The sequence below is a fragment of the Primulina tabacum genome, chromosome 5 (assembly GCF_025594145.1).
Source record: "Primulina tabacum isolate GXHZ01 chromosome 5, ASM2559414v2, whole genome shotgun sequence".
Taxonomy (NCBI): Eukaryota; Viridiplantae; Streptophyta; class Magnoliopsida; order Lamiales; family Gesneriaceae; genus Primulina; species Primulina tabacum.
This window is the reverse complement of record NC_134554.1, coordinates 21,374,808-21,446,896: the sequence shown is the minus strand read 5'-3', so window position 1 is coordinate 21,446,896 and position 72,089 is coordinate 21,374,808. Positions and strand designations below refer to the sequence as shown.

Here is a 72,089-nt window from a genome sequence, read left to right as displayed (position 1 = left end):
AGTGTCTTTCTTTCAACCTAGATGTGTTATTTATAGGCCAACTCAAGGCTCTTCACATAGCCCTTGGCCGAAATCTTGGCCTCCAAGAATGGCAATAATTGTAGTCCAAACTTCCAAGATTAGTCATGAAAGTGGTTCAAAATCTCATGCACTCCTTAAATGTGACCTTGATTTTCTAAAGAGTCATTTCCTGCATCATCAATATGTCCTAACCCTTAGCTTCTCCCGCAGCTCCTTCATGGGTTAACGCAAAGGTTATTTCTTGCATACTTAATTTGTCCAAGCCTTTAGCTCATCTTTTAGCTCCTTTTTGGTCTTGTTAGGACAAGCTTGGTTGAGCTGCTTTGAGCTGAAAGATCGAGCTCATGAGCTAGGGGTTTACTCCTCAAGAATGAATGAACTTCCTTGAACTGAGGGTTTTAGCTTTTGAGCTGAGGGTTTCTTTTCCAAGAATCTTGGAGATTTCTTGAGCTGAGGGTTTTAGCTTATGAGCTAAGGGTTTCCTCTTCCGAGTGACGTACACTCAATTCTCAAGGTTTAGCATTGCCTCGGCTTCTTTTTGAGCTTCTTCCCGAGCTTTTTGAGGTGCTTTGCTTCGAAAGATCCGGGTTCTCACAAATACTCTGACTTATAAGTAGGGTATAATAATGATTAAAAAATAAATATAACATAAACAATAAATAATGATTAAATAATATAAAACATAAATTATTATCTTTTAATAACCTTATTATCATACTAAGAGTTTTACATTTTCATCTCAACTTTGGGAAGTTGGCTACTCATTATTCAAAGTGTAAAATATTGAATATGAAATTAACATGCTAATTATCTTTAAATGAAGAAATAAAGGAAAAACAAAGAGAAAATATTATGAACTCAAAGGTTTGTTCATAGAATAAGGAATATCTCAATACATTACAATGCACTCTTATTTATAGTCAAATTTGGGGAGACGACATCAAATAATATATTATTTTGTACTCATAAGTTTTCATTGTTGTTCTAAGAAATTATATCATCGTATACATCATTTTTCTTTATTTTTACTTCAATTTAATCCTCATTATTGTGGAATAATTCTACGTTTGGTTGGAAAGATAAAATAAACTAATGATTAGTATGTAAATGATAAAAAAAAATGATTGTGATAGAAAAGTAATATATGATGTAAAATAGTATTATGTTTGGTATGATTTTTAAGTATGGAATAATTTTGAATTTTTTGATGAAATGACGAAATTGCTATTTTCTTTTTTTTTTTCTTTACTCCGGCGACGACAGGCGGATGTCCGGCGACGGTCCGGCGACGGAGGTGGTCTGACGGCCGGCGGCGGCAGGTCGATGGTCGGCCAAAAGCGGCGGCTGGCGGTGGTCGGCCGGAATCGGCGGCGGCTGTCGGCCGGAATCGGCGGCGGCGGTCGGTGGAAGGAAGTGGTTGTGAGTTTGGATTTAGGAGAAGGATAAAATTGGAAAAATAGGATGGATTAAGAGTGGGATAAATAATCCTAGGGGATGATGAGGTATTATTTTAACCTACCTAATATAACCTAATCATTCATAGAAGGGATTGACCTGATTAAATAAAAAACATACCAAACGGATGATTAGGTAGGATAAAAAAAAATAAACCCACCTAATCCTTCCAACCAAACGCAGCAGCCTATTGTTGGGTATTGAATTGTGCAGTAAGCTGCGATGGAGTGGGACAGCAACTCGGAATCCGATCTGAGCAGCGTGGATGACGATTCCTCGAGGACGAGATTGGAGAAGGATTAGGGTTTCTGTTGCGGAATAGGCGGCTAATTTTCGTTCCCTGTCGACGCTCTTTTGCAACCTGAGAATTGTGGATTTGTCGTCACGGATGCTTTGGAGCCAGATAATCCTATAATTTACGTTAATTCTGCGTTCGAAATGGTTACTGGGTATCGGGCGGAGGAAGTTCTTGGTCGTAACTGGTAAGCGCTCTCTTCGTTTTCCCATCTTTGCTTGTTTGACAATACAAGGAATTGTGGTCAGTAGTTTTTAGACTGCAGCTTTGATTATATAATAGATTGATGTTTTGGACTTTCGGATTCCAATGAAGGTGGATTGAATTTTTCCAAGACGGGACGAATAAAAAAAATTGGATTTTGTCAAAGAAGTACAAGGTCGATGCCTTAGATAAGTAAATATATTATCTGTATAGAGCATTGGATAGTTGGTTTCTGTGAAGCTGAAAGAAGATATGGTTGAAGTACGGGGTTGGAAGGGAAGGATCACAGAGTTTCATAGCATTTGTTCCTAGTATTTTAAAGTTCCCGTTGATGAAAATTTTAATTATTGGTCATACCTAATTACCCGTCCTGCATTGGCTCTGCATAGGGGAAAGCCACACAAGCTTCCTAGTCTTTACCTCCTGACAACTTGTTTGAGCTCTCTATTTGGACTTAATCTAAGCCCCAACATTTACCAAACAGAAGCACATTCAGGTAAGTGTTGATGACATGGCCACCTTTTTTTTTATCGCATTGCCACTTTTTAGGTTGGACTAAGGTGTATGGTGTATTATTACTAGATGAATGAAGGCCATCCGTACTAGGTCCTGTGGGTGTTGGGCTCTCAAGGGTTGAATTAGCCAACCGAAGAACAGGATGAGAGTAGCCTAACAGCACTTATAGTGGCTCTTATTCCATAATGTTAATGTTTATTCATTTCTTGAGTCGAATGTTGTCTTGAGATGTTTCTTCTTTTTTTTTGTTTCAATCTATTGTTATGTCTGCCACCAATTTTTGATCATCTAATTTATGTGCCATCGATATAGCTGTGTGTTGGATTTTTTGTAATCTATGCTGGTCTCGTGGTATGATTGTTCGCATATTTATGGCTATCTGATTTTATGCAGTCGTTTTTTGCAATGTCGAGGCCCATATGCTAAGAGAAGGCATCCTCTTGTGGATCCCATTGTAGTTGCTGAGATACGAAGATGCCTTGAAGTAGGGATTGAATTTCGAGGAGAGTTGTTAAATTTTAGAAAAGATGGATCGCCAATGATGAATAAATTGCATATGACCCCTATATATGGCGAATATGAAACTTTAACTCATATAATTGCCATACAGCTCTTTTTAGAAGCAAATCTTGATTTGGGTCCACTTCCAAGATCATAAGCCAAGGAATCTGCTGGAGCATCTGAACGGTTAAGATTTAAATTTTCTCCTCATGGAGCAGTTTCAGATGGGATTAGAAATATTAACCGTGGTGTTTGTGGGATTATGGAGTTAAGTGATGAAGTTCTTGCTATAAAGATTCTTTCACGGCTGACACCAAGGGACATTGCATCTGCAGGACAAAGAATGAAGATATATGGCGATTGGTGTGTCAAAATGCATGGGGCAGTGAAACAAGTCAAGTATTAGAAACTGTTTCTGGTACTAAACAACTAGGGTGGGGCTGATTGGCAAGGGAACTTACCACTCTTGAAGCGCTAGCTTGGAGAAAGCTGACTGTTGGAGGCATTGTTGAACCCTCACGTTGCAACTTCAGTGCATGTGCGGTCGGGAGTCGTGTGGTTCTTTTTGGTGGAGAGGGTGCGAACATGCAACCCCTGAATGATACTTTCGTGCTGGACCTGAACTCTTGCAGGCCAGAGTGGCAACATTTCAAAGTTAGCTCTCCACCTCCTGTGGCAAAAGGAGTGGTTCGTACCATAGATCCAAATACCGAAGTAGAAGACAGATGTTGGGATCAAATTGGTGTGAAATACAAGTTCTAGTTGTCCTAGAACGGGAATAGAGTTTGATTAGGCCATATGATCTTTTACAAAAGGTTGGGGATACACTTGGAGGAATGATAGCTTGGCCTTGTCATTTGGTATGATATTCAACTTTTCAATTAACTAGTATTTATTGTTATGTCCGTCATGTTATATCTTTTTAAACCAATATCAATTATATTTGCAGTTGACAGTTAATGAGGAAGATTTCTACTATGTGCATTTGGATAAATAATAATTTTCCAGTTTATCATTTGGGATGATATTCATTAGTTTGAATTTAATTTTAATCTTTTTATTTTGTGTTTTTTTAATTTTATTTCATTCATACAAATATATGAATTTTTATTGTAGATGACAAAAATATTGGATTTTGATTAAGATGAGATGGTTGAAGAATGAAGATGCGTCGCAAGCTTGCTTATGTTTTGCGTTACAAGATTTAATTGTTTGCTAGTTCTTAAACTAAATACATTAGGTACATTTGGTACATTTGTTGGGATATAGATGTTTTTTCGAGGTAACAAATTTGTTAGTCTTATACATTAATGATTGCAAAATTAATGACAATTATTGATTATCAATTTAATTTCTATTTTAAAATTTTGAATTTGTATTTATGTTAATTTGTTATATCCTTGAATATTATATCATGAAAATATTGAAAATCGATGACATTTCATAAAATATGACATTTTTATGTCACAATAGAATATTAAATCATGTACATAAAAAATGTCATTGTAAAACTCATATGTAGATATTTCAAAAAGTCATTATAAATAAGTATTAATGACAATTTTAAATGTCCTTATATACTAGTATAGAAAACATTTGTAAGTGTCATTATAGATTATATAATGAGACATTTTAAATTAATCTTATAACCTATCATTAGTGATATTTTGTATTGTCAATATAAATAACATATACGAAACTTTTAGTTGTCATTATAAATGATTTTAAATGACATATAAATTTGTCATTATTACTATAACAACAAGGCATGTATAAATGTATTTAAAAAGAGTTTTCCTGACATTTTAAATTGTCATTATATGAATAACTAGTAACACGTATGAAGTTGTCATTAACATCATATAATGACATTAAAAATGTCAGGAAGTTTAAGACGACATTGGAATATAAAACATTTGTTGGAGGTGTCACTAAAACTTAAATGTCACTAAATATTGAATATGATGACATTTATGAATGTCACCGTAAGTATTTATTCTTGTATTAAGCAGAATAAACAGTAAAAACAATAATGATGCACATGCATATAGACAGTAGAGTGATTGTGGCTCACAATTTTCCTCTGATTTTACGTCCAGAAACGGCTTCAACGCCTTCTATAAGTCGAGGATATGCTTCCCATCCAATTTCCTTATAAATTGACAGGCAGGGTCTTTTATGGTCGGATTCCTAAGACTATTACAATGATGCTCATCTTGGAATTGTTTCCATAAACGGAGAAGCTCAATATGCACGTGTCCACTAGAATGCATCTCAAGAGTTAATAAGATGTTATCTAAAGACTCTGTACTTAGCCCATTCGTAATGAAACCAATTTTATCTTCTCTGTTATTGGAAACACATCCCAAAGATCTGAATCCTTTGTCGCAAGTCCATCTTGCACACTTATGACAAATCTCTAACCTTTTGGCCCTTCGTTTTTTCGCACAGTGCTTTTTCCTAATCGAGGATATACCAAATGAGCAATGACTGTGGAACTTCTCCTCCTAATCGGACCTTAGCTTTTATTACAAGACGAATATCTTCTGGAATTTCTTTTTGAATTAGCAAATCTCAATCTTTCACACCTATCTGAATAAATTTTTCTTAGAACATTTTTAGAAAAAGATGGAAAATATTTAAAAAATTTTGAGAGAATTTCATCCATTTTGAAAAGAAAAGAAATGATTTTTATTTTTTTAATTTTTGTATCAGCAATTGTGAGAAACTGGTTTAACCGACTATGAAAGCCACGGAGTACAGTTGTGATACCCTTGTCCCACATCTTAAAAATGAAAGATTTAAAATGAGTTTATAATGGCTTACAATGGACTTCTATAGCAACTTGGGTTAATCATTTTCGTAAAGCAAGGGCTCGGGGCGTGACAGAATGGTATCAGAGTCGGTCACCGGCATGGAACACCGGGAAATAAGTGCTATGCGGGGCAAAGTGCTACGTGCATGGGAGCCACTTCTTGAACCTGCGGGGCAAAGTGCTACATGACGGGAGCCACCTCTTGAACATGTAGGAGCCACCTCTAGATTCTCGGCGCTGGTGGATCGAGGGTCAAGCTGCGACGAGGACGTCGCGTTCTGAAGGAGGGGTGATTGTGATACCCTTGTCCCACATCTTAAAAATAAAAGATTTAAAATGAGTTTATAATGGCTTACAATGGACTTCTATAGCAACTTGGGTTAATCATTTTCGTAAAGCGAGGACGAATACGAAATAGTTGCTATAGGGGCCTATTGTGCAGTCACGCAGCCACGGGCCCGGGCTCGGGGCGTGACAACCATTATCCGTCATTTAGCCGGGAAAACAAAAAGATTAAGGAAACCTCAAATAAAAACAAACAAAATTAAATGCGACACAAAAAATCAAGGATCAGAAAGGGAAATAAATTCTTCTTGAAAGATTTAATTTTCTAAAATTGGTTTAACTTTCTGAGTAATACCATATAATCATTATCGAACGAATTAATTAATTCACGAGGGGTAGGTGAACCGAAATTCACGAGGGGTAGCTGAACCAAAATTCCCAACAGATAAAGTCATCTAGATTGACTAAACGACGATTCAACAAATATTAGTCATTTAATGCATTCAATATTATAGTTGGAATAGAAGACTATATATAGCTTATCGACTCAATTGAAAATGGTTGGTGAAACATGCTAAACGAACTATCTACGATCATAAATCAGTTGCGATACACTCTCAAGCATTTATCAGTATCAGTTAAGCGAAACTTCAAATCCAGATATTCCAAAAACTTATGAGCACGAAAGACTTGCTTTTTTTTTAAGTATCGAAAGACATGACTTTTGAGCTGAAACTAACGACTAGTTTTTCCTTTCCTACCGAGAAGCTGTAGTGTAACGTCCCGAAAATTTGAAGGTCCACGTGAACTAAATGCTTGCAAGTTACCAAATTCCTTATGTATTTTATGAAATTTTTTTAATGCATTAAATGCATGTTTATTGCATAAATATGTGTTTTAATTCATGGGTTATTAAAGTTTCATGTATTAGGGTTTTAAGTTGCATTTCGCGCTTGAACTTGTAACGGAGACCGAAGATAATCAGGAAAAATATTTTTATTAAATAATTAATTTTAATTATTTAAAATGAGGTGTAATTTAGGGAGGATTTCAAAATTTGGGCCTTGGTGGATATTTTTACTAGCCGGGTCATTTTTTTAATCGGTACGCAAAATTTAGCGAGACAGAGGACTTTTTGAGGGTTCGAACAATATTTTCTAAAATGTATCTAAACAAAATATTTTTCGAGACTTTTATTTGGCTTGATGGGTTTGTTTTAATGCTTAATGAATTCAAAACCCTTTTAATCCTTTAATTTTAAATAAGGGCCCATTAGTTCATTATATTTTGTTTTAATTACATCATTAAGAAAACCATAAACCTAAACTAAACCTAGCAGCAGCCGCTCCCCTCCATCAGCAGCCATTTCAAAGCAAAAACCAGCAGCAACTAATGAAATCATCCATAGCTCTCAAGAAAATTTTTCTCCGCCTCTCCGGTGCAAGTCCTACACGCATACCTTAGAGTTTTTTAGCACAAAAATGTTAAGTCACACCTTTATCATTCGTTTTCTCATCATTCATGCTATGTATGTTCATATATATGTATTTGCATGAGGAACTCTTTGATTTACCTTGTGGCATCGTTTTTTGCAAATGTTTGACATGAAATATGTATTCTCTTGTTTCATACTCACATTTTTTGTGATTCTCTTGCAAGGGGGGTGCCTTCTTGGGTTGCTATGGAGCTGATAATGTCGAGAAGGAAGATGGATAAGGACTGGAGTCGAAGCTCGGTTGGTTTAGGTGAGGGCTGATCGGTACCTTGGGGTAGGCGGGCTCAGATTTGGTTAGGCCGAGAGTTTTGGGGTGTGCAGCTGTGCATGGCTCGATCCCAGCCAAGAAGCCGACCCTCTTTGGTCCGTGACAAGGCTAGGAGAGGGCTGTGAGTGGCTGGTCGTGGTCCATAAGCTGTTCGAAGGGTTATGTTGCGGGGTGACTCGATTGGTTCGATGTTAGGGCATTCGAGTTGTTGCGCATGTACCCACGAGCTTGGGGGCTAAGGGAGTGGTTAGGGCGGTCTAGGAAGGATACCTCGGGCTGGTCATGGTTCTAGGGTGGTCTAGTTCAGGGCTGGTCCAGCCTAGAGTTGAGCTAGGGTCGAAAATTAAAACTATGGTGCTCTAGGGTTTCGGTCGTTCTTAGTGCAAAAAAATTCAGTAAGTTGCAGCAAGGTATTGAGGACCTTAGGTGTCTCGAATTAGAGGATTTTAGGTATGATTTTATGATATTAAGCTATGTTTTAAGTTTGGAAAGATTTAGTTGAGTTTCGGGTTAATTCAGATTAAAACCGGGACCCTGGTCCAAGTTTTAAAACGAATTATAGAAGTTCTTGCATGGGATTGAGTTTATGTCTAAGAAACTCTTATCATTATGTTTTGAGGTGTTTTTAGGTGTTTGGTTGACTTCGAGTCGAAAATTTAGATGTCTAGGGGTAAAATGATCAAATAGGGTTTCCAGGGGCAAAATGGTTGTTTTGCACCTGTGTCGAGTTTTTAGTCCTGGTAGTGCCCTAAACACGATTTTGACATGTTTTAAATGTTTATGTTATCATGTATATGACTTTTTATGAAATTATGAAAAATATGTTGCATGCTTAGTTTAAAAGAAAATTTACGTATATGCATGATTTTTATAAGTGATGAAAATGATGACACGTTTTGAAGGAAATGAGTTATTTGTGACTAATATGTATATGTATACGATGAGCCGTAAGGCCAAGGCTCAGTGGATGGGTAATACTGTTGCTGATGTGCTCGTCGCTGGATACCATAGTTATATATAGATGGATCCTTCGAATAGAGCTGATACAAAAGTCACAAAAAATGAACAGAATTCAATTAAAAGAAATGAACACGTATTTGATGTTATGTTGAGACATGCTTTGATACGTATGCTGTATTATGTTTACGTTTACGCCTTAAAGATCATGAAATGTATTTTTTTTATGATAATTTTCACTGTTTCCTGCTATGTATACGTACTTGCTATAACGTTACAAACGTGTTGATTCTTTTAACTCACTAGGTGTGAATAATGATGTGAGCCTATTGATCAGGAGATTGGAGGTGCCGAAGTCTGAGTAGACAGAGTTTGATTTTTGGCAAAAACTTGTGTGAGACGGTCTCACGGGTCGTATTTTGTGAGACGAATATCTTATTTGGGTCATCCGTGAAAAAGTATTACTTTTTGTTGTGAATATCGGTAGGGTTGACCCGTCTCACAGATAAAGATTCGTGAGACCATTTCACAAGAGACATACTAATTGTGCGCACGCGAACCCGAGGATCGTATTTTCCCCACACCATGTTTTTGAGACCGAGTTATTATTGGATATCTTTATACATTTTCGTTTGCTATGTTGATGGCTGGTAAGGTTTTCGCATGCTTCGCTTTTGAATTATTTTACTCGACAGTCTAGGGTTTGACATTCGTCATATTTTTACTGCAGCGTTTTTACTGGTAGATGAATACTTTATTTTTTTAAATATGAAATTTTCAAATTTTATCGCATGCATGCTTAAAGATGTAAAATTTTGAAAATGAGTTTACAAAAAAAAAATTTCTAGTAGTATATGTTTCATGTAGGCATACTGCTATATTCACTAGATGTTTTTATTTTGAAATATATTCTAATCATACCTATTTTAACCCAAAATTATATCTTATAAAATTTATTATGTCACCCAAAATAAATCAGGATTTTTGTTACTCAAAGATATATCACGTCGTTATCGAATTCATTTGCAACTCTCGATATACCAATAGTTGTAGATTCAATCGGGTATGTGAGTTGAAGGGACCCTACTGTACGCTAACTTTTAGATTAGATGCCATGTAAGCCAACGGTTTGCTAAGAAATTTATTGACTTAGTTTTAATAATTAGTCTTTATTTTAATATAATTTACATTTCATAGTTTCGTTTTACTTTATTTTTCTACACATGCAATCAACATAGATAAAGACCTTGATTATACTTGAATACAAATGAATCGTACTTCGATCTCAAAAATCATTTGTAAACATTGTATATTCTAAATTCGTTCCCAGTCGATTCAGCCGTCGAAAACAATGATAAAGGCCGGTTGAGCTTGAGACTAGCATATGTGATATTGTATACCATGTTTCATGGTAAGGTCATAGAGATGTCCAACATGTAGATGAGTAATCATATGATGATTGTACCGAATAACCCTTTATTGGACTTTTCAAGTGGTTATCATTCATCGAGAGGAAAAATCTATGGTTGTGATTGTACGTCATTAGTCCTTACAACCCGAGACAACACTGAGGCTCTACATACTCGGATTGTGCTTTGAATCGTTTACTGACTCCGCAAGAGTCACAAGGTGGCGAAGTTGGGTGCAATTGCGACATGTGTAGAATCCAGTGCATTATAGTCGGTAATTCACCACTCACTTACGAGTGTGGATATTCTATGTGATCTAACGAAATAATAGTGTATGAAATCTCTGGCTAGAGTGTAAGATGTACATTAGGGACAAGGGTTCTCTAGTTGTGCATGCGATGACACTATGAATATTTCATGAATGTATCACATAGCAATCGAATCTAATATGCAACTCTCAATGAACCAATGGTAGCAGATTCGATCGAGATATATGAGATGAAGAGACCGTACTATACGTTAATCATTACCAATTGGTTTTTCAAGGCACTATCAATGATACCTAGGGAATCATTTGTTGATACTACTAGACGCTCTTACCATGATTCGATGAGTAAAATCAGAAAATTTTGACATTCTCATAATTAAATTCTCGTAATCAAATATTTGGTGCATAGAATGGGGAAAATTAGGGTAAGCCCAAATAAAAGGAAATGTCCTGAATCACAAAGAGTTGTGAACACACGGCTAGCCGTATCCCTGAACCATTGAGTATCATACAAGTATTGGATCATTTGTTCTCATTGAGACAATAAATTAAAGGAGTTGAATTCATATAAAATTATGAGATATTAAATTCAAGGAATTGATATGATAATTAAAATTTGGAGAAAATAAATTAAAGGAGTTGAATTTATGAAAATTGAGAGTTTAAAATATTAAACTCAAAGGTTGAGTTTATAAAAGATTAAATTAAATGTAATGGGAATTATGCATAGTACAAGTACAACACGTTAAATAATTAAAGTTCTTAATCAATTTTGATATTTAATTTATTAAACTAGTTGGACTAGTCAATTAATTAACTAAGCCCATTAATGTTAATTAAGAAATCCTAAATCTATAATTAAAAAAACTAGGTTAAGGATTCAATATTTAGTAATGAGGCCACAAACCCTAGCCTCAATGACATGAAAATTTCAAAAAACCATTTCCAAAATTCCTCCATAATTTTCGGCCACCTTCTACAATAGTTAGGGTTTGAGACGTCAACCTTCTTTTGATCTCAATGTTAAATCTCTCCTAAATTTTCTAGTGCAATTTAGAAGAGGAGCAAACGTTCTAGTCATGGACTTAATTGGAGAATTGGAAAAAAGCTTCAAGAAGAACGTTCGTCGGAAATACTTCAAGAGCTATCTCCACTAATCCCGAAATAATTGGTGCCAAGTGATTTATCTACTAAAGGTATATTCATAAACGCCTTGTGAATATTAATTTTGTTTATATCATACGAGTGTCCAATGGCGATATTTGATTGTTAAATAAATTTTTTAAAACTTTCGCTGCGTTTTAGACACGAGAAAATCGATGTCCAACAGTTGTATTAGAGTCGGGTTATCTATATCATATGGTTTCAGTTTCATGTTGAGTATTTTATTTCTAATAACATAAGAAAATTTTTCAGAAAATTGATGCACAATTAAAATTTTGATTTAATAAGAAACAAAAAAAATATTTCGAACTGCCCAGAACAATTTTGGGTAGTCACCATGCACACAATGTGCCTGGCAACGCCCGATCTAACCGGGCAACGGGCGATAGCGACCGCAAGTGCTCGAGAATGTCTCGGGCACCGTGATGGGTTATGGACTTGAATTGTTCGGGCCTAGAGTACGATTTTATGATTTTATAAAATTTTGGATAAAATTGATATTTTATGAAAATTTGTTCAATTTTTCCTAAATATAAATTTTGCTAAATTAATAATTTTCTTGTAAAATAAATAATCATAATATGATTTTAATTATTTATGGTGAAAATTAGTTTTACAAAAAATCAATTATTATTGAATAAATTGAAAATTAAATAAAAGGTGTTTATTTAATTTATTAACTTCTTTAATAATTGTGGTAGTTAGTAATAAAATTACTAGATCCATGATCTAATCAATTATTTAAATTTGTTTAATTAGTTGATCTTAATATGTGATATTAAATGCATGAATGATGATCGAAATCCTTGACAAATGTGATAGGTGTATGTTATGATATTTTACTATTTTATTCATTTTGTTAATATTTGATATTATTAAAGTGGGCTTGGTTTATGGCCCATTATCACCCAATGAGATGTACCCCTTATGTGTCATGACTATTCAAATGTAATTATTATAAATTGTGGGAGATCAAGATTGGAGGATGGTGGGCCCCGATGCATAAGATGAAGACATGTAAAATATTGAAAGCTCTTGTAATAAGTTACATTAGAATATCTGCATTCACCTAGGTTATGGGCCTGGATCAATTTCTGGCTCACATGAATCTAATAGTGTTGGTGATGGATTATCATAATTAATTTTTTTTGTTGAATGTCATTATGATATATATGCGATATATAGTAGTATGCATGTATGTGTATTATTAAATAATATAGTTCCACGAATCCGGAAAACATGCAAACTCGTGGCACACGATTTTAAATTAAAACGATGAGACAATTTTAAAAATTAAAATCCCTCATTTTGAATAATATTCAAAATTATATCGAACCGCAAAAGTAAAAAATTAAAAGAGTTTAATTTATTCTTGCTTTCCATCAACCATCGTTGCATTATGAATGCTACGGGCGATCAATGTTTGGATCATGTTATTGGAAAGGCCTAGACGTCCGAAAGCTGTGACTTCCACCGGACATATGATGTGAATTGAATGGAAATCTCATGACTTCTGCTCATATTATTGAGGTAATTCATGTCGACCGTCTACTAAAATTCAATATTAATGGGTCGGTTTGAGAAGTTCGTAAAGGTCGCACCGATGAATGTGTGATGAGATTTGGGAAGAAGGGCAAGCTTAGCCCTAGATTTATAAGACCGTTTGAGATCTTAGCGAGAGTTGGGACACTCACATACAGAGTTGCATTACCGCCGAACCTGGCAGGTGTTTATAATGTGTTCCACGTCTCGTTGCTGCGAAAGTACATATCGAGTCCTTCGCATGTACTGAACTACGAGCCATGCAGTTAACGCCGCACATGTGCTTTGAGGAAAGACCCACTTAGATTTTGGATAGACAGGATAGTAGGCTCCGGAACAAGGTGATTCACATGGTCAAAGTTAAGTGGCTTAATCATTCTGAGGAGGAGGCTTCTTGGGAGATGGGGACCGAGATGAGAGTCGCTACCCAGAGTTGTTTGGTACGTTTCAAATTTCGAGGACGAAATTCAATTTAAGGGGGGGGGGGGGGGGTGGGGGAATTGTAAGGTCTAGGAAATTCGAACTATGTAATCCGACTGCATGCAATCTAGGGTTTTAAAAAACGTGTTTAATTATTTTATGCATGCATATGTATGTCATTTCATGTTTTATTTAGAGTTTCATGCATTGGAGTTCTAAGTTGCATTTCGCGCACGAACGAGTAACGGAGACCGGGGATAATGAAGAAAAATATTTTTACTAATAATTATTTTAAATATTTAATATATTGTGTATTTAAGTATGATTTTTGAAAATGAGCCTTGGTTGGGTATTTTTACTCGCTGGGTCATATTTTTTAACTGATACGCAATTTTTAACGTTTCGGAGGACTTTTTGAGGGTTTGGGTAATATTTTCAAAAACGTACCAAAACGAAATATCTTTCGGGAGTGTGTTTGGGCTTGATGGGTTTATTTTAGTACTTAATGGGCTCAAAACCCTTTCAATCCATTTAATTCTAATTAGAGGCCCATTAGTGTACTATATTTTGGCTTAAACCCTAAACATAATATCCTCTAGTGGCCACCCCCTCCCCTCATTCAGCAGCCTCCATCCTCACGTAAAAGCAGCAGTATGTCGGTTTTTCCTCTCAAGTTTTCAAGAAAGCTTCTTCTCCTCCTCTTCTGTGCAAGTCCTACGTGCGTATCTTCGAGTTTTTGATCGTATAAACATTAAGGCATGCTTTGTATCTTCATTTCTCATCATTCAGCTATAAATATACTGTTATGCATGCCATGTATGAAGGTTTCATAGTTCTTGCATGTTAAATCATTTATGCGTTCGGTTTGTCATGAAATCCGCATATTTACGCATACAACTCACGTTTTTATGATTCTTGTGCAAGGGGACTGCCGAGTTACGTTGCTAAGGGGATGTACACGTCAATTAAGATGGTGTCTAAGTGCTGGAGTCGAATCTTGGTTGGTCTAGGTGAGGGCTGAGCGGATTGGTTGGAATACCATAACAGTTAGGTGACTAGATCGAGAGGCTGTGGTGCGCTGACTGTGCAAGGGTCGTCCCTAGTCCTGGACCAGACCCTGGTGAGTCTGATCAGTGGCCTAGGATGGCTCGAACATGGCTGGAGTTAGTGAAGAGGTCGTTTGAGTGAAGGGTGCTAAGGTTGTTCTCAGTTGGGGCATTGTGGGTGGCTAACGGTCGTGTGCGTCGTGCAATGTGCATGGGGCTATGAGCTTGGGTTAGGCGGTCTAGGAGGGTCCTAAGGTGGTCCAGGAAGGGTTTGTCCAACTCTGGAACGAGTTGGTAGGGCCTAGAGTCGAAGCGTTGCACGTTTGGTGGACTAGGGTTGAAGTTCGTGAGACATTGGAAATTTCCAGCAACCTTTGGGCATGGGTCGTAGGTCATACATGATCTGGAACGTGTGGTTTAGGGGCTGGACATGTAGATTTAAGTCATATTCCAAGTTAGGAAAAGTTTGGTTGAAATTCGGGTTAAAATTGGAACCCCGGTGCAAGTTTTAAAACGAATTGTATAAGTTTTAGAATGAGCTCGATTTTACGTCTAAGAAATGCTTACTATTATGTTTTGAGGTGTTTTAAGGAGTTTGGTTGGCTTCGGGTCGAAATTTTGAGGTCCAAGGGTAAAATGTTCATTTAGGATTTCCAGGGGCAAAACAGTCATTTTGCACCCAGGTCGAGTTTTTAGTCCTGGCAGCACCCTGATCACAAATTTATCATGTTTTTAAACGTTAAGTATCACGAATATGATTTTTATGTAATTATGAAAATACGTTATATGTTTGATTTTAAGGAAAAACTACGTATGTGCATGATTTTGATAAGTGATGAAAATGATAATGTTTTTGAAAGATGAGAGTTGGTTGTGATTGACAATATATGTATACAATGAGCTGTAAGGACAAAGCTCAGTGGATGGGTAATACTGTCGCTGATGTCCCTGTCGTCGGGTACCACAGTTATATATAGAAGAATCCATCGAATAAAGCTGATACGATAAAGCTGATACGAATGTCACAACTAACGAACTGAATTAAATTAAGAAAATGTATATGTATATGATGATTATGATGAGACATATTTTGACACGTTATGTATTTATACGATATGTTTACGTTTACGCTTTTAAGATCATGAAATGTATGTTCAGTACAATAATTTTCACTGTTACATGTTATGTATATGTATTCGTTATAACGTTACAGATGTGTTGAATCTTTAGACTTACTAGGTGTGAATGATGCAGGTGAACATATTGATAAGGAGATTGGAGGTGCCGAAGACTGAGTAGCCAGGGTTGTATGTGTGCACGCTAACCCGATGGCCTTATTTCTTCTGCACATCATGTTTATGAGATATGAGTGATTATTTGATATTTTCAAACTGTCTCCTTTATTATTGATGATTTTCGACAGGAGTTTTGATAATATTTTTAACTGCAGTATTTTAAAAATAGATGATTTACAACAATTGTTGCATGCATGCTTGTAAATATTTATTTTCGAATGGTAGCTTTTAATGAATAATTAAGTGCACAAAAGGTCATTGGAAGGGAAAAAAAAAATCAACTATAAAAAATTAATTACTTGTTCAAATAATTATAAGCGAGAATTAAATAAGAACTCCACAACTCAACCATTACAAGACCCCCTCGAATCTCTCTCATTCTTCCCCCATTTGAATCTCCGGTCGCTTAGAGAGAGAGAGACGGGAGTGTCTGAGAGTGATTTTCTGGGTCTTCCTTCGATCCTTACAGCGGCAATGGCTTTCTTGTCTTTCCTCGGGAGACTCCTCTTTGTCTCGGTCTTCATTCTCTCCGCTTACCAGGAGTAAGACCTCAGCTTCTACTCCTCTCTTTTACTCAGATCTGCGCTTCCTTCGCGCTCACTCTGTGCATACATCTCTTGATTCTTAGTGGGTTTAAATATATTTTGTATGCATGTATTTGATGGTTGTGTTTCCAGTTTTTGTGGGTTTTAGTGAGGTATTTGCTGAAAGAAGACGTGAGTTTTGCTCTACTTGGCTTCGAGTGGGAGATTCAGATTGATTGGATCTAATTGATTTTTGCCTGATTTTCGCCTTCTGACTCTGAATCGCTGAGGGTTAAAAGTTGTGCTACAGTACACAGATTTGGTTCTGATATAAATATATTTTCTTTTCAGTTTAATACGTGTTGAATGAATAATTTGCCTCGGTTGAAATATTTTGGGCTTCTATTTAGGTGTATTTCTATGTTGGTGCTGTCTTTCTTCAAGCTCCTTATTTGTTATTTTGTCCTTTTTTGGTTGAGTGAATAGATGTGATCTTTAAACATGTAAATAAGAGTTGGGTTGCATGAATTGAATTTGATGGTTACTAAATCACTGGCTGTCCCAGGTTGAGGGTGCACTACATGTAATTTCTAACATTTTTCAAGAGCAAGTCATGCGTAATTTTTTTTTGGGTATGGGAACTGCTCTTCTTGCTCCCTTGCTAGATCTGCTTCTGTTATATTCCTGTTGAGACATCGTATTCTCGCACTCAATACGCAGCAGAAGTTCAAAATTTTCGTTTCGACGATCAAAACGTTGCTTGGGCGTTGTGTGTTTGAAATTTCATTCATAGGGTGCAAGGGTTTATACCTGCACGTATACAACGTTGGACTCCAAACGTTTTCGATTTTTCATCAGAAATAGCCTTTCTTGTAAATCTCTACAAACGGTGCTTCAACCTTGATCGCCTAATTAAGTCCACGATCGAAGAGTGTCCTCCTCGCTTGGATTGCACTAGAAATCGCAAGCGATTTGTGCGTTGCGATTAGAGTCTCCGAATTTCGAAAATACGGAGACAGTGCGGCGCGGCGGCGGAAGAACAAGTGGCTGAAAATTTTCCCTTGAAGATCAAGGTGGTCAAAAGTTGATGCGAGGAAATGAGAGAGCTTTGTTGTGTTTTTGTGTGCAAAACTTGTGATTTGATTTATGGCCTCTCATGGTGTATATATAGAGGTTGGATTAGAAGCCCCTCTTACACAAAGACTTCCTAATCCTTGTGGTACTAGGACTCTACAATTTTTTGTTATTTTAAATTTCTTATATTGTTATTCATTATATTATGTGTTTGTCAACTATTGATGACACATGATATATATATATATATATATAATAATAATAATACTAATAATAATAATAATATATGTACATGTTGGTAGTCACCACTACTAATACCAACATTTAATTAGTAAATTCTAAATTCACTAAATAAATGATTCCGAACTCATCATAGCCCTAATCGACGATCCGAGATGCCGATGTATCAAGGATACAAATCTTGTTCATATAATGAAAATTGAAAATTTCGAATATCAAAATTTTCACTCACCATATTGTCGACTGCCAGTTTGTGAACTCATTCACATAACAGGCGGTTCCACTCTCCTTCCTTAATTAGCTATTAAACTAAATTCTATTTCTTTCATCTTATGGAATCAGCTCATAAATTCCTTTATAAGCTTCCTGTTTGATCCCAATCAAACAGTGTTCTAAATGGCGGTGGAGGCGGCGAGCAGGTGAGCGAGACAGGCAGTCAATATTTTTAAGTTGTAGTTAACAATTTTAAAAATCTAGTCAACAATTTTAAGAACCTAGACAACAATTTTAAAAACTTAGTAAACAATTTTAAAACCTAGTCAAAGTCAACTAATTTTAAATATCAAAACCCTAACACATCTCACTTTCTTTATTTTATATTTGGTTTTAACTCTCAAGTCTCAACGACCACACAGTCCGCCGCCCGCTGCACGTCGCCGCCGCCGACTGGCGCGAGCAGTCAGAATATTCAGGTTAGGCATTGCCATAGTTGTAAAAAGCGCTCGCCTCGCTCGCTTAAGCGCGAAGCGAGGCGAGGCGCTGTAGATGCGCTTCAAGAGAATAGAAGCGCATCAGGTTGTGAAAGCCCACGCCTCACTGCGCTTCAATTTTGTTTGTTGGGCGAGCGCTTGTGCGCTTCAAAGATGCTGCAGGCTTTTTTATTTTTTAAGACAGCCCAGGTCCAAAATCCAATTTTAAGCCCAGCCCAATTGTAAAATTAAATTCTCTAAGAAATAAGAACAGCCATGCGTATAGTCTCATGCGTATATTCTCTGCCCAAGTCCAGTCTCCACGGTCTGCATCTACTTTACGCTGCGTCTCTTCTCTGCCGCCACCGCCGCCTTGGTGTTCCCTTTTCCTTTGCTATTCAAAAATTGGTTAACCCTAATTGATAGTATTTTGTTTATTTTGGCGTGACATAGATTTGGAAGATGAAGATGATAATTATAATGACATTTGATATTTCATCTATCACATTTTCAAAGACTTTTTATTTTATTTTGATTTTTTTGATAATATTTTGTTTATCGCGCTTTTTTCCGTAAAGCGTGCGCTTCGCTTTGCGCTTTGCGCTTGAAGCCCCAAGACACTTGAGCGCTTTTTTGCGCCTCGCGCTTTTGACAACTATGAGCATTGCATATCTATTGTTTATCATACTTTTTTTTGTAATATTTCAGATTTTGTGATTTCAAAAATAAATTTTTTTTCCTATTATTAATTTATTATTTTATTATTGATTTATTGTTGAAGATTAATAGCGGAAAAAGATAAACAAACGGAGTTGGAATTTAAGCCAAAGTCTAATGATATTGTTTGGGAATATGGGGTGTTGTATAGTAAAGAGAGAATGGATTGGATCATATGCAACTTGTGTAAGAGGCTTATTAAAGGAAGAGTTTATAGTATGAAGCATCATATTGCGGGTATTTTAGGACAAGTTGAACTATGTTTTAAAGTATCCGATGAGGACAAAAAAAGAGTGAGAGACTATCTTGAAAATAACAAGAATATAAAGCGTCAAAGGGTGGAAGAACTAAAAGAAGAAAGGGCGGAGGTAAACATATGTGTTGATGAAGAGGATGGCGATTGTCAAGTGGTGGAAGATAATTCAAAAAAAAGCCAAAGAACCTCGGGCCTATTGTTAAGTGGACATCCGCAGTCGATCCAACTAAGATAGGACAACAAAACATAAATGATGCCTTGAAGTTAGTTTACAAATGATATGCATGAGTATGTTGCTAGATGGGTATACGAAACGGGGATTCGTTTTCATTCAATTGACAATCAAAGTTCTAGACAACTTGTAGAGGCGATTGGCCAATTCGGTCCGGGATACAAACCTCCAAGTCAATATCTTTTAAGAGAGCCACTTTTGAACCAAAAAGTTGATCGGACCAAATTTTCTCTAAAAAATCATGAAGAAGAGTGGATGAAAAATGGAGGTTCAATATCGCAAGAGGAGAAGCATTATGAATATATGTGTTAATTGCAAGCTAGGCATTTCATTCCTTGGTTCTATTGAAGAATCCATGGAGGCACACACCGGGGTTTATATATTTGAGTTTGTTGAAAAATATATCATTGAGATTGGCCCGCAACATGTTGTTCAAGTAGTGACTGATAATGCCACAAACAATATGGCGACGGTGGATTTATTGAAGGTTACACAACCTCAAGTTTTTTGGACCTCTTGTGCGACTCATACAATCAACCTCATGCTTGAAGCAATTGGAAAACTACTCAAGTTTAGTGGAATACTTGAGAAAGCAAAGGCCTTGACTATATTCATCTATGCACATCATAGAACTTTGGCTATTATGAGGAAATATACTAAGAAGAGTGATATTGTGAGGCCCGGGGTGACTAGATTTGCTACTTCATTTTTGACTTTGGAAAGTCTCAAAGACAAGAAATATCAATTGAGACTCATGTTTACATCCGATGAATGGAGCAAAACAAAGTTAAGGAGTAGTGTGAAGGAGAAAGCGGCGGAAGCGACGGTAACAAGTATATCTTTTTGGAATGGTGTTTCTTTGGCTTTGAATGTTTTCACCCCTTTAGTGAAAGTTTTATGTCTTGTTGATGGTGATAAGAAGAAGCCCTCAATGGCCTTTTTATTGGGTGCTCTTAAACAAGCCAAAGAAGACATTAAAAAGTCTTTCAAAAAAGAGGAAAATGCCATCCGTATTTTGAAGATTATTGATGAGAAAAATCTAAGGATAGACTTGATAGTCCTTTGCATTATGCCGCTTACTTTTTGAATCCATTTTTTTCCTTCAAAGATTCAAGCATATCAAATGACACCAATGTAATGAATGAGTTTTTAATTGTGTTGAGATAATTTTTGCCACTGACGAGGACATGCAATCTACCATTGCTAATGATGAATTGCTGAAGTATAAGAGTAAATCTGGAAACTTTGGAAGAAAAATAGCGGTCGCGGCATATGAGAAGGTGGATGTGTACCATGACTTTGACTCGGGTAAATCTTTTTTTTTATTCACGTCAGTACATGTATTTTTTTTACCTATCTTTGGTTTAATTAATTTTTTTCCTCTTTGCTTTTTTAAGTTGGATGGTGGTCCAGTTATGGTGGTGACACTCCAAACTTACAAAAAATGGCAACGAGATTTCTCTCTTTGACAAGTAGTTCATCGAAGTTTGAAAGAAATTGAAGTCAATTTGAAGGGGTAAATATTGAGAACTAATTCATAAATAATGTTATCTATCATTTTTTTTATTAATAACAATGGTTTTAAATTTTTAGATACATATTAAGAAGAGGAATAGGCTTGAGACATCAAGATTGAATGATCTTGTATATGTCAAATTCAATGCCAATCTTATGAAAAAGAAGAGTAAAATAGAAATGGGTGGAGATTTGCTTCTATCCTCTCAAGCTAGTGAAGCTCAAGGTTGGCTTGTTGATGATGGTGATGAAGATGAGGTCGAGCTGGGTTCAAGACTTACTTGGAGAATGGTAACGGAGGCCTCGAGAGCGGATGAAGTGCTACATCCAAGGAGGAGTGCAAGGAACATCCCCATTAGAGAACTTGACGAAGATTTAGATAAATCGGAGGAGGAGAATGAAGAAGATGTTGATTTTGAGTCCGATGATGAGAGGATCATGGATGTAGTAGATGATGCATATGTAGATGATTTGGAAGATTAGTTATGTTTAGTCTACTACTTGTTCTAACGATGGATAATTGATTGAAACTTTGAAATTTAAACTTAGTTTTTTGGTAAAATTAATTATATTACTTCGTTAGCATAATAACATTAATATGATGATGAATCTTTATTAATTGCACATTATATAGATGATATTATATTGTATGAAGCTTCTTTGTACTTAAACATTATTTAATTGCACATTTTACATAAAAAAATGATGACTATTTGTGATTATACTGCATGATATCTATAAAAATTTACTTAAAAAAATTCGCCACCGCCTCCCGCCATTTACAACCTTGCCGTCAAACTATGGTCGTCAAATTTCAACTCCTTGAATTTTGACTTTCTCAACGGGAACACAAAATCCGATACTTGTGTGACTCTCAATGGTTCAGGGATATAGTTAATCGTGGGTCCACATCTCCACGTGATCTAGAATAACATTTATTCTTGTTCGGGTTTACCCTAGTTAACCCCATTTTTTCATCAACTCCTTGATCAAGAATGTCAGAACTCATTTCTGATTGCACCCATCGAATCGTGGTAAGAGCGTCTAGTAGCATCGTCCCATGATCCCCTAGGTATCATCGATAGTGCCTGCCAGAACCTTTAGTCATGGTTAGCGTACAGTACAGTCTCTTCAACATATATATCTCGATCGAATTTGCAACCATTGATATATTGAGAGTTGCATTTGAATTCAATAACGATACGATTTATCTTTGAATACTAATAGTAGCATGATATGTGCAACTAGGAGAACAAATTTCCCTAAAGTGCATTTTTGCTCTAACAAGAGACTCTTTGCACTATTAACTGATCATATCACATAGGATATCTTCACCCATAGGCAAATGGTGAATCCCCGACTACAATACATTTGCTCCTTTGTATTTCGAACCTCGCCTCCCGATTACCCTCAATGGAGTCCGTAAACGGGTCAAAGTGCATGATAGTACATTGTCCTAGGTCAAAGGACTAATGGTGTACAACCATTACCATGGACTACTCTACTCGATATGTGAGAACCACTTGGACAGTCCGAGAGATGGTTGTTCAGTGTATCATTATATGATCACCCATCTGTGTGAATGGACATCTCCATGCCCTTCCTAATGGAACATGACGTTTACATTACAGATGCTAGTCTCGAGTTCGATCGACCTTTATCCTTGTTCTAGGCGGTTAATTCGACTAGGAGGAACATGTTTAGAATATACGGTACACTTCTCAAAGAGTTTCATGTTATTACGTTGCGAGACAGTACTCATGGTATCTATTGTATATTAAAAGACTTTATTTATGCAACTTGCATGTGTATACAGATAAATATAATCTCATGATCGAATGAAATCGTAAATTATGGTTAAAATAAATATTGTTTTACATTAGAGTCAATAAAAGCTCGAGCTACAAGTTGGCTTGTCGGACATCTACTATAATAATTCCATCAATTATGCTTCATATTATTTTTAGTATTCGTGAGTAAGGGCAGGCACTGGAGTTTAAAATCTTCAAATTTCGTACTTAGTTTTCTGAAACATGTAGGCTTTGTTTGGTTATGTTTATTTTCCCAAAATGTATTTGGCAATGGAATCTATTTTTGGGGGGAAAAAACAAAATTTGTAAAGTTGTTTTAGGTTTTTGTCTCTTTTGACATTGGGTATTTATAATTTATAAATTTTAAAATGTGTTATTTCGTGTTAAAGTTTAAAATAACAATAGGTTGTTTCTCGGAAAGGTTTGAAAAGTTTAATTAAGAATAATGATCATGTTGGGAGGTGATAATTCATATTTAGAAAAGAAAATGAAAATATATTGTAGGGATGTTTTTGTGTTCAATAATAAGTAAATGGTTGGCGCTGATCATCCTCCCTGTCGAAAATTTTGATCCTTCGAATGTTTACTACATAGAGGATGGTCTTGATTGGCATGTGACGACGTTTGTCTTGTACACCCAAATCCAATTTGAGGATCAATTATCAAATTGATCATAGAAAGATGGGTTTTAATTAGTCGATCTGTGAGTTGACAAGGAAATTGTTATCCAGACAAGCCAATGGATTGACCTTGAAACAATGAATACTTGCTAGTGCTAGAAAATAAGTTCAAAATTTATCTATTTTACATTTTTTGAATGATGGGGACAGTTGCCCTTGTAATTGAAACAACAACAATTTTTTTGTGAATTCAATTTATATATTTCTTTATCTAGGTTGAATGAGTTTGGAGCTGATGGAGGGCCAGCAGTGAAGGCTTTGAAGCCTAAGTTCAATATATTCTCGAAGCATGTTGCAACCCAGACCGGGATCCAAGTGCCGCGAGTGGAAGTAAGAATTGCTTTCCCAAACTTCTTTAATCTAATTTTGGAAAGTGGACTGGTAATAATCCTATGTTTTAAAAAGATCAAACTATAGCATTCTTATGACTTGTGAACTTTGTGTCAGATGAAACATTTGATCATGGGCGCCATCGTGATGAAGTCGCTGGGGAGCCTGCTCTTCGTGTTTGGGAGCATTTTTGGGGCTATCATCCTTGTATGCCCATTTATCCAATCTTTGTTCATTTAGTTTTTATCATGAAAACTTGATTATTATCTCATCGGTTCTTCCTGTTTCTCGCTCTTATAGCTTTTGCATCAAGCGATCTCAGCACCGATCTTGTATGACTTCTACAATTACGAAGCTGAGAAGAAAGAATTTACTCTACTATTTGTCAAGTTTACACAGGTACAAATTCAACCTTCAACCCAAGGTTATTTTTTGTACTTTTAGATAAATTTACAGGAGTGTCTAGTGTCTACTTCATTTATTTTTCTCTGATGATAATTTCTTATTCTTAGCATTGATAATCCACCGTTTTTTGCTTAATCTCTTAACCAGAGTTTGGCATTACTCGGTGCGCTACTCTTCTTCATCGGCATGAAGAACTCTATACCTAACAGATCACCAAAGAAGAAGGTTCCCAAAGCAAAGACGAATTAAGACTACAAATCGATCAGCATCAACATGTTTTCCTGATTATCCTATGAATCGGGTTTTGTAGGGTTGTATCTTTTGCATCACTCCAATACCTTCAGTAGCCGAGTATACACCTAGCCTATGGCCCTTTTGGGGGAGGTATATGTTTTTACAGCACTTTTTTGCCGACAGTTTTCTTATTAAATCGAATCTTTTTAACTTTATGTGAAGCTTTACGTTTGATTCATATTAACTGGTAACTATTTGATAATGAGATGCTCTAGAGAAGGTTTATGAATTGTAACCTTTAGAGTACCCCGATAACTTTTGAATAGGGTCCTGTGCCTTCAAGCTATTGATACAACTGCTAAAGCTTGCAGATAAGATTGACCCACTTAATCTTCTTTCAGTTGGCTTCGATTTTGCGGCTTCTTTATTTATCCAAACGAAAAAATAACATAACTTTAATTAAAAAAACACTTTTAAAAGCCAATTTAAGCACTTTTCAAAGTATAAAGTTTTTAAATCCAAACGGAGCTCAAGTCTGAAATGAAGCAATGCAGAAGAGCCATCAAGCCCCTTCTTTCGGACAAATTCGGCATAGCGGGAACATACACCTTCATAATCGTCCTGGAGTCCCTACCGAAGAAGCTAGCCACCGAGATCCTTGGTCCTGTACTGCTAGCCAACACCATGTGCTCGACACTTTTGAATTCATCATCTGAGACGGGCTGAAAAAATTATCAAACTATGTTATATAAATCAAACTTTATGATTTTGGCACATTCATACTGTTGGGACATCATATTCTCGCACCCAAGACGCAGCGGAAGTTTAAAAATTTTGTTCTTGAGCGTCGTGTGTTTAAAAACATCCATAGGGTGTTTAGAATTATACTTTTGCGTTCTTAACGCTGGACTCCAAACAAGTTCGATGTTTAGACGGATATATCCCTTATTATAAATCCCTACGAACGGCCCTTCTCATTTGATCGCCTAATTAGGTCCACGATCGAAGACTATATTCCTCGCTTGGATTTGCACTAGAAAATTCAAACGATTATGCGTTGAGACTGTAATCTACGAATTTCCAAAATCCGAAGACGAAGCGGTGTGGCGGTTGAGGGATGCACTTGGCCGAAAGATTTTCTCAATCAAATTGTATCTCTTGGTCGAGAGAACTCAACATGGCCGAGAGCCTTTTTATGGAAATTTTTATTGATTCACAATCAATCAATATTTTTTAAGCTAATCAAGTCATTAATTAAAATTAAATTACAAGACTTAATTTTTGCTTACAACTCAACATGGCCGAGAGTTTTTTTTCAATTAAGGAAAGAAGATCTTTTCTTTTGTGTGCAAAATAATGGTATTTAATTATGAGTCCTAGTGGTGCATATATAGAGTGAGACTCCTAATCTAATTAGGCATTCATCTCCCACAAGGACTCTACTAATTTCATTATATTTAAACTTTCATATAATTAATATATAATGTATTTGTTAATCTTTAATAATAAATGATATAATAATATCATGTACACATATTTTATATCACCATATAAAATATATACATGTATATGTATATTAAGTTAAATAACTATTATTTAATTTATGAACTTAACTCATTGGTTAATTTAAATTCTAGACTCTTCTAGAATATTTATGGGAATTTTTGTATTTTAGTAGTCACCACTACTATCACAATCATTTAATTAGTAAATTCAAAATTCACGAAAAAAATAATTTCGAACTCATTATAACCCTCATCGACGATCCGAAAGCACCGATGTACGAAGGATATAAATCTTGTTTATATAATGAAAATCGAAAATTTCGAAGATCAAAGTTTTCACTTACCATATTGGGCAGCTGCCAGTTTTAGTGAACTACTTCACAAAACATGTAGTTTCACTCTCCTTCCTTATTTAGAAATCATGCTAACTTCCATTTCTTCCATCCTATGGAATCAGCTCATAAACTCTTTTATAAGCTTCCTGTTTGATCTCCATCAAACTGTAGTCGCCAAATTCCAACTCCTTGAAATTTGACTATCTCAACGGGAACACAGAATCCGATACTTGTGTGACCCTCAATGGTTCAGGGATACAGCTAGCCATGGGTTCTCATCTCCATGTGATTCAGAATAACATTTATTCTTATTCGGGTTTATCCTAGTTAACCCCATTCTTTTCATCAACTCCTTGATCAAGAATGTCAGAACTCATTTCTGATTACACTCATCGGATCATGGTAAGAGCGTCTAGTAGCATCGCCCCATGATCCCCTAGGTATCATTGATAGTGTCGAGGACCGAAAATCCTAGCTTGAAAATTTGCGGAAAATTAAAAATTTTTCTTTTATAATAAATGGAGTGCCTCAACCATAAAATCAACTGATGAATCAAGTTCAATGTTTTAAAAAAAATATAACAGCGGAAGAAAATAAAGTTTGTCAAAAATAACAATTCAAAGAATGTCAAATAACTGGTAAAAATGTTTGAGCATAAAATGGCAGGTGCTGAAACTGAGGTCCTCGGGTGCCACTACTGCCGACCCAAGCTGGCTCACTGATCCCCGCCCTCGGCCCTGGTCTCAACAGTACCTACAACAATCAAGTCTAGTGAGCCTAAAGACTCAGCATGCAAATATCGTAGGTAACGAGTAAATACTGAAGTAAAATGTGCATGGGATAAAATATCATGTCATGAGATATACTGAAAATAACTTGTACTGAGCAATTATAATACGTGCATAACTGAACTGAAATCATAGTAAAAATATTTGCTCCTTGGAGCCCTGTACTGAAATAACTGGTAAAAATTTTCTGTTGAGATTATGGTCTACGCCTGTGGCCCCTGCACTGAACTGAACTGATCGGTAACTGGCGACCGGGTGGTACCAAACTGAACTGATCGGTCACTGGCGATCGGGTGGTACCAAACTGAACTGATCGGTCACTGGCGACCGTATAAAATAATGCTCCCATAATAGTGAATTGATCACAAGCCATATCGCATAAATCTCAAAAATAAGTATTTTCTATTTTCATGCACGTAATATAATTAAATGGCATAATGAAAATATCCTGTATATTTTACCAACTGGATTGGATCGCTCCCAGGCTCGCTGCAACCTACATATGCCATGAAAAATATGCAATAGCTTATACTTGTCCAACTATGCAATTTAAGTTAAAAAAATGCGACTATGACGCCTAATGACTTCGTATTTAATCATGACTCCGAACCAACCTGAATCAACACCGAACCGACGTATAGTCATGATTAAAATACGCTTAAAATAATGAAATGATGCTCCTAAAATGATGAGGGTCGAAATCTAGGTGAAATGGAGGCCAAAACATGAAATGCTCTTTCGAGAGTCAATTTGGCACATCGCACCGTAAATTCTCGTACGACCTCAAAAATGATCCGAATCATGAACGGTCGAAAACATGACCTTCCCAACTCAAAGGGGCACTGTCCAGTCCAAGGCCATAGGCTAAAAGCTAACCGAGAACTCGAACGAGCCTCCGAACCGACACAACAACTTGCTGTAAATTTTCAGCAGCTGCAACCTTGCTTGCATCGCGTCGTTTGCGAGACTTTTGGCCATTGGGGCTTGAACCACCGACCAAAGCCTCTCCACAACGTCCCAAAGAATGATTCGAACCATGGCTAAGGGCCCTAGGCCAGCCACAATCCTCACCTTTCCAGCAACCAACCGAAAACTCTTACCGAGGGCCCTCATGCGTGCGTGTGTAGTGTTTTGTTTTGATTGCTGTCTCGTGTCGTTCCAGTGGCCATTTGATTGACCATGGCACGATCTAGACATCTAGAAGCATGGTATGAACAGTGGCTAAGGGCCATAGGCCAACCAAGATCCACACCAAACCAACCAACTCGAAGTACATGTGCTGTCAAAACCGAAGGGGCCGAGAGGGGAGGGGGCTGTTCTTGATGTTTTATGTAAAAACCGATGAGCCATGGACCAAGCCACCAAAAGGGCGACTTAGTCACGTCTTAGACATGCTAGGGGAGTGATCTAACCATGGCTATAGGCCCCTAGGGCAGCCATGATCAGATCCTTTCCCTTGGACAACCAAACTGAATTTTCGAATGGTACAAATGGACACATGTGGAGTTGCTGTCCTTTCCTTGTTTTCCAGCTAGTATGGGGTTAAACCAATGGACAAGTGGGGTCCTAATGCATCCTATTACATGGATAGACGTCGCCTTGGGAGCCTGGAGTCGATCCATAACCTGAAACCACAAAACAAGAAGGAGCCGTGAACTGCACAAGAAAAATCGAAATCTGCATGGATGTTTTTCTGAAAATTCTTTGATGTATTTCGGTTTTGCATGATAAAACCTGATCATGTACTGAAAAATAATTGATAATATGACTTGATTGAGGTTTGAAAGAAATCTAGACATGCCTGGTTTCGTTTCGAAAGAAAACGAACGAAACGACGACGACGCGGCACGGAGGAGTGGAACGTTTCTTTTGTTTTCATTCTTGCTCTCGGTTTTTTTTTCTTCCTTTCTCTCTAGCTAAGACTCACGATTTTACCTCTGAATACACTCTGAATTTCGGTGGTATGGAGGGGAAATAAGTGGTTAAAAGAGTGGAGGAGAATGGTGCAAAATATAAGGCCAAATCAAGACCAAGTCTCCCTCAAATTTGAATTTGAATTGTGGTTTGCTATCAAATCTTTGTTGGATGCTTCTAGAATAGGGTGGCCGAATTCTTGAGTTTATTAGACTAGGAAAATGCTAAATATTTACTTAATTAAGGTGGACCAAGAATTAAAAGATCATTATGCTAATTCAACCAAGAATGGGTCAAAGGGTGATGAGTTGGCAAGGGATAAAACCCTTAATTAAGTAATTTAAATGAGCTTATTTTCTACTCACCTCAAGCAACTTAAATTAAATCCTCAAACCTTCTTACTAACTTAAATGAACTTACTTGCTAGCTAAATTAACTTCTGGAAATATTTCTCGAATCTTAAATTCTATCTCAAAACTCCAACTCCAGTCCGGCCTCACTGAAATAACTGAAAAATCAAACTACTGCAATGAAATAATAAAATAATTAACTTCAAAGAAATGCATTAAAATAATCATGCAATGAAGTCAATTTAATTTTAAAAAATCTAGAATTATGTATGGCTTATACGTAGACTGATTTACGGGTTCTACAATCCTCCCCCCTTAAAAGAAATTTCGTCCTCGAAATTAGAACTCACCGAATAACTCGGGGTAACGATCTCTCATCTCCGACTCAGACTCCCATGTAGCTTCCTCCTCTGAATGATTGAGCCATTTGACTTTGACTCGCTTAACCAACTTGTTCCGAAGCTTCTTCTCCTGACGGTCTAGGATCTGCACCGGTCTCTCCTCATAAGACAAGTTCGGAGTAAGCTGCAACGGCTCGAAATTCAGCACATGCGAAGGATTTGCCATATACTTCCTCAGCATGGAGACGTGGAACACATTGTGTACTCCGGCCAGATTCGGCGGAAGAGCAACACGATAAGCTAGCGTCCCAACTCTGTCAAGGATCTCAAAGGGTCCAATGAATCTAGGACTGAGCTTCCCTTTCTTCCCAAATCTCATGACACCCTTCATAGGTGCCACTTTCACAAAGACATGATCGCCCACTGCAAACTCTAAATCTCTCCTCCGCTGATCGGCATAACTCTTCTGTCGACTCTGAGCAGTCCTCATCCTATCATGGATCTTGACTACTACATCTGCTGCCTGCTGAACAATCTCTGGACCCAACTCTGCTCTCTCTCCTACTTCATCCCAATGGACAGGAGATCTGCACTTGCGGCCATACAGTGCTTCATACGGAGCCATACCAATAGAAGACTGGAAGCTGTTGTTATAGGTGAACTCAACCAATGGCAAGTTCGACTCCCAACTCCCTGAGAAATCAATGACGCAAGCACGGAGAAGATCCTCTAAGATCTGAATAACTCGCTCTGACTGCCCATCTGTCTGCGGATGGAAAGCTGTGCTAAACAGCAACTTCGTACCCAAAGTCGAATGCAAACTCTTCCAAAACGAGGAAGTAAATCTGGGATCTCTGTCAGATACGATAGAAACTGGAATACCATGGAGTCGGACTATCTCTCGGATATACAGCTCTGCATACTGAACCATGGTGAAAGTCGTCTTAATCGGCAGAAAGTGCGCTGATTTGGTAAGACGATCTACAATCACCCAGATAGCATTCGATCCTCTGGCTGACCTCGGCAATCCGGTCACAAAGTCCATGGTAACATTCTCCCACTTCCACTCAGGAATAGGTAGAGGCTTGAGCAAACCTGCTGGTCTCTGATGCTCGGCCTTCACTAACTGGCAGGTCAGACACTCGGACACAAATCGTCTGATGTCCTTCTTCATACCAGGCCACCAATACAATAGCTGCAGATCTTTGTACATCTTCGTACTCCCAGAGTGAATGGAGTACGGGGACATATGGGCCTCTGACAAGATGTCTGCTCGGATAGAATCACTGCTAGGAACTCATATCCTGTCTTGGTATCTCACAATACCATCACTGACTGAATACAAGACACTGCCCTTGGCTTCATCTCTCTTCTTCCACTGTGCCAATTGCTCATCTGCTGACTGACCACTGCGAATACGGTCCATAAGGGAAGACTGAATAGTCAAGGTAGATAAACGAGGAACTCTACCTCGAGGATAAGTCTCAAGATCAAACCTCTGCATCTCAGTCTGAAGATGTTTCTGAATCGTCAAATGAGCCATCACTGCGACTTTCCTGCTCAAAGCATCCGCAACTACATTAGCTTTACCCGGAAGGTAGATAATGTCACAATCGTAGTCTTTCACAAGCTCCAACCAACGCCTCTGACGCATGTTCAGCTCCTTCTGCGTAAAGAAATACTTGAGGCTCTTGTGGTCGGTAAAGATCTGGCATTTCTCTCCATACAGATAGTGCCTCCAAATCTTCAAGGCGAAAACTACGGCCGCCAATTCTAGATCATGGGTAGGGTAGTTCTTCTCATGAGTCTTCAACTGTCTAGAAGCATAGGCTATCACCTTCCCATGCTGCATCAATACTGCGCAAAGACCGAGCTTCGAAGCATCGGTATACAGAACAAACTCACCGGACCCTGATGGCACGGCCAAAACTGGTGCTGAGATAAGAGCTTGCTTCAAAGTATCGAAGCTCTTCTGACACTCCTCGCTCCAAACAAATTTCACATTCTTCTTGGTCAGTGCTGTGAGTGGAACTGCAATCGAAGAGAACCCCTTAATGAACTTCCGATAATATCCTGCTAAGCCAAGAAAACTGCGGATCTCTGATGCATTCTGAGGCACAACCCAATCTTTGACTGCTGCAACTTTTGCTGGGTCTACCTCAATACCACTGCTAGAAACGATGTAGCCTAAGAACGCTACCTTCTCTAACCAGAATTCGCATTTACTGAACTTTGCGAATAATTTGTGCTTCTGCAATGTCTGCAACATTGTGGTCAGATGTCTGTTGTGCTCCTCCCGACTCTTGGAGTAGACGAGAATGTCATCTATGAACACTATCACAAACTGGTCAAGATACGGCTGAAATACGCGATTCATGAGATCCATGAAGATCGCTGGCACATTCGTCAGTCCGAACGGCATCACAAGGAACTCGTAGTGGCCATAACGAGTCCTAAAAGCAGTCTTGGAAACATCAGCATCTCTCACCCTCAACTGGTGATAACCAGAGCGCAGATCAATCTTGGAGAAAATCGAAGCTCCCTGCAACTGGTCAAACAGATCCTCAATCCTCGGAAGTGGGTATTTATTCTTCACTGTAACCCTGTTCAACTCCCGATAGTCAATACAAAGTCTCATAGAGCCATCCTTCTTCTTAACAAACAAGACTGGCGCGCCCCAAGGTGAGAAGCTAGGGCGAATGAACTCCTTGTCCAGAAGTTCTTGTATCTGCTTCTTAAGCTCTGCCATCTCTGTCGGTGCTAGTCGGTACGGCGCTTTGGATATCGGAGCCGTACCTGGCATAAGCTCAATGGAAAACTCCACCTCTCTCTCGGGTGGCATACCAGAGACGTCTTCGGGAAAAACGTCTAAGAAATCTCTGACAATTGGAACATCTGAGGCTGACTGACTGGGTTCCTCGGGGACAGATAAAAAGGTCGCTAGAAATGCCCGACACCCTCTATGCATGAGCTTCCTGGCCTGAACATAAGGAATAATGCGCGGTAAAGGAAAGTACCTGTCCGGCTCAAATAAGAACTGCTCCATTCCAGGCGGTTGGACAAGAACAGATCTCCGCTGGAAGTCTATCAACACTCTGTTCCTCAATAGCCAGTCCATCCCCAGGATGATGTCAAATTCTGGCATCGGTAGCACGATCAGATCCGCATAAACAAGATTACCGTGCAGCTCAAGGTCTATATCTCGTATAACATTGGTAGCTGCCATCTCCTCGCCTGACGGCAACACTACTGAAAAGGCTGTATCTATCCCAATGGTCTGGATCTTGAGAAAGTTTGCAAAGACCTCCGAAATAAACGAGTGAGTGGCCCCTGAATCTATCAAGGCCTTAGTAGCGGAACCAGATATAAAAATTCTCCCTGAAAGAGCGGAGCTCTAAGTTGAATCCAGTAGCTACAAGAACTAAACTTATAGACATGCAATGGTCAAAGTTCTTCTAACTTAAATCTCCAAAATACTACTGAGTAGAGCATGCAATCCTATCACAGTTCTAAGTTCAATCTTAATCCTTATTCCCAAAACACGGAATTTCAAATAATAACTTAAAGTTTAAAGGTACCTGTCAACAACATAGTCTCCGGATTGGTTTCCGCGGCATGGAGAACAAAAACTCTGCCTTGGGTAGGCAGATTCCTCTGAGGGCACTGCAGCAACATGTGGTCTGGACTGCCACACTTAAAACACTTTCCTGAGCCAGGCATACATGCTCCAGTATGGCGGCGTGAGCACTTGGGACAGACTGGGTGCTCATAAGTCCTCGGGGCTGGGCGTCCCCGCTGCTGCTGCTGCTGCTGCTGGCCTCTGTTTCTAGGCGGTCCGTGAAAAGGCCTCTTGTTCTGCTGCTGATGCTGATGAGGAGGAGGGCGGTGTGGTACCTGGACTGGGCGCTTGCCCTGGCGATCCCTCTCGATATCCCGCAGATCCTGCTCTGCGGCTAGGGCTTTGGAGACAGCAATCTCATAAGTAGCAGGGTCAGACACCCTAACATCCCGGCGCAAGATCGGCCGTAGACCCACCAGGAAATGCATTAACTTGGCTTTGGCATCATTCGCGATCAGGGGCACAAAATGACAGCCCCTCTCGAACTTACGGATGAACTCCGTAACCGTCATGTCTCCCTGTCTCAGGCTCAAGAACTCAGTGGTCAACCTGGTGCGCACTTCCTCGACAAAATATTTGGAGTAGAAAAACTCCGTGAAGCGTGTCCATGACAGTGTAGCCAAGGTCAGGGCTACTAACGCTCCTTCCCACCATAAGCGGGCATCTCCACTGAACAGATAGGTGGCACAACGGACTCGGTCTGCGTCTCCCAGCTCCATGAACTCGAAGATAACCTTGAGGGATTTGATCCATCCCTCGGCAATCATGGGGTCAGACGTCCCAGAAAACTCCTTTGGACGCATCTTCATGAATCGCTCGTAAACAGCCTCTGGCCCTGTCGGCCTAGTCACCACCGCAATGTTTCCCGCAAACTGTGCGAAGAACTGTGTCATCCCAGCTAGCATCTGGGCACTCATGTCAGGTGGGGGCGGTGGTGGAGGTGGAGGAGGAGGAGGAGGTGTCTGCCTCTCTTGTCTCTGATCGTCATCGTCCTCGCGACGGTGCTACCACTACCTCTCGGGCGTCCTACTTGACGTCTAGGGGGCATACTGTTCCAACATAACCCATACGTAACTAACATGCATAATTCCATAATTTATTTTAAATGAACACTGAAATGCTGAAAATCTGGTCGAAATTATTTCATGGAAGCGTGCTGTCAAAATAATTCATGCTATAAATAAAATGCTGAACTGTAAAACTTACAGACCGAAGGCGTGGCTTCGTGAGCTTCTCGTGGTCAGTAGTAGTGCAACCCTATACAGAACCACCGCTCTGATACCAACTGTCGAGGCCCGAAAATCCTAGCTTGAAAATTTGCGGAAAATTAAAAATTTTTCTTTTATAATAAATGGAGTGCCTCAACCATAAAATCAACTGATGAATCAAGTTCAATGTTTTAAAAAAATATAACAGCGGAACAAAATAAAGTTTGCCAAAAATAACAATTCAAAGAATGTCAAATAACTGGTAAAAATGTTTGAGCATAAAATGGCAGGTGCTGAAACTGAGGTCCTCGGGTGCCACTACTGCCGACCCAAGCTGGCTCACTAGTCCCCGCCCTCGGACCTGGCCTCAACAGTACCTACAACAATCAAGTCTAGTGAGCCTAAAGACTCAGCATGCAAATATCGTAGGTAACGAGTAAATACTGAAGTAAAATGTGCATGGGATAAAATATCATGTCATGAGGCATACTGAAAATAACTTGTACTGAGCAATTATAATACGTGCATAACTGAACTGAAATCATAGTAAAAATGTTTGCTCCTTGGAGCCCTGTACTAAAATAACTGGTAAAAATTTTCTGTTGAGATTATGGTCTATGCCTGTGGCCTCTGCACTGAACTGAACTGATCGGTAACTGGCTACTGGGGAGTATAAAACTGAACTGAGCTGGCCGGTCACTGGCGACCGGGTGGTACCAAACTGAACTGATCAGTCACTGGCGACCGTATAAAATAATGCTCCCATAATAGTGAATTGACCACAAGCCATATCGCATAAATCTCAAAAATAAGTATTTTCTATTTTCATGCACGTAATATAATTAAATGGCATAAGGAAAATATCCTGTATATTTTACCAACTGGATTGGATCGCTCCCAGGCTCGCTGCAACCTACATATGCCATGAAAAATATGCAATAGCTTATACTTGTCCAACTATGCAATTTAAGTTAAAAAAATGCGACTATGACGCCTAATGACTTCGTATTTAATCATGACTCCGAACCAAACTGAATCAACATCGAACCGATGTATAGTCATGATTAAAATACGCTTAAAATAATGAAATGATGCTCCTAAAATGATGAGGGTCGAAATCTAGGTGAAATGGAGGCCAAAACATGAAATGCTCTTTCGAGAGTCAATTTGGCACATCGCACCGTAAATTCTTGTACGACCTCAAAAATGATCCAAATCACAAACGGTCAAAAACATGACCTTCCCAACTCAAAGGGGCACTGTCCAGTCCAAGGCCATAGGCTAAAAGCTAACCGAGAACTCGAACGAGCCTCCGAACCGACACAACAACTTGCTGTAAATTTCCAGCAGCTGCAACCTTGCTTGCATCGCGTCGTTTGCGAGACTTTTGGCCATTGGGGCTTGAACCACCAACCAAAGCCTCTCCACAACGTCCCAAAGAATGATTCGAACCATGGCTAAGGGCCCTAGGCCAGCCACAATCCTCACCTTTCCAGCAACCAACCTGAAAACTCTTACCGAGGGCCCTCATGCGTGCGTGTGTAGTGTTTTGTTTTGATTGCTGTCTCGTGTCGTTCCAGTGGCCATTTGATTGACCATGGCACGATCTAGACATCTAGGGGCATGGTATGAACAGTGGCTAAGGGCCATAGGCCAACCAAGATCCACACCAAACCAACCAACTCGAAGTACATGTGCTGTCAAAACCGAAGGGGCCGAGAGGGGAGGGGGCTGTTCTTGATGTTTTAAGTAAAAACCGATGAGCCATGGACCAAGCCACCAAAAGGGCGACTTAGTCACGTCTTAGACATGCTAGGGGAGTGATCTAACCATGGCTATAGGCCCCTAGGGCAGCCATGATCAGATCCTTTCCCTTGGACAACCAAACTGAATTTTCGAACGGTACAAATGGACACATGTGGAGTTGCTGTCCTTTCCTTGTTTTCCAGCTAGTATGGGGTTAAACCAATGGACAAGTGGGGTCCTAATGCATCCTATTACATGGATAGACGTCGCCTTGGGAGCCTGGAGTCGATCCATAACCTGAAACCACAAAACAAGAAGGAGCCGTGAACTGCACAAGAAAAATCGAAATCTGCATGGATGTTTTTCTGAAAATTCTTTGATGTATTTCGGTTTTGCATGATAAAACCTGATCATGTACTGAAAAATAATTGATAATATGACTTGATTGAGGTTTGAAAGAAATCTAGACATGCCTGGTTTCGTTTCGAAAGAAAACGAACGAAACGACGACGACGCGGCACGGAGGAGTGGAACGTTTCTTTTGTTTTCATTCTTGCTCTCGGTTTTTTTTTCTTCCTTTCTCTCTAGCTAAGACTCACGATTTTACCTCTGAATACACTCTGAATTTCGGTGGTATGGAGGGGAAATAAGTGGTTAAAAGAGTGGAGGAGAATGGTGCAAAATATAAGGCCAAATCAAGACCAAGTCTCCCTCAAATTTGAATTTGAATTGTGGTTTGCTATCAAATCTTTGTTGGATGCTTCTAGAATAGGGTGGCCGAATTCTTGAGTTTATTAGACTAGGCAAATGCTAAATATTTACTTAATTAAGGTGGACCAAGAATTAAAAAGATCATTATGCTAATTCAACCAAGAATGGGTCAAAGGGTGACTAATCCCTTAAATAATTTAGTGAATAAAACCCTTAATTAAGTAATTTAAATGAGCTTATTTTCTACTCACCTCAAGCAACTTAAATTAAATCCTCAAACCTTCTTACTAACTTAAATGAACTTACTTGCTAGCTAAATTAACTTCTGGAAATATTTCTCGAATCTTAAATTCTATCTCAAAACTCCAACTCCAGTCCGGCCTCACTGAAATAACTGAAAAATCAAACTACTGCAATGAAATAATAAAATAATTAACTTCAAAGAAATGCATTAAAATAATCATGCAATGAAGTCAATTTAATTTTACAAAATCTAGAATTATGTATGGCTTATACGTAGACTGATTTACGTGTTCTACAGATAGTGCCTGCAAGAACCTTTAGTCTTGGTTAGCGTACAGTACGGTCCCTTCAACACATATATCCCGATCGAATCTGCAACCATTGGTATATCGAGAGTTGCATATGAATTCGATAACGATGTGATTTATCTTTGAGTACTAATAGTCGCATGGCATGTGCAACTAGGAAAACACCTTTCCCTAAAGCACATTTCTTGCTCTGGCCAGAGACTTGTTGCACTATTAACTCATCAGATCACATAGGATATCTTCACCCGTAGGCGAACGGTGAATCCCCGACTACAATGCATTTGCTCCTATGTATTTCGAAATACACCCAACCTCGCCACCTGATGACCTTCGATGGAGTCGGTAAACGGATCAAAGTGCATGCTAGTACGTATAGCCCCTACATTGTCCCGGGTCAAAGGACTAATGGTGTACAACCATAACTGCGGACTATTCCACTTGATAAGTGATAACCACTTGGAAAGTCCGAGTGATGGTAGTTCGGTATAATCATCATATGACTAAACATCTGCATGTTTGGACATCTTTATGCCCTTACCAAGAAACGCGGTACACAACATCACAGATGCTAGTCTCGAGCTCAAGCGACCTTTATACATATTTTAGACGGATGAATCGACTAGGAACAAATTTAGATTATACAGTGTTTATAAATGAGTTTCAACATCGAATTACGATTCATTTGTATTAAAGTATAATCAAGGACTTTATCTATGCTGATTGCATGGGTATACATATAAAGTATAATGCCATAATCGAATAAAATCGTAAAATATTATTAAAATAAAGATTGTTTTACATTAGAGTCAATAAAGCCCGAGCCACAAGTTGGCTTGCCGGACACCTACTCTAGCAATCTCCCACTTGCCCTCTAGCCAACTACCCATAGATCTTAGGACCATTGTATCCATTGCTTCGCGATACTGCTCATACAATGGTCCTGGCAGGAGCTTCATCAGTGGATCAGCAACGTTATCTGCGGAGGCGACTCTCTCTACCGAAATGTCTCCTCTTCCCACAATCTCCCGGATTATGTGAAACTTTCTCAGTATATGTTTGGATCGCTGATGAGACCTCGGTTCCTTTGCTTGCGCAACGGCACCGGTGTTGTCACAGTAGACCGTGACTGGATCAACTGTTTGAGGAATAACACCCAACTCTTGGATGAAATTCCTGATCCAAACACTCTCCTTTGCTGCAGCCGATGCAGCTATGTATTCGACCTCAGTGGTTGAATCCGCTATGGTGTCTTGCTTGGAACTCTTCCAAGAGACAGCACCACCATTGAGTTTGAATACAAATCCAGAAGTTGATTTCGAATCATCCACATCTGATTGGAAGCTAGAATCAGTGTAGCATTCCAATTTTAGTTCTCCACTCCCGTATACCAAGAACAAAATCTTAGTTCTTCTCAAGTACTTAAGAACGTCCTTCACTGATTTCCAATGCAGTAGACCGGGATTCGACTGATATCGGCTTGAAACACTTAGTGCATATTCAATATCAGGTCGAGTAGATATCACACCATAAATAATACTGCCTATGGCAGATGCATATGGAATGCGGCTCATGGTTTCTATTTCTTCATCAGTCTTAGGGCACATAGACATGGATAGATTCACACCATGAGACATTGGGAGATATCCTCTCATGGACTCCTCCATAGAGAATCTACTCAATATGGTATCGATATTTGTAGATTGAGTGAGCCCTAGCATCCTCTTTGATCTATCCTTATAGATCTGTATTCCTAATACATATGATGCTTCACCCATATCTTTCATGAAGAACTTACCAGCTAACCATACTTTAGTTGATTGCAACATCCCTACATCATTCCCAATGAGTAGTATGTCATCAACATAAAGTACTAGGAATGTCATTGCACTGCCACTAACCTTTTTGTATACACGAGGTTCCTCAGGATTTTTGGTAAAATCAAACTCTTTGATAGTATTGTCAAATCTGAGGTTCCAGCTCCTCGATGCCTGTTTGAGTCCATAAATGGATCTCTGAAGTTTGCTTACTTTATTCTCACTTCCTACTGATGTGAATCCTTCAGGTTGAGACATATAAATCTCTTCCTTAATATCCCCATTAAGGAACGCTGTTTTCACATCCATCTGCCATATTTCATAGTCATACCATGCTGCTACGGCTAGCAGTATCCTAATGGACTTTAATATTGCGACTCGAGAGAAGGTTTCCTCATAGTCAACGCCTTGTCTTTGAGTATATCCTTCTGCTACCAATCTAGTTTTGAAGGTCACCACCTTTCCATCCGCTCCAAATTTCCTTTTGTAAATCCATTTGCATCCTATTGGAACAATTCCCATAGGTGGATCTACTAAGGACCATACTTGGTTCGAATATATGGAGTCCATATCGGACTGCATGGCTTCAAGCCATTTAGATGAATCGGCATTAGATAATGCTTCCTTGAAATTTCTTGGATCACATCCAGGAATGGGCTCATCTTGGCCCTCTTCATGAAGCAGGCTCAACCTATTAGGCGGTCTTGGGATCCATTCGGATATCCTAGGAGCTTGTGTTTCTTTGATTGGCTGTTGCGGTGTGGATTCTACTACTTGTCTAGTGGGTGGTTCTCGAATCTCATCGAGTTCTATCATCCTGCGTTTTCTATCTAATAGAAAATCCTTCTCTAAGAAGGTGGCATTCTTTGAAACAAACCCCTTTTTTTCACTAGGATAAATAGAAGTAGTATCCAACAGACTTATTTGGATATCTCACAAAGTAGCACAAATTGGCTGTACTATCCAATTTGTCTCCCACTGCCTGCTTCACGTAAGCAAAGCATCCTCATATTCTTAGACAAGAATATTTGGGTGGCTTTTCCATCCATATCTCATATGGAGTTTTATTCACTGCCTTTATATGGACTTGATTCAACAACCTTGCCGCTGTTTCAAGCGCATATCCCCAAAGGGATGGCGGCAACTCAGTGAATCCCATCATAGATCGAACCATGTCAATCTCGTCCGATTACAATGTTCTGACAGACCATACAATTGTGGTGTGGCAGGCGGAGTTCACTGTGAGAGAATCTCACTCTCTTTAAGGTAGTCTTGAAACTCAGTATTCAAGTATTCTCCACCTCGATCTAATCGTAGTGTTTTAATACTTTTTACTAACTGTTTATTTACTTCTGCTCTGAATTCTTTGAACTTTTCAAAGGCTTCAGACTTGTATTTCATCAAATACATATATACCCCAACCTCAAATGGTCATCGGTAAAGGTAATGAAGTAGAAATGACCAAATCTCTTGCTAACACTTAGCGGGCCACTCACATCTGTATGGATCAAATCCAACAGATCATGTGCACGTTCCACTTTCCCTAGGAAAATGGGCCTTGGTCATTTTTCCTTTCAGACAGGAGTCACATGTGTCATAGAGAGTTTATGTCTGACGAGTCAAACATGTACTCTCCCTCTAACTTCTGCATTCTTCTTTGGGAAATATGTCCCAGTCTAACGTGCCACAAATGTGCTTAGTTTAGACTATCTTGTTTTTTTTGGTTGTTGTTGAAATCGTGTTTACTTGGACATTCACTTATCATCGCCAAAACATTTCTGGCCCATATAATTTATTATGTCCAGACTTCTTACAGTGAAGCAAACATGTTCTAACATATCGGGCTTTGTCAAATTTCAGGCCCACAACTTTCTCAATAGACCCAATCATACTTACACTATGCTCATGGGCAAAAGCCCTATCTTGCATGTGTGTGGTCATGAGCTCCTTGAAAGTGATGTGCATCATTATGCGAGTTTCATGCATCATGCAACTCTTGCATGTGTTATTCGAATGTAAGCAGCATTCAACATTTTCTCAAACTGTCTCTACAGTTCATTTGACATAAAGGCGAGCATATTGCACTTTAGTTTGCATACTATGGTCCTACCATTTTGCATGCTTTGTCAGTTCAGCAAGACTGACATTAGTGTGTACACTATTTTCTCCGAATTTAGAATATTTTCTCAGCCAATCTTGAAAATTAGTGTTCGATTAGCTTGTTTTAATAACGTATATGAATTATGACGAAATCATAAATATACTGATACGGAAACAGAATAAACGTTGCCGACTATATTTAAATATTTTTAAGACGTAAAATATGGACTTTTGTTTTTACGAATGGCTTCCCACTATTTTGACATTTTCACCACCCTCTGATGACAAACGGGAAATCCACTTTCCTTAGTGAGTACGCAAGGCCCAATTGCGAAATTATGATCCCGAACAATATCAGCCAATCATAACTTTCAAAAGGTAGAGCCCAATTGCAACTCCTTGCAACCCTTATGTAATTTTTCCTCACGTTTGAGGAGGGTCCAATAATATGATCCACTTTCTCTTCACGTGTCGAGCCCGGCTCATCAATGTTGAACCTTAATGGACTGTCGCCATGAGATCCCCCAATAATATGAGCCGAAGTCATGAGAGTTCCACGTAGTTCACATCAAATATGTTAGTGGAAGTTACAGCTTTCCGGCGTCCAGGCCTCCCCAATAATATGAGCCAGACACTGACCGCGGGTGGCGTTCATCATGCAACCACCGTTGATGAAAGGCAAGGAATTATTAAACTTTCTTTTAATTATCCTTTTAATGGACTTGACTTAAATTTTGGACCTCATCCAAAATGAGAGATTTTAATTTTAAAAATTTGTCTAATCATTAATTTTAAAACTCGTGCGATGATTGTTTGTATGATTGCCGTATTCATGCAACTCTTGTTATTATATTAATAATAACGCATATACTGATTATTTATAATATATCACATATATCATAAATAATAAAGGATGATCGATAACCGAGAGCTAATTGATCTGTACGAGCCACATACGGATCCATGTCCATAACCTAGGTAAATGCAGGGAATGCAATATTACATAAGCTTCCAATATTTTACATGTCTTCGATCTTCAAAACTCTTTACGAGGATCGGGCTCACCGTCTTCAAATCTTGATCTCCCACTAATTCTAATATTTACATTAAATATCCATGGCACATTGGGATACAAATTTATGGGGTGGGAACGAACCATAAACCAGGTCCACTTTTAATTATCAAATAATCAAAAAATTACAACACATAAAATATCCTAACATACACCTAGCACATTGGTCATGGCTCTCGATCATCCTTTTAACATATAATATCATATATTATATAAATCCGATAATATCACATATTATCAATAAATCGTGTATCTCGTAAATTATCACTAACCACCATAATTATCAAATTAAATAAACACTTTTATTTAATTTCAAATAATTAAATTTCTTGTAAAACATCTTTTACCATAAATAGTTAAAATCATATTTCAATTATTTATTTTGTAAGAAATTGATTTTATCGAAATTGTTGTAGGGGTAAAATCGTCCGTATTTTCGCAAAATATCAATTGAACCCAAAATTTTAAAAAATCAGAAAATCGGCCCTGGGCCCAAACAATTCAAGCCCACGACCCAGCACGGTGCTCGAGACATTCCCGGACCCGCCTGCGCCGCCCGCTTGCTGCCCGATCCGATCGAGCGCTGGTGGGCGCGTGCGTTGGCCGCGCGCAGGCCGTGCGCGCGTGCCATGTGGACGCTGCCCGCGGCCCTGCGCGCGCGTATGCTTGGAACGGTTCCGGGCAGACCAAATTTATTTATTTATTTATTATTATTTTTTTCAAAAACAGATTTTTCAAAAATAATTTTTCGGGGCGTTTTTCATAAAAATTCTTACGCGGTTAGAAATAATAAACTCAACACAATTTAATTAAAACACACGATTGAGAATTACCGGCTCTGATACCAGTATTGGGACATCGTATTCTCGCACCCAAGACGCAGCGGAAGTTTAAAAATTTTGTTCTTGGGCGTCGTGTGTTTAAAAACATCCATAGGATATTTAGAATTATATCTTTGCGTTCTTAACGCTGGACTCCAAACTATTCCGATGTTTAAGCGGATATAGCTCTTCTTGTAAATCCATACGAAAGGCTCTTCTCCTTTGATCGCCTAATTAGGTCCACAATCGAAGACTATCTTCCTCGCTTGGATTTGCACTAGAAAATTCAAACAAATTATGCGTTGAGACTGTAATCTTCGAATTTCCAAAATCCGGATACGAAGCGGCGCGGCGGTTGAGGAATGCACTTGGCCGAAAGATTTTCTCAATCAAATTGTATATCTTGGCCGAGAGAACTCAACATGGTCGAGAGCCTTTTTAGGGAAATTTTTATTGATTCACAATCAATCAATATTTTTTAAGCTAATCAAGTCATTAATTAAAATTAAATTACAAGACTTAATTTTAGCTTACAACTCAACATGGCCGAGAGTTTTTTTTCAATTAAGGAAAGAAGATCTTTTCTTTTGTGTGCAAAATAATGGTATTTAATTAAGAGTTCTAGTGGTGCATATATAGAGTGAGACTACTAATCTAATTAGGAATTTATCTCCCACAAGGACTCTACTAATTTCATTATATTTAAACTCTCATATAATTAATATATAATGTATTTATTAATCTTTAATAATACATGATATAATAATATCATATACACATATTTTATATCACCATATAAAATATATACATGTATATGTTTATTAAATTAAATAACTATTATTTAATTTATGAACTTAACTCATTGGTTAATTTAAATTCTAGACTCTTCTAGAATATTTATGGGAATTTTTGTATTTTAGTAGTCACCACTACTAGCACAATCATTTAATTAGTAAATTCAAAATTCACGAAAAAAATAATTTCGAACTCATTATAATCCTGATCGACGATCCGAAAGCACCGATGTACTAAGGATATAACTCTTTTTTATATAATGAAAATCGAAAATTTCGAAGATCAAAGTTTTCACTTACCATATTGGGCAGCTGCCAGTTTTAGTGAACTCCTTCACAAAACATGTATTTTCACTCTCCTTCCTTATTTAGAAATCATGCTAATTTACATTTCTTCCATCCTATGGAATCAGCTTATAAACTCCTTTATAAGCTTCTTGTTTGATCTCCATCAAACTATAGTCGCCAAATTCCAACTCATTGAAATTTGACTATCTCAACGGGAACACAAAATCCGATACTTGTGTGACCCTCAATGGTTCAGAGATACAGCTAGTCGTGGGTTCACATCTCCATGTGATTCAGAATAACATTTATTCTTATTCGGGTTTACCCTAGTTAACCCCATTCTTTTTATCAACTCCTTGATCAAGAATGTCATAACTCATTTCTGATTGCACCCATCAGATTATGGTAAGAGCGTCTATTAGCATCGCCCCATGATCCTCTAGGTATCACTGATAGTGCCTGCAAGAATCTTTAGTCATGGTTAGCGTACAGTACGGTCCCTTCAACACATATATCCCGATCGAATCTGCAACCATTGGTATATCGAGAGTTGCATATGAATTCGATAACGATGTGATTTATCTTTGAGTACTAATAGTCGCATGGCATGTGCAACTATGAAAACACCTTTTCCTAAAGCCCATTTCTTGCTCTGGCCAGACACTCCCTTCACTATTAACTAATCAGATCACATAGGATATCTTCACTCGTAGGCGAACGGTGAATCCCCGACTACAATGCATTTGCTCCTACGTATTTCGAAACTACACCCAACCTCGCCACCTGATGACCCTCGATAGAGTCGGTAAACGGATCAAAGTGCATGTTAGTACGTATAACCCCTACATTGTCCTGGGTCAAAGGACTAATGGTGTACAACCATAACTATGGACTATTCCACTCGATTAGTGATAACCACTTGGAAAGTCCGAGGGAGGGTAGTTCGTATAATCATCATATGACTACCCATCTGCATGTTTGGACATCTCTATGTCCTTACCAAGAAATACGGTACACAACATCACATATGCTAGTCTCGATCTCGAGCGACCTTTATCCATGTTTTAGGCAGCTGAATCGACTAGGAAAAAATTTAGATTATACAGTGTTTACAAATGAGTTTCAACATCGAATTACGATTCATTTGTATTAAAATATAATCAAGGACTTTATCTATGCTGATTGCATGAGTATACAGATAAAATATAATGCCATAATCGAATAAAATCGTAAAATATTATTAAAATAAAGATTGTTTTACATTAGAGTCAATAAAGTCCGAACCACAAGTTGGCTTGTCGGGCACCTACTCTAACACATACACCCTTCGTAAAATCCACATAAATCCTTACATCAACAGAAATAACCAAATTTGCCATTAAATTGGCTTATTTATTAAGTCAAAAATTCGCTCTTAGTGCAATAAGTTTATATTTTTTTCTTTTTGTTTTATTTTGCTAGCGTATATCATGCGTGAGCTGCAATATCCAGTATCATGTTAGCACTATATAGTGCCACATCGGCCTCAAATGAAATGATATTAAAAGCAAAAAAAAAAACATTTATTGTCCTAAAACTAGAATTTTAGTATTTATAACCCCATAAGATCCGGGTCATGGATTACCTGGGAAACTAAATGGATTGCTCAAATTAGAGTCAATATGCTAATTACTTTCTTCATCAGCCGGGCAGGGGATAACCCGGGATATTTTCTGTCCGGGCTCATACAAGCTCTCGAGAACTTTCTACCCGAACTACCTCGAGAAGTGTGCCACACTCAAGTGTATCAGTATAGGTTATCTTATGGTTGGCGATCATTACTGTCAGAACAACATGGGTTTGGCAGTGTCAGAAAAGTCATCTGAAGTAGGGTATGGGCAGCCGTCTTACCATACTTAGCAGGTGGACACTGAAAACAAGGTAATCATGAGAATTCCTCCTATAAATAGCAGGTATCAATCTCATTTACAGATTCTAGAACTTTGAATTCTCAAGCACTCACGTATATTCATATATATACAAGCCATTTCACTTTTCTTCTTCACCTGCTGACTTAAGAATCGAAGTGGATACGTCGGACACTCCTCCGACGCCCATTCACGAGTTTATTTTATTGTTTACAGGTTACGGTAGAAGCCCGAGATCACATAGATATATTTTCCTCACAAGATATATCCTTTCCTTACTCATTTTTCTTAAACACTATATCACCTTCCAGTGGATCGCCCCGACTTTGCTCACCCAATTTACTCGGATGACATGATTGACGCAGTCTGTGGGAAATTGAGCTCAAGATGTTGATATGGCTCCTACCAGAAGAACCAACCAAGATACTTCACGGGCTCTTGGAGACGATGCACTTCTCTGGACAAGGTGGTCTTCTACCCCCAGGACCTCCAACTGTCATTACCTTGTCCTCGAAGGAGTTGGCTTGGATTATATCCGATGCGGTGGAAAAAGCCGTAGACCGGAGAGATGCTTCTCATCAAACTACACATGCAGGAGGAGAGCAGGAGGCAGGGGAGGAGGAAGCGAGGATGGAAGAGAGAAAATCAAGTGTTGGGTCCAAGTCCCCGACTTTGGTAGAGGAGTTGCAAGAGTTGAGACAGAAGATGAGGGTGTTGGAGGAACAGATAGAGGGTAGAAGTCATTCTCGGGTAGTCATTAAGGGATGCCCGTTTTCTGAAGCTATTGTCCGGGAACCTCTTCCCACGAACTTTAAGTCTGCCAAAGTTAAAGATTATGATGGCAATGCCGACCTCGAGGAACATCTGTCCAGGTTTGAGAATATGGTCATGTTGCACTGTTATGCTGACAGAATCAAGTGCAAAGTGTTTTTGACCACTCTAATTGACTCGGCGCAGAGGTTGTTTAAGGGATTGGCCCCTCAGAGTATCCATTCTTTTGAGGACTTTCAGAAGGTGTTTTTGCACCATTTTAGTGGCAGTAAGAAATACAAAAAGAATGCATTTAATCTTTTTGAAGTGAAATAGAGCCCGAAAGAGAATTTGAGGGCTTATATTCGGAGATTTAATAGAGTGGCTTTGGATGTCCCCTCTTCCGCCCCTGAGACCAAGACAACTGCATTCACCCAAGGGTTGAGGGAAGGTGAATTTTTCCGGTCATTGACAAAGAAGACACTCGGGCTTTGAAGATTTGCTAGCCTGGGCAGAAAAATATATTAATATGGAGGAGGCCCAGAAGAAGAAGAGGGAGTCGGTAAAGAGAGCGAGAGGAGACCGGATATCTAGCCCGAGGATAGGGGGCTGAGAAGGAGTAACCCGGGACATTTTTCTCATCATGTGCCCTTGAAAATTATTCGGGACCGGGAAGTCCAAGAGTGCAGCAGTGACTTGCCTCCATCTCAAAAATTTTCTAGGCCTGAAAAGAAGGGGTTTTGTACCCTTCATAAAGTGTGTTATCACAACACGGAGGACTGCAAAATGCTCAAGAGAGATTATGTCTCGCCCTCTGTCCTGGGACATAATAAACACAACAAGAAGCCGAGGTTCCCCTGTCTTGGGATAATCAAAATGATATCTCGAGGCTCCACCGATAGTGATTCTAATCGGGCTCGTAAGTAGAGGAGCAGAAGAGATTGTATGGAGGTGGAAGGGGTAAGGAGAAGTGAGGCAGTGATTAGTTTTGGCCTGAAAGATTTGAAGGGTGTCAATCTTCCCCACAACGATGCCTTTGTAATTCAAGCTAGGATAGCAAATTATGACATCATGAGGGTTTTCACGGATTCGGACAGTTCTGTTAATGTTATTTTCAATGAGGCTCTTGTACAAATGGCTCTACAAGGATATCATTTGGAAGCAGTGGACACATCACTTTTTGGCTTTACTGGCCATGTTGTCTATCCAGAAGGGGAGATTGTCCTGCCCTTATCTTTGGGCACCGAGGAGCTGAAGAAGACGGTGATGACCACTTTCACTGTGGTGGATGCCCCGTCATCATATAACATCATCTTGGGGCGGCAAGCCATGAACGAGCTAAGGGCCGTAGCATCCACCTATCACCAAAAGATTAAGTTCCCGATGGGAAGCCGAGTGGGGGAAGTCCGGGGATCAATCTCAGCAACGAATGGATCAGTAGTGCCATGAAAATCCTCGGGGTTCATCTTCCTAAAACGCTCATAAGCAACCTCTGGTCTAACTCTCGCACCATTTCCTATGTGTCGCTATAAAAAACGGGCCATACCGGCTAGTACACGGGCACTAGCATCTTGAACAGGTGGAGGCTGTGGAATCTCCTCCTCATGTCTATCCTCATCATTCCTACGCAAAATCCTTCTAGGAGGCATCTCTGTATATGTCGTCCAAACCACGTAACCAACATGCATTTAACATTTTACATGGAACATGCGATATGCAACTAACTTTTATATAATGTATCATGAAAGCATTTTAAAAGAATTTTAGCATATAAAATATGAGTCGTAAAAACTGACATACTTGAGACGTGACTTCTTGAGTTTCTCGGAGTGACAGTACACAACCCTTTAAGGAACCTTGGCTCTGATACCAACTGAAACGACCTCGAATTTTTTATTTTTTAAAATCCTGAACTCGAAAATACTACTTAAAATAACTTTAACATTTTCATAATCATAATAATTTAACATTTAAATCGCAAGTTTATCATAATATCCATAAATCATCGATTAACCAAAAATCCTACGTCGACCTTTAAAAAGATCAACTAATATAAAATTAAAGCATAAAAAAATATCTCTAATAAAATCATTAACATAAATCTTTCAAATCTTATATCTAACAATCCAGTGCAGAAACAAAAAGGTCCCTCGGGAGTGTACTGCTGCACTCGATCCACTCAATCGTCAGCGCCTCCCATAAAATCATAAAATCCTGCATCATACAAACCTAATGATTCTAATTACTAAGCAAGTTCAAAATATGAGTAGCAAATAATACATATACAATCACATGCATTTAAAAATCACAATTTTATTTAAAATAGCTTCTGAACAATAATAAACCATTTAAAATAATTTAAGCATAATTAAATCATAAATCGTAAAATCATTTAAAATAGTTTTAAGCATAAGTAACGTATTTTTTTAGAAAAAAATAGCTTTTAATCATATATCTTAAAATCATTTTAATCATAAAGCTTTCAATCATTTATCATTTTGGGTGAGGTTTGATCCTCGAAAGTGACTAGCTTTTATCCTTTGGTCGACTGATCAATCTTTCGCTCCACATGGTCCATGGGGGTGGGCGCTAGGCTCCATTGTGAAAAACGATCGTCGGGGTCTCTTTGGTGCCTTGTTCCGTAAACGGGGTCCCTCTGGGACCTTGGCACTCACGATATCCCCACAAAATCATATATCATACATCATGACTTTTGTCACAGTCAATTCACATCCCTCAAAATATTTTTCTTTTTCTTTTAATATCATAACATATCATAGCTTTCCAAAAATAACATTTTAAATAGTATAAATTGCACAGCTTTACCATAAATCATAAAATATCATATTTTCATCAAAATCATCATTTTAAATCAATAATTATCATTTAACATGTGTTATGATCCTTCGGGACGCTGTCAAGCTTTTACGTATTTTCCAAGTTTAAAATTACTGTTTTGCCCCTAGACGTAAAAATTCTCGATTTTATCTTTTTTTGCTTTTAATCACATGAGTTTATTCTAAATAATTATTTAAGCTTTAATATAGTTTTTCATAATTTTATTCGGCTTAATTCGAGACTCTTCAATTAATTCTTTAATTAACTATTAGAAAGACGATTCAATTCCGGATAAATTCAAAACTCATTATTTTGATCCCAAATTTTAAACATAAACTTTTTATTACCTAATCTACCCTTTTGAGATATTAACCACACCCGTGGACCCATGGTTCCAATTTTAGTTCGTTAAATTCGAAATATGACCCTCACTCGAACACACCGAGCCATCTCCTTATTTACTCGAGCCATGGTCGAGCCACCTCAAGCAAAACTCAAGCCAATCCATCTAGGCACCCTCCTGACCGACCTTGACCCAAATAACCAGACCCTAACTCGTTCAAACCCTTCTGCCCCTTAACTCGATTGCATGCATGTGTATATGTGTGTATCCTAGTTGCACTAGGACTCCTAGTTAGCCTAGGACTCTTCCAGCCACTTAACTAGCGACCAACTCAGACCCTCACTGACCCTGGACCATGCTCAGCTTCGTTCCAGACCAGCACAAGCCCTTGGACGAGCCCCTAACCCACACAACTCCTCCTGCGCACAACCAAGACCCACGCGGCTGCTGCGAACTCACGCTTAAAGACTCCTAGCCAACTTATGACACTTCCAGTCACGCCACCACCGAGTACAATTGACCCTAACCGAGCCTGGACCATGCCCAGATCCAACCAAGCCCAGCCCAGACCTTTGAACCCCTGCAGTGAACCACTTGAATTCAGAATATCAACATGGGTGCCCTTGAGCTTCTCACGCTGCGGTCGATCCAGTGGCTAGCCCAGCCGTGCCACTCCCTGGCCCAGCCCTCGGCCTTCCTCCTTAGACTATAATAGACCACCCTGGCTCACCCCAGCCAGCCGCGAACCACCCCTGCAGTCTTCTCCCCCCCCATGCGTGCCTTGGATGAGTCCTAGCAACAGTGGACTCTTACTTGCACACTGATTCTCGAGTCCTAGCCATGCTAAGAGTCTACCAGGCCCTCACACATGACCCCCTAGAGCCCCAGCCAGCCCTGGCCGAGCCAACTTGCACCCATGCATAGTAACCGAGTCCATGACTCAAGTGCAACCCAAACAAACCCTTGGTCCTCTTCTGATTGTTTCCCATGGTTTCCAGCATGTTTTCTATTGAATTTTATCATATTTTAATCACAATTTATTCATATAAAATCTTACGTTGGCAGCGTACTCTTTGGATTCAAAACGCTTTTCACAACAAGCGTAAAATCGTAAAAACATTGAAAATACTTATCATACCGAAAAATTAATCAAACACTAACATTTTTCATGCATAAACAATTAAATCATGCATATTATGATTTTTATGATGTTTTAAAAAGTTTAGAGAACGTGCCTTTGCGTTTATAACGCTCGAATACGTGATCGTCGGTGAGGAAAGACGAACGGGCGACGAAGACTCCTAGCTTTTCTTTCCTTGTAAATTTCAAAATTAATGTGTGTACTGGTGGGTTTATTTCGGATGAATAAGGTGCTGAATTGTGGTGTTTTGAATGCCTAGGTAACCTATTTATAAATTAATCAACATGCTAATGAGTTTTGGTTTTGGGCTTGTAAGCTTAAGGGCAATTGGGCCTACTTTAAATAATTAAATTGAGCTCAATAAGACTTATTTAATTAAATAATAAAAGTTTATAAAAATTAATTTTAAAAATAATCCCTTTTATATTTTAAAAATTTCTTGTTTGCCCAAAACCGGCTTCCCGAGAAAAATCAAGCTCGACTCGTAAAATAATTCGAAATCCAACATTTTTAGAAAAATTAAATCATTTTTAATCATATTAGGAGGCCTTGCAATTATTTAATGAAAAATAAATATTCTTGTCTTGGTCGTCCCCGGTCTCCTTTTCCCTGTCAACTTTCGAATATTCGGGTAAAATCCTTCAATTTCATGAAATCATGACATATAATCATTTGATCATATAATAAATATCATGCAAGCATTTAAAATCAATTAAGTAAAATAATTAAGCAATTAAAATAATTTTGCATGCATGTGGTTTACGTAGGTTTTGTTTTCGGACATTACAGTAACTACTCCTTATCATCCTTAAACAAATGGATAAGTGAATTAGCTAATAGGGAGATAAAGCAAATTTTGGAAAAAAGTGTTAATCCAAATAGAAAAGATTGGTCTCTACGACTTAATGATGCACTTTGGGCATATCGAACAGCTTTTAAAACATCTTTGAATATGTCTCCCTATTGGTTGGTTTACGGAAAGCATTGTCATTTGCATGTGGAATTGGAACATATAGCTTATTGAGTGATCAAAACTTTTAATTCAAGCATGGATGATGCCAACAAATTGCGAAAATTGCAACTTAATGAACTTGATGAACTTAAAAATGACGCGTATGAGAATTCAAGGATTTATAAAGCAAGAATCAAATCATTTCATGATAGGACAATTCTTAGAAAATCCTTTGAGATTGATAAAAAAAATTTACCCTATTAAGGCTAGCGGTTTGGAGAAACTCTCTTTCCACACCGGGTTCAGTAATCCTTGTCAATCCACCCCCCGGCCCCATACTCTTTATTCTCAATTCCATTTTGCTTTATAATTCTTGACTTCATATATTCCCAGGAAAATTATGATCAAGATGGAGAGACCCTTATGTTGTAAAACATGTGTATACTTATGGATCTGTGGTCATAGAAAATCCGAAAAATGGCGATGTTTTTAAAGTAAATGGACAAAGAATTGAACCATTTTTAAAGTAAATTCCTTAATATTTTTTTTTCCCGGTTAAATGGTGGATAACGATACTCCGTGACTCTCATAGTCGGTTAAATCAGTTTCCCACAATTGCTAATACAAAAATTTTAAAAAAAGAAAATGGATGAAATTCTCTCAAAAATTTGTAAATATTTTCCCTCTGTTTTTAAAAATGTTCTAAGAAACATTTATGCAGGTAAGTGTGAAAGATTGAGATTGCTAATGCAAAAAAGAAATCCAGAAGATATTCATATTTTAATAGAAGCTAAGGTCCGATTAGGTGGAGAAGTTCCACGGTCATTGCTCATTCGATATATGTTTGGATTAGGAAAAATCACTTATGCGAAAAAACGAAGGGCCAAAAGGTTAGGGGTTTGTCATAAATGTGCAAGATGGACTTACGACAAACGATGCAAATCTTTGGAATGTGTTTCCAATAATAAAGAAGATAAAATTGGTTTAATTAAGAATGAGCTGAGTACAAAGTCTTTAGATAACATCTTATTGACTCTTGAGACGTATTCTAGTGGACACGTGCATATTAAACTTCTCAGTTTATGAAAACAATTCCAAGATGAGCGTCATCATAATAGTCTTGGGAATCCGACTAAAAAAGACCATGTTTGCCAATTTATAAGAAAATTAGATGGAAAGCATATCCTTGACTCATAGAATGCATTGAAGCCGTTTCTAGAAGTAAAATCAGAGGAAAATTATGAGCCACAATCACATTACTGTCTATATGCATGTGTCTCATTATTTTTTTACTGTTTATTCTGCTTACAGCTATGACCCATAGTTTTTTCATAATAACATATTACCCCTATAAAATCTCTCCTCTTTCTTTCTATTTTCGCAGACTAAAAAGAAAGTAAAAACATGGCTGGATCCTCTGCACAAACATTGAAAAATATTTGTGTATTTTGTGGATCGAGTACTAGAAAAAATGAAGTGTTTGTAGAAGCAGTAAATAATATTGGAAAGATATTGGCTGAGAGAAAAATTCACTTGATATATGAGGAGGTAATATTGGGTTAATGAGATCTGTTACAACATCTGCTCATCTTGGAGGTAGTCAGGTTTTGGGTATTATTCCTACAACTTTAGCTAAATTAAATATTACAGGTGTTACAATTGGGGAGGAATTAAAAGTTTCTTCTATATATATGAAAGAATCACCATAATGATTGAAAATTCTGATACTTTTATCGCACTACCAGGTGGTTTTGGTACATTAGAAGAAATTTTTCACATTGTTTCTTGGGCACAACTTAATATCCATAATAAACATGTTGGCTTGTTGAATATCAATAATTATTATGACAGTTTATTGACATTTCTTGATAAAGTTGTGGAACAGGTTTACATTTCAGAAAATTCACGACGGATGATCATGTATACTTCAACTGCTGACCAATTAATTGATGATTTGGAAGTTTTTGTTCATAAGCCTGATTCGATGATAACAAAGATCAAAGGTCGCAATCAACTAGTAAGAAAAAAAATTTGGATCATTGATTCAAAAGTCGTGGATTGGTTTCTATTTGTTTCAGTTTGTTATTTTCTATAAAATTCCAGGTGATATCTCTTTCATTATGTACTTTTTATTAATAGTTATTATGACATTAGGGACAATGTCATATTATGATTGGGGGAGAACAAATTTATAAAAAAAAAACTTGTATATTAAAAAAAATTATTTTAAATTAAAACCATGTTTATTGTTTGTATCTTTGTAATTTTTGCAAAAAGATCACACATTAAATGTTTGAAAGGTTTATATTAGAAAATGTATTAATAAGGATGTTTAAATTTTTATTTGAAAAAAAATCAATTTTAATATTCTGGTCACTATAAAAATATGATTTATGAAATCTTTTTGAGTGATTAACCATTGTCATAAGATCAATTATTAAAGTATAAAGCCCAATATATACATGATAAGAGTACCCAAAATTTTAAACTCACATATATTTTGTGAGTGAGTGGAGAGGATTGAGAAAACAGTTGTCGAGCCTTTATTGATCATGAGAGAGGCTATCTATTGTTTAGATCTTGAGTTCTTATTTTGAAAGAAAAAAATAGATATTTCCTGATAAAAAAGAAAAAAATGATGAAGATCTATGTAATTTTAAAGTTATATGCTACGACTCAATCATCTCTCATTTAAAAAAATGAAAAAAAGAAAGAAAAAAATAGAAAGAGAGAAATATATTGTACAAATTAAATATATATGTGGTCAAGGTGGATATACTTAGTCCAATTCTATGATGTTATATATAAAAAAAAAGATCAAGAAAAAATATATTATAAGAATAACTAGATTTTGAATCAATGAATTTCCTATCTTTTGTTTAATCTGGCTCGTTTGTTTGTCTGCATTCTGTAAACTATTTTCCTGAGCATTTATCTGTATTCCAACTCAATGAAAGAAATCGTTCCCATTAATTGAAACATTTATTAACCTGTGAGGATTTGAAGTTGAGACTCTTACTAGGAATTTCTGAAGGCCATGTACATTTAATTAACTTAAAATAAGCTTTGAATTGATCAACTCAAATTATTTCATAAGTTAAAATTACGATGATCTTGATATAACTTTGACATTTTTCAACTTTAATTTAAACACTTGGATAGTTCAGATTACATTTCTATTTAAATTAATCAATATGTTTTGTGTTGCTATTAATATTTAAATTGTAAGGGACTAGCAATAAGCAGGTTAGGGGTGTGATAAACATAAAAATTTTACATTAATTAAATTTTTTATAATATAAATTTATAGTTTTAGTTTTATTAAATTTTTAAATATTATATGTTTTATAATAAATTGTATAAAATATAAATTATTGTGTAATTATAAGTTTTTTTTTACAATTTTTACAGGTTCGATAAAACAAAAATAACATTGGCTTTGAAAATAGGATTAAGATTATTCTTGGACCTGTAGAAAGTTGATTTTAATATTTACAATATTGGTGGCAAACATGAGATTAAAATCATCTTACAACTGGTATCAAATTAAGCAACAAATAAAGTTACCAAATGAGTGTTAGTTTTATCATGCTCTAGCATTTTGACCGTATCTCTCAAATTACTTGGTCAAATGATAAAAAAATACAACATTTCAAAAAACTCAAATATCTACATGTTTTGTTTTTGTGGAAAAACAAAATTGGATGAGAATATTTTCAAAAATGATGTGTATGATGACATAATTTCTTGGAACACCAATGAAGAATAATGTGTACAAAATAATATTTTATTTGTTGTATCCCCAAATATGGCTATAAGTAGAGGTGTATTATAATGTATTGAGATATCCCTCATTTTATCAACAAACCTTTGAGTTCATGATATTTCTCTCTTTGTTTTTCCTTTATTTCTTCATTTGAATATATTTAGCATGTTAATTTCATATTCAAAATTTTACACTTTGAATAATGAGTAGCTAACTTCCCGAAGTTGAGATGAAAATGTGAAACTCTTGGTATGATAATAAGGTTATTAAAAGGTAATAAAATATGTTTTATATGATTTAATCATTATTTATTGTTTATGATATATTTATTTCTTTAATCATTATTATACTCTACTTATAAGTGAGAGTTTTTCATTTATTGTTGTTATATATTGCGCTAAATTCTTGGAACCATTTAAATGTTAGTTTGATATTACCAATTATTTAAAGTGGATACCTTGATTTATTACATATGAATATATCATAATATTAATTTCTTGATACCATTTAAATGTTTGTTTGGTTTTACTAACCATTTAAAGTGGGAACCTTAATTTAGTGTTTACAAAAATATATATAGCACAATAAATACTTGACAACATTGATAAGTTTTGGTATATATTATATGCTTATAAGATAATAATATATAACATAATATAAATATCATTATTTAATATATTGGAACCATTTTATTAAGTAGATTTCAAAAATGATCATTAATGTTAACTTTATTAAAATACCAAAGAGTGAGTCCTCTAATATCAACTACTTGAATTAAAATTTGAACAATTAAAAATTACCAATTAAAGATTCAAAAAATTAAAAGAAAAAAAAACAAACAAAAGGACGTTGTAGTGGACTTGTAGTTACCTTAACTTCCCTGTGGATTCGATATTCGGACTCACCGAATTATACTACTTATGCACAATCTGCTCTTGGGAGTGACAACAATCAAATTCGCATCAGATAGATTTCCAGCAGATGTCAGTATGCATTAGACCACCCAGCGGGAAATCTTTTTGTCTTTGAGGCAGTAAGGAACAAGAAAATGTCGCACATTATCTCCTGCATCTGTGCGAGGAAGCTTATGAGGATAGGTTGCCAAGCGTTTCTAGCGAGTGTTAATTCAGTACTTATTCCAGATATTTAGGAGTTAGAGGATGTTGAGGTTGCCAGAAAATTTTCTGACGTATTTCCTGAGGATGTTTTTGGCATTCTAGCGGACCGAGAAGTGGAATTTTCTATTGAATTGATGCTGGGTATGGTGCCTATCTCTAAGGCATTCTATCGTCTAGCACCAGTTGAGATGAAAGAGCTGAAAGATGGTAGTATTAGAAAGATGGTAGTATGCGACTCTGCATTGATTATAGAGAGCTGAACAGAGTCACCTTTAAGAATAAGTATCCCTTACCTAGAATCGAAGACTTGTTTGATCAACTGCAAGAAGTTTCGATTTTCTTGAAAATAGATCGTTCGTGATACCATCAGCTGAAGGTGAAGGAGCCAGATGTTCATAAGACGGCTTTCAGGTCTCGATATGGGTATTACGAGTTTATGGTGATGCCATTCGGGTTGACCAATGCGCCAGCGATTTTCATGGATCTCATGAATTGCGTATTTCAGCCATATCTATATCAATTTATCAAAGTCTTTATAAATGATATTCTTATTTACTCGAGGAGCAGAGAAGAGCTGAAACGTCCTCTACTTTTTAACTTTAAAATATTATTAATTTTTTTATAAACATTATTTCAAAAATTAATAATTAAAATCACTTGACATTTTCATAAATCAAAATAGTTTAACATCTAAAATCTCAAGTGCATAAGTATACCTAACTCGTAAATTACAAAAATTCAACTCCAACCTTTAACATGATCATCTTACTTCAAAATAAAACATAAAAATCTTTAATAAATCATTAAAAAAATTCTTGAAATCTTTTAACTATCAATTTAATACGGAAAAATAAAGACCCTCGGGAGTGTACTGCTGGACTCGTTCCACTCAAGCGTCAGCGCCGCCCTCAATAACATCATCACCTGCAGCATTCAAACCTAGTGAGTCTAATGACTCGGCACATTCTAAACATGAGTAGCAAATAATACATATACAAGCACATTCATTGAAAATCATACTTTTATTTACAATAAATTTGTAAGCATAAAAAAATAGTAAATCGTCAAATGATATAGCCTTCAATCATTTATCAATTTGGATAAAGTTTGATCCTTGAGAGTGACTAGCCTTTTATCCTCTGGTCGACTAATAAGTCTTAGCTCACCATTGCGCATGGGGACGGGCACTAGGCATTAACATAAAATGGAAATACGATCATTGGGCTCTCTCTGGGGCCTTGTCCCGTAAACGAGCTCCATCTGTGGCCTTCTTCCTCGCGATATTCCTAAAAATCATATATCATATCTTTTTTGTCACAATCAATTCACTTCCTTCAAAATATATTTCCTCTTTCCTTTTTTAAATCATAAAATATCATGACTTTCAAAAAATGGCATTTTTACAGTAAAAATTGCACAGCTTTACCATAAATTATAAAATATCAAATTTTCCTCAAAATCATCATAATATATCATTTAACATGCGTTATGACCCTTCGAGACGCTGTCAACCCTTTTTGTGCTACCCAGGTGTGTAAAATGACCGTTTTTCCCCTCGAAGTAAAATTTCTCGATTTTGACTTTTTCATACTTTCATTTACTTTAGACAATCCAAAATAATTATTTAAGCTTAAATTTTAATGTTTTAAGTTAGCTTAAATTCGAGGCTTTCGATTTAATTTCCTATTTATTAATTCGTGAAGCGTTTAATTTTTGAATCAATTCAAACTTCAACATTTTCTTCCAAACTTTTAAACATACACTTTTTAAACCTAAAAGACCCTTGTGAACCATGAAACGAACCCCGTGGACCATGGTTCAAACCCTTACCCATTTAACCCAATAATTCGAACCCTAGTTGTTTCTCTCGGGCCATCTCACATTTTCCTTGAACCATGGCCGAGCCACCTGGAGCCACCCTTGACCAGACCATCTAGTGACCCTACTGACCAGCCTAGACACATACTAACTCACCCACCTAGCCCCTTGATCGAGACACAGCTGCGCGAGTTCCTTCCTAGTCGTGGTACGAGTCCTAGCATATATATATATTCATGCAGCCCCTAAACCCGAGTCACCCTCGAGCCAGCATGGACCACACCCTGCCTAGACCCTCCTAGACCATTCTCCAACCCCTGCTCGCCAGCCCCAGCCAGCACCAAACCCCTACAGTCGCGCGAAGCCGCCTGCGCGTGCCAAGGAAGAGTCCTAGCCCCCACGGGACTTTTCCTCGGAAGTTGTCCAAGAGTCCTAGCCATGCTAGGGCTCTTCCTAACACCTAACCACGTCCAGCCCAGCCCATAGCCTAGCCCTAACCGAGCCATGTGTAGTGCCAAGCCCTTGGACATTCCACCTTCCCATCAGTTTTACTTGGAAACCCTAGGACTCTCCTTCCACGACCAAGCTCAGTTTCTAGCTTTCATTTCAACCCTTAAAGGCTCTTTTCCCGTCCCTAAAACACCTCCTATTGGTAGCGTACTCGTTGGAAATCATAACACGTTCATATATACGTAAAAACTTTCAAAACTTTAAAAATAAAGGTCAAAACATTAGGCAATTTAAAATCCTTTAATTTTCATGCTACAATAAAAAAACATGCATATTATGGATTGAATGATGCATCGAGGGAGTTTAGAAACGTGCTTTTGCGTTTTAGAACGCTCGAAAATACGATCGTCGGTGTGGGTGTGAGTAAGAACGAACGGCGACGAAGACTCCTTGTTTCTCCTCTCCAATTTTCGAAAATAAGTGTTTGATGTGTGTTTGGCTGCTATGAGTGCTAGAAAACCTAGCTTTTTGGTTTTATAGATTTTAATTTGTATGATATTGAGCTTGGGTTTTGGGCTTTTAAATTAGGAGCAATTGTGCATATTCATCCTAGGTAAATTGGGTCCAATAACATATATTTAATTGAAAAATAAAAGTTTATAAGAAATATTTTTCAAAAATATTGCATTTGATATTTTAAAAGTCCTTTGTTTACCCAAAATCGACTTCCGGGATAAAATCGAGCACGTCTCATAAAATAAGAACTCTATAATTTTTAGAAAAAATTGATCATTTAATCATTTTAATAAGCTTTGAAAATATTTATTTTGTCTTGGTCGTCCCCGGTCTCTTTTCCCCAGCCTATTATCGAATATTCGAGTAAATCCTTCAATTTCATGAATCACGCACTTAATATATCAATTAAGTATTTAAAATCAATTAAGTAAAATAAATATGCAGTTTAAATACTTTGCTTGCATGCGGTTTACGTGTGTTGGATTTTTGACATTACAAGAACACTGTCAGCATTTAAGAACGGCTCTACAGATATTGCAAGATAGAAAGTTATTCGCTAAGTTCAGCAAGTGTGAGTTTTGGCTCGAGAGAGTGGCATTCTTAGGGCACATTATTTTCTAGAGATGGATTTGAGGTCGATCCCAGCAAGGTCGAGCAGTTAGAGAGTAACCAGTACCTAAGAATGTGACCAAGAACCGCAGTTTATTTGGTCTACCTAGCTACTACCGGAAGTTCATTCAAGGTTTATCTTCTACTATAGCACCCCTAAACGCCTTGACGAAGAAAAATGTGAAGTTTATTTGGGAATCAAACTGCCAAGAGAGTTTCGAGAAGCTGAAGCAAGCTTTGACTTCAACGCCAATTCTATCGATGCTATCAGGGCAAGGAGAGTATATTCTCTATACAGACGCTTCAAAGCTTGGTTTAGGTGCAGTCCTGATGCATAATGATCGAGTGATAGCATATGCGTCCAGACAGTTGAAGGTTCATGAGAAAAATTACCCGACTCATGTCCTCGAGCTTGCAGCAGTAATATTTGCTCTAAAGGTCTTGAGACATTGCTCATATGGGGAAACGTACAAGATTTTCATTGATCATAAAAACTTGAAGTACTTCTTCACACATATAGAGTTGAATTTGAGGTAGCGAAGATGGTTAGAGCTGGTGAAGGATTACGACTGCGATATTAGCTACCATCCGGGAAAGGCTAATGTGGTCGCATACGCGTTGAATAGAAAGACAGCTGTTATCGCACAATTGACAGTTCGGAAACCATTGCAAGCAGAGATTCAACGATTCGATATTCTAGTGTATGCTAGGAGTGACGCTCCTAATCCTGCTACTATGACAGTTCAGTCGATCCTGAGGGATAGAATCCGTGAAGGTCAGTCTTCTAATGAGCAATTACCGAAATAGAAACTGAGAGATGAATCGAAGGGTCGGAATCTGTATTCTGAGGAGCATGGCATAGTTCGATATCGAGATTGACTATGAGTTCCTAGTGGTGAGTCACTGAGAGAAGTGCTTATGAATGAAGCCCATAGTACTCCATACTCCATTCATCCTAAAAGTACAAATATGTATAAAGATCTACAGACATTGTATTGGTGGCCGGGCATGAAACGAGACATCTTACGTTTTGTTTCCAATTGTTTGACATGGCAGCAAGTTAAGGCTAAGGTAGAACACCAAAGGAAAGTAGGAAAGCTTAAGCAACTTCCTATTCCCGAGAATAAATGGGAAAATACCATGATGGTTTTGTAGTGGGATTATCAAGGACTATCAGGAGATTCAATGCTTTTGAGTGATAGTTGATCGTCTTACAAAATCAGCACACTTTCTATATATTAAGATGACATTCACCATGACACAGTACACAGAGTTTTACATCCGAGAGATAGTCCGACTGCACGGAATTCTAGTGTCTATTGTTTCGGGCAGAGATCTGAGATTCACATCGTCTTTGTGGAAGAGTCTGCATTCACCTATGGGGACGAAGCTGTTGTTCAGTACATCATTTCATCCTCAGACCGACGGTCAGTCTTAAATGGTGGTTCAAATTTCGGAAGATCAACTCCAATCTTGTGTAATCGATTTCCAAGGCAGCTGGGAACCAAAGCTACCTTTAGTGGAGTTCACATATAACAATGTCTACCGATTTTCTATAGGTATCGCTCCTTACAAGGCACTTTATGGAAGAAAGTATAGATCACCGATACATTGGGATGAGGTTGGTGAAAGAGGAGAGTTAGGACCAGACTTGATCAAGCAGAGAGCGGAGCTAGTTGTCAAAATCCGAGATAGAATGAAGACTGCTCAGAGCCGCCAGAAAAGCTACGAGTATAAGCGGCGAAAGGTGCTAGAGTTTTCAGTAGGTGACCATGTGTTTGTAAAGATAGCACGTATGAACGGTGTTATGAGATTTGGTAAGAAAGGCAAACTCACTTCGAGGTTCATAAGACCGTTTGAGGTTCTGAAAAGGATTGGAACATTTGCTTATAGAGTGGCGTTGCCACCGATTTTGGCCGGAGTGCATAATGTGTTCCATATCTCGATGCTGTGAAAGTATATATCGAATCCTTTACATGTACTGAATTATGAACCTCTATAGTTGACTCCAAAGATTTCTTATGAGGAAAGGCATACGCAAATTTTGGATAGGCAAGAAAGAAGGCTCCGGAATAAGGTCATTCACAAGGTCAAAGTCAAGTGACTAAATTATTCGGAGAAGGAAGCTACTTGGGAAACTGAGACTGACATGAGGAGTCACAACCCGAAGTTATTTTTTGAGTCTTAATTTCGAGGACAAAATTTCATTCGAGGGAGTTAGACTGTAAGGTCCAAAATGCGATAATATAATCCAACTTCATGCAAATCTAGAAAATAGAAAATTCTTAATTAAATTATTTTAATTGCATTGGTTAAATATGGTGGGCATGTTTATATGTTTCAAAATGTAGTTTTCTATTATAATGCATAAAAATATGTTTTTAAGGGTTATCCGAGACACGACCGAGGAACGAAGACCAGAGACGGTAAAGGAAAATTTTTTTTATTAAATGATTATTTAATCTATGGCATAGTTAATATGTGATTTTTTAAAATGGTTTGTTTGAGATGTTTTTACACGCCGAGTCGTATTTTAAATCGGTAATTGATTTTAGAAAAAAACAAGGAGTTTTTGGAGGCTCGGTTAATATTTTCGAAAATTTGTGTGACTATCAATAGTTCAAGGATACATTTTGTTGTGGGTTCACAACTCATGTGAGACAACATTTGTCCATATTCAAACTTAGTATAATTGGCCTCATTCTGTGCATCAACCCTTGATCAGAAGAATTTAGGTTCGGGGAGCATCAAAGTCGGAAATGATTAGTGGTCAAGACAAGCGCAAAGAGGTGGAGCGTAATGAGTTAGGACAGCCGATTGGAGATAATTCAGTTAAATATGTTTCTTTTCTAGGTTGCATGATAAAGGAATTTGGGCCATATTCATTGGATGGATGGAATGACATAAATGAAGATGTGAAGGATAGGATGTGGAGTTGTCTTCAGGTAATATCTTCAGTCACTTAATATTTCATTTCAAGTTTTATTATATTTTTTAGAAATATTATCGTGTTTCTATGTACAGATGCACTACAAGAAAATACCGTTGTTAAAAAGCATTTTTTTAACCAAAGACAAACGGTTTTCTAAAAACCGTTGTCTTTTAGCATTTTTTGGGGGTCAAAACGGTTTATAAAACTGTTGTCTTTGAGCGTGTTTGCGTTTTCCGTTTTTGTTGTAGGGATGAATTATAAAGCTGGAGATTGGGAAAAAAAATTCAATTTTTCAAAAGTTAGCTAAATTGTGGCACGGTAGAAAATTCAAACTGCAAATACTTGTACGAAAAGCTAATACAAGTCGAGTGGCTTCACGAAATCTCTGTCTTTTGAAGCCCGAAGTTATGGACCAAAATCAGTGGGACTTGTTTGTAAAGAGGACACTATCACCTACCTTTCAAGTAAGTATTATTTCACTTTTCTTATAGATATGAAACAATATTCGATTGTGGTAATCCTTTTCCATGCAAGAATATTTCAAAATTTCTGTGGAAACTAGCAGAAATAAAAGCTGAAAGTTGAATCTTGTTTGGATAGTTCTGGAAACCGAACTTTCAACCATCTGGTTGAAAACTAAAATTGTTGATGTAAATTAAAAGAAGGAAAAAATCAAATGGGTAATGTTGAAATGGACAAAGCATACTAGTTATTTCAATATGTTATTGGACAAAATGAGGTAGATTTATAAAAAGGCTCTTTTTTCACAATTAAATCCCTGCTAGATGAGTATACATGTAACAAAAATTTCATCTTGTGGGAAGATCAATGCTATGACCACAAGAAAGCACTTGAATGCAATTTTTATGTTGTGCAATTTATTGTTTTCTTACAGACGTTGATTTTGCTTCAGAATTTCTTATGAAATTATTTTAGAGGGCGATGTCGTGTGCTTGTTGTTCATGTGCTTATTTGGTTCCATTTTGTGAAATGTTTGTTACATTACAATATGCATGATTTAACAAACATTACAATATGCACGATTTCTCCTTTATTTTGGTTGTACATGGTGTTCTTGGATTTTAGAGGGCTTGTTTGTTATGTGATATTTCGAATCTGGAATTTTCATTCCAAGAACTTACCAGTCGTTGCATTTCGATATTAGAAATCAATTTTTCCTGAAAGTTCAACAGTAGTTTTACATTATGCTTACCACATATGCGCCATTACGTGCCTTTAATCTTTTGCCCTATTGTGTGATTCCGCCATGTCTAGCCCAATAGTCTATGTTTAATATCTACATTTGTAATGATTCCACCATTACATGTTAGCAATTTATCATGATTGTTACTCTCTCTCGGGGTTTCATTGCTTCTTTTTGTTGCAATTCACTTGATAATACTTGTAATTAATATATTGGTTATGTTATATCTCAGGAAAAGAGTGCAAGATTTAGAGCAATGAGGGAAAAACAAAACCACATTCACACAATGAGCCGGAGAGGTTATGTTTGTTTGACTCACATTATGGTAAATATTATTTTTTTATATTTTCTAATTTAAGTAATAAGTAATGGTATATATATACATCTTTTGAATTTATATATTTCTATATTTAAGAAGAAGAAAACTAAGGGAGATACAAAAATTATAAGATCGCAAGTTTGGATTGAAGGGTACAAGAAAAAAGAGGAATCTAGTACTCAAGCTGTTGGAGAGAAAATGGTAATAGAATTATGCTTTTTTTATTTGCATCAGATCCTAAGAAAAAAATGACCAACCTAAATTTTTTATTTTCTCATAAATTATCTTTGTTATTTGCAGAAACAAATACAAGAATGTTCACATGTGTCTCAGGACACAACTAACATTGATGATTATGCAATTAGCCTTGTGTTTGGCAAGGAAGATCAGGGTAGAGTGCATGGGATGAGCTTTGGGGTTACACCATCAAAATTTGGAGCTTATGTACAGCAAAATGGCACTGTTAAACAATTTCAAGATACGGTGCATAATTCGAGTGTCTTCCGCTTGGTTTGAAAACCAAATTCGATTTAATTCACATGTGTTCAATATTTCAAGAACCGAGCTATTGTAGCTCAACAATGATCCCCCTAATCGATCCTATCAAAGATTTTTACAAACTAGGAATCGTAAAATTAACAAATTTGTATTGTTTATTCGCAGTCAAATTTGAAGAATGTGAGTTGTGGAGATATATGTGCTAATAGTAAATGTAAGATGCTTCATTGGTCTGTTGATAGATTAGTTGTTGTAGAAGGTCGAATTGCATCTACAGATGTAAACACAAAAGTGCATCATGTTGTTCTTGGCAGATCTTGTTTGAAAGTTTGGGTTGATAAGGTTTTGGTAGAAAAGGTGGATCTAATTCGACCAAATGATGAAATGCAGTTTCTCGATAACGCGTTAATAGGAAGCACGGTCGCGTGGTTATCTAAATTTGTAGTATTGTATTATTGATATAGATTCTACATATTTTCATGGATTGATAATTTAATCATTGGATGTTCTAGCTATTTTGTGACATATTTTGTATCTTGTTTTGGATCTTGAGATATTATGTTTTGGTATATATGATGAAAAAGAATGAGTTTTATTAATTTTCTGTGTCGTTTATACTTAAATTTGCACCAAATTTGTTATAAAAACTTGATTTCCCGCTACTGTGAATGAAATTGAATTTTTTGTACAAATTTGATTTTAACGGCGAGCAAGCATACGCTGTGGATGTGCTTTTCCACGACGTGCAATGCGCGCTGTCGATTCTTGTATCCACGACATATAATGCGAGCTGTGGATACCATTATTCGCAGCGTGCGGCGCGCTGTGAATTCTTCTATCCACAACGTGAGGTGCGAGCTGTCGATTCCTATATCCACGATGTGCGATGCGCGCTATCGATTCTTGAATCCACGACGTGCAATGCGCGCTGTCGATTCTTGTATCCACGACGTACGGTGTAATAGCCAAGCCTGGTGAACGGTATGGTTTAAGATTTCGTATGATTATTGGCTATTTGGGTAAGTTTAAGTATAGTTTTGATGTTAAGGATGGCGATTTATGATTTATAGTATTGTTGATGATAGATGTTGTGTAGTTTGATTTGATTGTCGCGTCATTACGATTAAATTCATGATAATTCGTATGTTGAGCCAATTGGTATGAGGCCAATTGGAGTGGTTAGATAAGACATAGAGGTGTAACTTTCTTATTTTGAGTTTTGTTCAAATCATTGTGGAAGATAAGCCAAAAGTGCCCCGAAGTGTGTCGTGTGTTTCGACATTCCTTCAGTGACATATGTTGGGAGATTTAGCATAACTTTTTACTCAGACCTCCAAATGATCTGAAATTTTGAAAGGTTCAAGAAAAGACATAGAGCTACAACTTTGTAGTTTACCATTTTTCCAAATTATGACGGGAAGAGGCGTTTCGGAGGCGATCGTTGGAGAAGCTGTGCGCAGAGTGGAGAGCGCACCCGCGCTCTAAAAGATGATCGCACCCGCGGTCTATTGTTTCAAATTTTTGGATCAGTTGTCGAAGGCATAGCGCACCCGCGGTGCATGGGCTAGCGCACCCGCGGTCTGTCAACAGTAAAGTCGTGTTTTTGGTGTTTTAAGGTATAAAATAGGTGGAGACTTCACTTTTCTCTCATTTCTTTCCCATTCTCTCGGTTTCTTCAGAGCAAGGAAGCTAGGGTTCCTTTTCCTTTGATTCAAGCATTTTGTTGGATTATTGAAGTGAGATCAAGATAGTTTTGGGTTCAAGGAAGCTAAGGTAAGCTTTTGGTCTAGTTTATTCTTAGTTTTTGGTGTTGGAGATGATATGGGTTGTTGATGGTGTTGGTTTTATGGCTTTATGGTATTGTTGTTGGACTATTGAGTTGTTGATGGTGTTATTCATGGTTTATTGTTGTAGGTTTTGTACCAAGAGATTAGAATCAATTGCTCCAAGGGTTGTAAGTGGAATTTCATTCTTGTGCTCACATGATAATATATGTATGGTATTTCAATGGTTTTAATGTGCTATTCCCTTCATTTGATTCATGATTATGTATTGATACACTTGTTATATATATTGGAGGCATTTTGTGTCTCAATTGTGAAAAAGGGAATACAAGAGAAAGAGTATGCAAAGTGTTTGATAAAATGCCCAAGAGAGAGTTCAAATGTTTTATGGATTGATAGATACATAGTCAGAGATTGCATGCAATTAGTTGATCAACAACCATAGGCTTATATCCCTCAGAGTTGTCGATTTATATCGATGGGATATAGGTACAGAGATAGAGATACTATATAGATATCAATCCAACCAGAGTAAAGAGAAATACCATCGTTATTGTTATCATTGCTATGATATTCATGTTTCAGAATATTCATGTTTCAGAGTTGATGGTATTTAATGTTTTCAAAGCCATGTTTTACAGAGTATGCTATGTATCCATTGTTATGTAAGAGTTCCACTTGCTGAGTTTTATACTCATTTCAGTTATTTCATGTGATGCAGATAAGAGCGACGGGCCGGGACGTTGATTGTGGGCCGGAGTCATATGCATACCAAAGATGGAAGGAAGAAGATATTTTGATGGCATTTTGGACATGATCATAAAAATGATATTTTGGATTTTGGTTTCATCATTTGATTGATCATGTATATACTTTTGTTTGTAAAAAGTGAATTTATGTGGTTGTCAAGAAAATTTTTAAATCCTTCCTCCCTTCAAAGAAATGTTTATTTAAATTCCGCTGTTATTTTATTAAAACGGGTCAAAGGTGTTACATTTAGTGGTATCAGAGCACCGTTCTTTGGACCAATGCATATGACTTCGTCTACTTTCAACGGTCCGGGTATGTCTTTTCTTGCATCTATTCATTGTTATTGGTTGATATGTATTATGTGAGCACATTGTAGGAGTTATGCCTCCTAAGAGAAAGGCTTCAGAGGGTGAGGATAGTTCTTCATCTAGAGTTGTCGATGAGTTCGGCAAGTTATTGAAAGAGCAGGCCAAGGTCCATAGTGAGCAGATCCAGCAGTTACTCCGTATGCAAGGTACAGGTCAAGGTAGAGGCCAAGGAAGAGACCAAGTGGTTCAAACAGTTGGAACCGATGGGGTATTTACTGCTTTCAAGAGAATGGATCTGCCTGAGTTTGCAGGAAGCACTGATCCATTGGTGGCTGTAGAGTGGATCAAAGCACTTGAGGCGATCTTTGATCATCTCAACTATGAAGACAAGGACAAAGTTGGTTGTGCAGTGTTTATGCTAGTCAAGGCTGCACGTATATGGTGGAATGCTACCAAAGTAGGTGTTGATGTTCCGGCAATGAAGTGGCAAGAGTTCATTGATCTCTTCTATGACAAGTACTTTCCAGATGCACTTCGAGCTAGGAAGGTGACTGAGTTTTTGGAGCTTCGTCAAGGAGGTATGAATGTCGATGAGTATATTCTGAAGTTGGAAGAGGGCTGTCTCTTTGCCCCGTATATTGCCTCCAATGACAAAGACAAGGGTGCTCATTTCATTAGAGGCCTTAGAGCAGAGATCAGAAGGGACATCAATATGTCGAAGGCGGTGACATTCAAAGAGATTGTGGCTAAGGCTTTGTTGGCCGAGCAAGATGAGAAAGATATTGCAAGAGAGAGACAGGCGAGACAGCACGCCATTGCTCAAAGAGGCCAGGGTTCGAATCAAAGAGAAAATGATCGTTTCAAAGGAAAAGGCAAGTTTGAGTCGAGTCCTAAACCACCAGCAGTTCCATTTGATCCAGAGAGGCCCTTGTGTCCCAAGTGCAGTAGGCATCACAGGGGAGAGTGCAGGTTTGGTTCTCATACTTGCTACCGATGTGGCACTGCAGGCCATATTGCCAAAGATTGTCCGAGAGGATCGGGTAAAGAGAAGGTGCAGGGTCGCATCTTCACTATGACGAAGGAAGGTATAAATCCTGATTCTTCCGTGATCTCTAGTACTATTTTAATTTCAGGAAGAGTAGCTACGACATTGATTGATACAGGTGCTACTCATTCTTTTATGTCTGGATTATTTTTGAGATCTTTGGGTATAGTTCCTTCTGTTATTCCCCTCCAGTTTAATGTTGTATTGCCTTCGGGAGATGTGTTGTGCCCGACGTCTATTGTGAATTCATGTTCTGTTCAAATTGATGAGCGAGTGGTTTATGCCGATTTGATTGTTATTCCGATGGTTGCGTTTGATATTGTACTTGGCATGGATTGGCTATCAACTTACCGTGCAGTGATTGATTGCGTTGCCAAGACAGTGAAATTTGCAGATGATGCAAATAAGGAAGGTATGCTTGCCAGTACAGGTACTTTCGCTGGTTTTTCCTTTTATTTCGTGTCTTGAGGCTAAGAAGTTGTTGTTTAGAGGTTGTGATGGGTTTTTGGCTTCGATTGTTGATATGGATGGAATTGTGAAGTTGAATATTGATGATATTGATGTTGTGAGAGAGTTCTCTGATGTATTTGAGGATGATGTGCCCGGTTTGCCACCGGACAGAGATGTGGAGTTTGTGATTGATCTAGTTCCAGGTACGGTTCCTATTTCTAAGGCTCCGTATAGAATGGCCCCTACAGAGATGAAAGAGTTGAAGGCGCAGTTGCAGGATCTTTTGGATAAAGGTTTCATTCGGCCGAGTTCTTCGCCTTGGGGAGCTCCGGTTCTTTTTGTTAAAAAGAAAGATGGGTCTTTGCGGTTATGCATTGATTATAGAGAAATCAACAAAGTGACGATTAAGAATAAGTATCCTTTGCCACGGATAGACGATCTTTTTGACCAATTGCAAGGGGCTACAGTGTTTTCGAAGATTGATCTTCGATCTGTATGGTTTAAGATTTCGTATGATTATTGGCTATTTGGGTAAGTTTAAGTATAGTTTTGATGTTAAGGATGGCAATTTATGATTTATAGTATTGTTGATGATAGATGTTGTGTAGTTTGATTGTAGCGTCATTACGATTAAATTCATGATAATTCGTATGTTGAGCCAATTGGTATGAGGCCAATTGAAGTGGTTAGATAAGACATAGAGGTGTAACTTTCTTATTTTGAGTTTTGTTCAAATCATTGTGGAAGGTAAGCCAAAAGTGCCCCGAAATGTGTCGTGTGTTTCGACGTTCCTCCAGTGACACATGTTGGGAGATTTAGCATAACTTTTTACTCAGACCTCCAAATGATCTGAAATTTTGAGAGGTTCAAGAAAAGACATAGCGGTCTGTCAACAGTAAAGTCGTGTTTTTGGTGTTTTAAGGTATAAAATAGGTGGAGACTTCACTTTTCTCTCATTTCTTTCCCATTCTCTCGGTTTCTTCAGAGCAAGGAAGCTAGGGTTCCTTTTCCTTTGATTCAAGCATTTTGTTGGATTATTGAAGTGAGATCAAGATAGTTTTGGGTTCAAGGAAGCTAAGGTAAGCTTTTGGTCTAGTTTATTCTTAGTTTTTGGTGTTGGAGATGATATGGGTTGTTGATGGTGTTGGTTTTATGACTTTATGGTATTGTTGTTGGACTATTGAGTTGTTGATGGTGTTATTCATGGTTTATTGTTGTATGTTTTGTACCAAGAGATTAGAATCAATTGCTCCAAGGGTTGTAAGTGGAATTTCATTCTTGTGCTCACATGATAATATATGTATGGTATTTCAATGGTTTTAATGTTCTATTCCCTTCATTTGATTCATGATTATGTATTGATACACTTGTTATATATATTGGAGGCATTTTATGTCTCAATTGTGAAAAAGGGAATACAAGAGAAAGAGTATGCAAAGTGTTTGATAAAATGCCCAAGAGAGAGTTCAAATGTTTTATGGATTGATAGATACATAGTCAGAGATTGCATGCAATTAGTTGATCAACAACCATAGGCTTATATCCCTCAGAGTTGTCGATTTATATCGATGGGATATAGGTACAGAGATAGAGATACTATATAGATATCAATCCAACCAGAGTAAAGAGAAATACCATCGTTATTGTTATCATTGCTATGATATTCATGTTTCAGAATATTCATGTTTCAGAGTTGATGGTATTTAATGTTTTCAAAGCCATGTTTTACAGAGTATGCTATGTATCCATTGTTATGTAAGAGTTCCACTTGCTGAGTTTTATACTCATTTCAGTTATTTCATGTGATGCAGATAAGAGCGACGGGCCGGGACGTTGATTGTGGGCCGGAGTCATATGCATACCAAAGATGGAAGGAAGAAGATATTTTGATGGCATTTTGGACATGATCATAAAAATGATATTTTGGATTTTGGTTTCATCATTTGATTGATCATGTATATACTTTTGTTT

The 72,089-nt window shown here is 37.5% G+C and overlaps 3 protein-coding genes, 2 long non-coding RNA genes and 1 pseudogene across 5 annotated transcripts; all 6 read left to right on the top strand.

Moving 5' to 3' along the window:
• The first annotated feature begins 1,670 nt into the window (after positions 1-1,670).
• Positions 1,671-4,034, top strand: LOC142544929 (adagio protein 1-like; annotated as a pseudogene).
• Positions 4,035-16,280: 12,246 nt separating this feature from the next.
• On the top strand, positions 16,281-24,901 carry LOC142547284 (uncharacterized). The gene is made up of 5 exons (XM_075655491.1): positions 16,281-16,498; positions 23,910-24,024; positions 24,142-24,231; positions 24,325-24,423; positions 24,577-24,901. The coding sequence occupies exons 1-5, from the start codon at positions 16,431-16,433 to the stop codon at positions 24,676-24,678; spliced, it is 474 nt and encodes a 157-aa protein (XP_075511606.1). The 5' UTR covers positions 16,281-16,430; the 3' UTR covers positions 24,679-24,901.
• LOC142547285 (uncharacterized) lies at positions 19,432-22,839 on the top strand. The gene is made up of 3 exons (XR_012820643.1): positions 19,432-20,996; positions 21,086-21,204; positions 21,282-22,839. It is a non-coding gene; the product is annotated as an uncharacterized LOC142547285 (long non-coding RNA).
• A 23,321-nt stretch (positions 24,902-48,222) lies between the features above and the next one.
• On the top strand, positions 48,223-48,726 carry LOC142544255 (uncharacterized). Its single transcript, XM_075651315.1, has one exon. The coding sequence runs from the start codon at positions 48,223-48,225 to the stop codon at positions 48,724-48,726; it is 504 nt and encodes a 167-aa protein (XP_075507430.1).
• A 13,540-nt stretch (positions 48,727-62,266) lies between these two features.
• Positions 62,267-62,782, top strand: LOC142544253 (uncharacterized). The gene has a single exon (XM_075651314.1). The coding sequence runs from the start codon at positions 62,267-62,269 to the stop codon at positions 62,780-62,782; it is 516 nt and encodes a 171-aa protein (XP_075507429.1).
• An 841-nt stretch (positions 62,783-63,623) lies between these two features.
• On the top strand, positions 63,624-65,442 carry LOC142544928 (uncharacterized). Its single transcript, XR_012820143.1, has 3 exons — positions 63,624-63,785; positions 64,024-64,224; positions 65,197-65,442. It is a non-coding gene; the product is annotated as an uncharacterized LOC142544928 (long non-coding RNA).
• The last annotated feature ends 6,647 nt before the right edge of the window (positions 65,443-72,089 follow it).

Coding starts and splice junctions, on each gene's coding strand:
- LOC142547284 (XM_075655491.1), top strand. CDS start 16,431: ATGGCTTTCTTGTCTTTCCTCGGGAGACTCCTCTTTGTCTCGGTCTTC. Junction 16,499..23,909: donor ATTCTCTCCGCTTACCAGGA/GTAAGACCTCAG, acceptor TTCTTTATCTAG/GTTGAATGAGTTTGGAGCTG. Junction 24,232..24,324: donor TTTTTGGGGCTATCATCCTT/GTATGCCCATTT, acceptor TCGCTCTTATAG/CTTTTGCATCAAGCGATCTC.
- LOC142544255 (XM_075651315.1), top strand. CDS start 48,223: ATGGAGGTGGAAGGGGTAAGGAGAAGTGAGGCAGTGATTAGTTTTGGC.
- LOC142544253 (XM_075651314.1), top strand. CDS start 62,267: ATGGTGGTTCAAATTTCGGAAGATCAACTCCAATCTTGTGTAATCGAT.